General features: G+C 37.6%; 4 protein-coding genes and 1 non-coding gene across 6 annotated transcripts in view; 1 reads left to right on the forward strand and 4 right to left on the reverse strand.

The window, feature by feature from the left end:
• Positions 1-17,537: 17,537 nt before the first annotated feature.
• On the reverse strand, positions 17,538-17,644 carry LOC125589381. Its single transcript, XR_007325573.1, has one exon. It is a non-coding gene; the product is annotated as a small nucleolar RNA R71 (small nucleolar RNA).
• Positions 17,645-30,976: 13,332 nt separating this feature from the next.
• On the reverse strand, positions 30,977-34,770 carry LOC106430599 (ABC transporter G family member 12). Its single transcript, XM_013871388.3, has 8 exons — positions 34,216-34,770; positions 33,846-33,925; positions 33,291-33,755; positions 33,088-33,210; positions 32,608-32,739; positions 31,941-32,501; positions 31,741-31,848; positions 30,977-31,471 (listed from the first exon to the last, which is right to left on the reverse strand). The coding sequence occupies exons 1-8, from the start codon at positions 34,457-34,459 to the stop codon at positions 31,106-31,108; spliced, it is 2,079 nt and encodes a 692-aa protein (XP_013726842.1). The 5' UTR covers positions 34,460-34,770; the 3' UTR covers positions 30,977-31,105.
• A 2,169-nt stretch (positions 34,771-36,939) lies between these two features.
• Positions 36,940-38,620, reverse strand: LOC106430605 (RNA-binding protein Y14). Its single transcript, XM_013871393.3, has 4 exons — positions 38,207-38,620; positions 37,782-37,918; positions 37,467-37,618; positions 36,940-37,232 (listed from the first exon to the last, which is right to left on the reverse strand). The coding sequence occupies exons 1-4, from the start codon at positions 38,475-38,477 to the stop codon at positions 37,187-37,189; spliced, it is 606 nt and encodes a 201-aa protein (XP_013726847.1). The 5' UTR covers positions 38,478-38,620; the 3' UTR covers positions 36,940-37,186.
• Positions 38,621-53,409: 14,789 nt separating this feature from the next.
• On the reverse strand, positions 53,410-55,607 carry BNAC06G08870D. 2 transcript variants are annotated; one of them, XM_048761781.1, is made up of 9 exons: positions 55,223-55,607; positions 54,949-55,143; positions 54,739-54,841; positions 54,574-54,653; positions 54,332-54,409; positions 54,152-54,243; positions 53,961-54,072; positions 53,747-53,872; positions 53,410-53,663 (listed from the first exon to the last, which is right to left on the reverse strand). In XM_048761781.1, the coding sequence occupies exons 1-9, from the start codon at positions 55,502-55,504 to the stop codon at positions 53,553-53,555; spliced, it is 1,179 nt and encodes a 392-aa protein (XP_048617738.1). In that variant the 5' UTR covers positions 55,505-55,607; the 3' UTR covers positions 53,410-53,552. The 2 variants fall into 2 exon arrangements, with proteins under 2 accessions (XP_048617738.1, XP_013726848.1); XM_013871394.3 differs by having other exon boundaries at positions 54,949-55,149.
• A 9,426-nt stretch (positions 55,608-65,033) lies between these two features.
• The window catches only part of LOC106430584 (metal tolerance protein C4), an 11,977-nt gene continuing 5,090 nt past the window's right edge, over positions 65,034-71,920 (forward strand). The window contains exons 1-9 of the mRNA XM_048761782.1: positions 65,034-66,003; positions 66,090-66,182; positions 66,522-67,786; positions 67,889-67,943; positions 68,279-68,411; positions 68,500-68,555; positions 68,636-68,750; positions 68,844-68,901; positions 68,975-69,041. Coding sequence (XP_048617739.1) covers positions 67,525-67,786; positions 67,889-67,943; positions 68,279-68,411; positions 68,500-68,555; positions 68,636-68,750; positions 68,844-68,901; positions 68,975-69,041 — 746 coding nt within the window. The 5' untranslated portion in view covers positions 65,034-66,003; positions 66,090-66,182; positions 66,522-67,524. The remainder of the gene's footprint in view (positions 66,004-66,089; positions 66,183-66,521; positions 67,787-67,888; positions 67,944-68,278; positions 68,412-68,499; positions 68,556-68,635; positions 68,751-68,843; positions 68,902-68,974; positions 69,042-71,920) is intronic.

Here is a 71,920-nt window from a genome sequence, read left to right on the forward strand (position 1 = left end):
CGTAACTCAGCATCTAGCAAAGTTTTTCTTATGTAAAAAATGGGTTTCTGTTCACCGCGCTCTTCTCTGATCAGGAAGCCGCTTACGGCTGTTGCTGATACTGCGATATATAAGAACAAGGGTTCTCCTTCGACAGGTTTTGCGAGAACCGGAGGAGTGGCCAAGTAGTGTTTCAGCTGCTGAAAAGCGTGATCTTCCGCATGGAGGGATTTTACGAGCATGTCGTCGATATAGACCTCCATAGTTTTACCGAGTTTTTCGGAGAACATCCGGTTCACGAGTCGTTGATAGGTTGCGCCGGCGTTTTTGAGGCCGAGGGGCATCACCTTGTAGCAATAAGTTCTGCGATCTGTAATAAATGCATTTTTTCACGATCATCGGGGTTCATCATAATTTGATTGTAACCCGAAAAGGCATCCATGAAGGATAAGAGTTCGTTTCCCGCTGTTGCTTCTATCAATCGATCGATGTGTGGTAAGGGGAAGCTATCCTTTGTACAGGCTTTGTTAAGGTCAGTAAAATCAACACAGACTCGCCACTTCCCATTTTTCTTCTTGACCACTACAGGGTTGGCGAGCCAGTCTAGGTACCTTATTTCTGTTATCGATCCAACTTTAAGCAGTTTTTCGACTTCGTCGTTGACCGCAGTAGCGCGCTCGGTTCCCAACTTTTGTCTTTTCTGTTTGACTGGTTTGAAGGTTGGATCGATATTCAGCTCGTGGCAGGTTATGTTGATGTCAATCTCTGGCATGTCTTTCGTCTTTTAGACAAGTTATGAGCTTAGTCCTTAAAGGTTCATGGAGGTTGGCTCCGATCTCGATGAATCGTTTGGGGAATGCTTTGTCAAGACATACTGATACGACGGGTTCGAAGGTCGGCTCGTGCTTTTCTTCTAGGATTTCAGCTTTCCGCAATTGCCAGAAGAGTTCTGCCGAATCTTGTTCTTGGGCTTCTTTGTCGGAGGCCAACTTTTTCTAGGAGTGGTCTCGGAATCCGATTTTTTTTGTTTTAGTTCTGCGGCAAAGCAGACTTGTGCTACCCTCGGGTTTCCCCAGATTGTTTCGATTCCGCGAGGGGTTGAGAATTTGAGGCAAAGATGGTACGTTGATGGAATTGCCTGCATAAGATTCAACCATGGTGTGCCCATGATTACGTTGTATGATGCAGGTCGGTCGACAACTAGGAACTCTGAGATTTTTTCTATGGTTCCAGATTTGACTGTGAGGTTAATTGACCCGAGAGTCATAGTGGTCTCCCGTGAGAGTCCTACTAGCGGGCTAGGGTTTTCCGCGATTTTTCGGACGGGTCAATCTTCATTCTTTCGAGGGAGATTTTGAAAATAATATTAGCCGAGCTTCCACTACCGATTAGGACTCTCGCGACGTCGATGTTCTGAATAGTCAACTCGATGACAAGGAGATCGTTGCGAGGTTTGGTCTGGTTGACTGTTGCTCTCCCCTTAAAAGAGATGACGTCCGTATCAGTCGATTCCCGTATGTTCTTTCCACCGTCAATCGTCATATCTGATTGGGCGTTTTGCGGCTGAGAGTTAGATTGATTCGTGCTCCCCCTCCTTCTAGCGCCAAACTGTGGGAACCGAAATTTGCACTGTCGATTTCCGTTTAAATAAGAAAAGTTAGGAAAACCCTAATTTCCCAGAGGTCCCAGATATCTACTAAATCACAGGCCAAGTAATCAGAACACGAAATAAAGACGAGAAAAATAAGAAATCGAAAAGAGAGCAAAATAGATCTTATTCCGAATTCGCGTTTGAGCGTTACATCAAGGTAAGAGCCTGGGCTACGAGAGCTGTCGGCAAGATTCCTAGTTCTAAAACCCTAAGACTGCAAGACCTAACTGTTGGGGTCAAAAACGGTTACGACAAATTTAACATTCAAAACGTCCGAGGAAGAAAATAAGAATTTCTCCGAAGAGTACTTTTCGAAATAGATTCTTCCTTACGAAAAAGCTTTAAGGAAGAAAGAATCGAGATGTCCGACGAAAGCTCGAAATAGGTCGTTACGCAGCGACCGAACGTCCGTCCCGCTCGGTCGCTACGTAGCAACCGAGCGATCGTCCCGCTCAGTCGCTACGTAGCGACCGAGCGATCGTCCTGCTCGGTTGCTACGTAGCGACCGAGCTCGAGCCAAAGCTCGGTCGCTACGTAGCGACCGAGCGATCGTCCCGCTCGGTCGCTACGTTGCGACCGAGCTCAAGCCAAGGCTCGGTCGCTACGTAGCGACCGAGCGATCGTCCCGCTCGGTCGCTACGTAGCAACCAAGCTCAAGCCAAGGCTCGGTCTCTACGTAGCGACCGAACGCTCATCCCGCTCGATCGCTACGTAGCGACCGAGCTCGGCCAAGCTCGGTTGCTACGTAGCGACCGAGCGCTCGTCCCGCTCGGTCGCTACGCAGCGACCGAGATCGAGCCAAAGCTCGGTCGCTACGTAGCGACTGAGCGATCGTCCCGCTCGGTCGCTACGTAGCGACCGAGCGGGCTACGTAGCGACCGAGCGGGCTACGTAGCGACCGAGCGATCGTCCCGCTCGGTCGCTACGTAGTGACCGAGCTCAAGCCAAGGCTCGGTCGCTACGTAGCAACCGAGCGCTCGTCCCGCTCGGTCGCTACGTAGCAACCGGGCTCGAGCCGAAGTTCAGTCGTTGTGTAGCGATCGAACCCTTCCGAACATCGATACGACATCAATCCATGCATTCTCGTCAATCCTTCGAATGCTATCTCCCGAAGACCGTAGCAAGCTCAGTCCATGTTTTCCGCTATTCAAATCCATCAATCAAACTTCGCGGATTAGAAACCGCGGAAAGTTTGTTCTTTATCGAAAAGAATTTGTAGTAAACGTGTCGAGTCGGAAGACGGCCCAAAGGGATCTAAAACACGACTCGAGGCCCATCCTAGGATTTCTTAACCAAAAGCCCGTAAACCGCAGAACGGTTTACGCTTGGTCCACAAGGAAGGATAAATGTCAAGTTTCCGCGGATAAATACGGAAGTTTTGAAGATAATTGGAAGATCGGGAAAAATTGAATATCTCCATTTTTATGCTATGACGGCTTAAGGGTAGAAGAGTAAAAGCGTAAACCGACCTTGGAGCTAGTATATAAGGAGTCCTAGGCGAGGAGCATGGGGAGAGGATTTTTTCAGAGAAAACTTAGCACTTAGAGCAATTTAGGTTTAGCCGTCTTAGGGTTGCTAGAACTAGAAATCTCGCCGACAGCTCTCGAGCCCAGGCTTATACCTTGTTGTAAACGCTCATACGCAGATTCGGAATAAGATCTACTTTGCTCTCTTTTTCGATTTCTTATTCTTATCGTTGTTATTCTCGTGTTCTGATTGCTTGACGTGTGGTAATTAGCAGATATCCGGGTCCTCTGGGAAACTAGGGTTTTCCTAGTTTCCTTATTTAAACGGAAATCGACAGTGTGAATTTCGGTTCCCACACTAATTGAGTCGCAGCTCGAATAACAAAAACAGAAAGTTCCCTAAACTTGCTCTAAGTGCTAAGTTTGCTCTGAAAATATTTTTTTGTGCCTCTCGCCTATGACTCCTTATATACTCCCTCCAAGGTCGGTTTGAGCTTTCCTCTTCTACCCTTAAGCTGTCATAATTCGAAAATGGAGATATTCCATTTTTCTCGATCTTCATGATTATCTGTGGAAACCTCACATTTGTCTGCCGAAATTTGACATTTATCCTTTCTTGCGGACTAAGTATAAACCGCCATAGTATCTATGGGCTTTTCGTTAAAAAATCGTAAGTGGGTTTCTAATCACGTTTTAGACCTATTTGGGCCGTCTTTCGACTCGAAACGTTTATTACGATTTTTATCGATAAAATAAACTTTCCGCGATTTTTATCGTTAAGTTTAAGTAATAACTCCAATCGATGGGAGTGAGAAATGATATGGCTGCGGTACATGGGAGCTAGCATTGAGGAACATACGAGAATGCACTGATTTGGGTCGTACCCGTTGATTGATATCCGAGACAGTTCGGTCGCTACGTAGCGACCCAGTCCGCGCTGGATCGGTCGCTACGTAGCGACCAAATGAAAGGCTTGGTCGGTCGCTACGTAGCGACTGACCGAGTGGATTGGTCGGTCGCTTCGTAGCGACCGACTTGTTCGCGGGTCGGTCGCTACGTAGCGACCGGCTCATTCGTGGACCGGTCACTACGTGGCGACCTTGTTTGGATCATTTTGTGACGTTTTATGAATGTGTTCTTGGACCATGGGTGTTTAGTTTCGATGAATCAACCGAGACTAGTGCAAGATTTCACCGCAAAGTTCTTCGTAAAGATTTATTTACGGAGATTACTTTTCGTAAAAGTGTTCATGCCGGTTTTTACGGGTATTTGGATTTTAACTTCGTCGTGTCCGTTTTTGACCCCAACAAGCAACGTTGCAGATCCAAAACTGTGCGAGTAGAGCTTCATCATGGGACAAATCAATGGGTTCTTTGAATACCTTGTTGTTTCTTGGTGAAGAAGCAAAGCTTGAACAGCCTAGTACAGCCAAGTCTTCATCACCATAGGTGTCAAAGATCGGAACCACATCATGGTAGACATCATAGTTTTGCCCTTCGTCATAGACATCAAAAATTGGAGCTCCATTGATCTCGTCATTGAGCTCCATTGATTCTACCGGAACCTGCAGATCAGTTACAACCTCCATGATCTTAGCCGGTTGAGATGCAGTATCACCATTGGCTCTTCCATCACGAGTGTTCATCTTTGTCTTCCACGTCTCCATCTTCTGACGCCAAGTTGATGCGTGATCCTCCCAACATTGCGCCATCTTATTCAGCTCTTCACGTATCTCTTCATGCATTTTTCTGAGGAGATTGATCTTGAATTCTTCAATGCACTCTCGTGTGCTTCCCATTTCTTATATAACAAGATTTTTTTTTTTTTTGGATAAAGAAGTTTTGATACCACAAATTGTGGTCTAAATCAAAACAAGAATAGGAGTTTCTGATACCACAAAGTGGTCCGGATCAAAAACGAAAATGTGCTTTGATGCCAATGAAGGCCCCTCTTCAAAGCTAAGAGAATTTGCTCTGATACCAAATGATGGAACCCAAAGACTTAAGAGACAATTTACTTCAATTTTCTTTTCCTATCATTCCGTAAGACAACTCGTTGCTTAAATACACAAATAAACGATCAACTAAATAACTTCCAACTAAACAACTAGAGAACATGTTGAACAAGTGGGAGACTTCCCACTAATACATGAGACTTCCCAAATGATGTAATTAATTACCTGAACTTAATCATGATGAGCTAATAACTTATTCGCAACGAGAGTTGTTTTAGAGATTTAGTAGAACAATCAAACCTGAACATTACATGCTTGTCCAAATTTTTTGAATGCGCAACGAGAGTTGGCTTTCTAGGATCTAGACATAGATAGTCTCTGCAGGGAGAGCTGGTTGACTTTACCGTTGAGTGATTTTTGTTCTACAATTGTTCATAACAAATACCTTGTATCTACTACTGATTGCAATTCTGAATTACATGTTTGAATTCTCTTACTCTAGCGCTTTTCCCGTTGTTTACAAATCTTCTATTTACTTTTTTGGTTATTTCTTTACAATCATTACTACCTTGCTTAATCTAAACTGATAGTCATATTGCGTGAAAGATTAAATCTTTGTTGATTTGATCCTTAAGTGCTAAAGTGAACATCTTATCTGAGAAAGTAGCTTAAAGGTTTAATTGAGCATATCAACCATCTCAAACGTCCTTCATTAGGAAGGCGGGTTTTACGTCATCGCCTCTGAACTCCCAAAGGTCATTCCTGTCTGAGACTATGCTTGCTAAGTGTATCTTCGACTCGGCAATAAATGCGGCCTTCACCTTCTCGTTCATGCCTATGGAATAGTTACATTTTTGCTAAGAACAATATTAAAAATAATATTAGAATTAGTTTAAAAACTATAAAATTATTTTAAAAGGGAACTTACTGCAAAAACATTTGAACCATGTGGTCCTAATGTGCCCAGGTGTCAGGCTCAAATTCGGGTGCGCCTCGACGAAATAGCCCTTCATCGTGTCAAAAACGCTATGTGCCACACGACCGTTAACTCAAAACATGGATAATGCAAGTAACCAGTTAGAAAAAAAAACAAGTTACATAAATTATAAAAAAAAATTAATATGTATCAAGGTCAAACTAATCCGAGAAGATCCTCGACAGTATATCAATCTTGAGCAGCGCCATCAAATCCGGATGAACTCTGTCTGCGGGGAAGGAGGCGCATCTGGAGCTGCTGGGGGAGCAACCTGAGGTACAGCTGGAGCTCTCTGGGACGGCTGAGAGTTAGGGACAACTTCCAGGGCCGAAGAGGGACCGATGAACCAGAAGTACTAACATGTCCCGGGCCAAAGGTCTCACTATAATGTGGACATCTTAATCTTATATTCCTAGGAGCCATCTACAAACAAAGAAAAAGAAATTCAAATTCAAAAATTCAAAAAACCAACAAATCATCTTACAATACTAAAAGTTCTTAATATTCAAAAGAGAGAGTGTTAACGTCATTAAGAAAATCGTCCAATAAATAAGCTCTATTTTCTCATCTCAGCTTATTAGAAAATGAAAAAGAAATTTGGTTCTTTGTGAGGAGTCATCCTCCTATTTCGCTTTGGCCCAAATCGACCCACTTCCAAAACCCTAATATCCTACGGAAGCGTTGATCAGTTCTGACTCACACTCTTCATCTTCTCCTTTCGTGTTCATGATCTCCACTATCGATCAATATGTTCTTCACTACCTTCTTTATGGATTCTTTTCACCTCCTTTTGCTTCTTACTCTATATAAATTGATTCCTCTATAGTTTAATCCAACATCGAAACCTGAACTTAAGAAGCTGAAACTTTGACAATGAAATCCAACGGAAATCCTCCCATACCCACCGGAGAGTCTCCCGTCATCCTGTATTAAAGCCATCTCAGCCAAATCAGAACTACTGTCCCAGTTAATCCATTTCGTTGGAGCTATTTCATAGATGTGTGGTTGCAGAGTTGCAAAATTGGACAAAGCGTATTCCAAGTATCTTGACGCTTTTTCTGTTACGTAATCGTCATTTCCCTTTCTCGCAATAATTGATAAGGTAAGAGCTTAATAATGTATACAATGTGATTATTATCTTATATAAGTTGCAGATGTAGATTCTGCATAATTTGAATATAAAGTAGGGGTGGGCATATCAGTTTAGTTTTGGGTTCGGTCTGGTTTGGTTAATTTGGGTTTTATAAAATTCAACCCAATCAAAACCGAAGTAGTTTTGGTTTGGGTTGGGTTTGGGTTTGGTTTGGTTTAGATTCGGTTTGATTCACTTTATTATGTTTAAGTTCGGTTTGATAGTTTGGTAAAATATGTTGGTATTAGGTTGATTAAAAAAATAAACTTATAAAACAATGTATCTTAAAAAATGTATCTAAAAACTAAAAATATGAATATTAAGTTTATCTCTTTTATAAATATGGTTCGACTGAAAACGGATCTTCACTAAAGTCTAAAAGACTGTTTGCATATACCTTTGGTCTTTATTGATTTCATATGAACTAATTAGGATTAAAATTAGAGAATATATATAATAGTACAATTTGCATCATATGTGGGAACTTTAAAAATATAGAAGTTAAGAAAAAAGGAAAAAGAAACTTTAACTAAACAATTTTACAATATGTTAATATACATATATATCTAGTATTTATTAATAGATAAAATTATTTGGGGTTATCGGTTTGGTTCGGTTTAAAACCAAACCAACCAACCATTCGGGTTGAATAAAACATGAACCAATTGTGTTATGTAAAGAATACTGTTTGGTTTGGTTCGGTTTAACTTCGGTTGGATTGGGTCGGTTCGGTTCGATTTGGGTTTTACGCCCACCCCTATCTCAGATAGAACCTGACTTCCTAACCAGGTCATTTGAAGGTGAAGAAGATAAGGATGCTAAACCAGATCCTAAAGAGCAAGACCAGGAGCTGCGTACAAAGAATCTGATCAGTATGTGTCTATCTGATTTTATTCTACGGAAGGTCATGCATGAGCCAACGGCATTGGCTATGTGGAAGGCTCTAGAAGCGGAGTATCAGACAAAGACGTTATCTAATCGAATTTATATGATGCAGAGATATGCAGGTTTCAGGATGGAAGAACACAAGACCATTGAAGAAAATTTGGATGTGTTTCTGAAACTTGTGGCTGATCTAGCAAGTCTTGATATTAACATCAGTGAAGAAGATCAAGCTAATCAGATCTTAATCAACTTACCTAAGCAATACGAGTCTCCCGTTGATGCTTTAAAATATGGCAGCGGAAAGGAGACTCTAACGGACCGTGATGTTACAAGCTCAGCTTATTCTAAGGAAGTAGAATTAAGAGAGAATGGACTTCTTAACAAGTCCAAAGGTAACTCGGAAGGGCTGTTTGCTGGCGACAACAGAGGCAGAGGTGAGAAGAAGAACGACAAGAATTGGAGAGCTAGATCTAAAAGCAAAAACAGATCAAAGTCAAGACCTAATTTCTCTAAAGAATGTTGGACGTGTGGCAAGGAAGAACCCTTTAAAAAGCAGTGCCCAGAAAGGAAAAATCAGAAGCCATCAAATTCAGTCAACATAGCAGAAGAGAAAGAGGAACCATTGGTATTAGTGGCTAGCCAGAAAGCTACTTAGCACGAGTGGGTACTTGATTCTGGTTGCACATTCCATATTACTCCAAATAAAGATGTCTTATTTGATCTTGAGTCATAAAAGGAGGGAAGGTTTTATGGGAAATAACACTATCAACGAGATCAAAGGGATAGGGAAGATCAGGATCAAAAATGATGATGGATCAAGCGTGATTCTCACTGATGTACGTTATATGCCAACAATGGGCAGAAACCTAGTATCCTACGGTTTATTGGAGAAGATGGGGTGCAGGTACGGAGGCAAAGACTTCATGGTGCAGTTTTACAAAGGAGATAAGAAGGTTATTTCTGGAAAATATTGTGATGGCTTGTACTACTTACAAGGGACAGTATTGAATGGTGAAGCTGCGGTCGCAAGACCTGATATCGATATGACTAAGAGGTGGCACTCTAGACTTGGACATATGAGTCTAAAGGGCATGAATATCCTAGTCAAATATGGATACTTAAGCGAAAAAGACGTGAAGACGTTGGAGTTTTGCGAGAATTGCGTTTTGGGTAAAGCACATCAATTAAGCTTTCCAAAGGGAAAGCATACGTCTAAGGAAGCCTTAGAATACATCCATTCAGACTTATGAGGTTCACCTACGGTGGTTGAAAGTCTCGGAGGCTGCTACTACTTTGTTACATTCATTGATGACTTTTCTAGGAAAGTATGGATCTATTTCCTAAAGACAAAAGGTGAAGTGTTTCAGAACTTCAAGGAGTGAAAAACAAGCGTGGAGACAGAGACAGGAAAGAAGGTGAAGTGTCTTAGGACGGATAACGGACTGGAGTTCTATAATACACAGATGGACACTTTGTGTAAAGAAGCAGGGATAAAACAACACAGAACATGCGTCTATACTCCAAAACAAAACGGAGTATCAGAACGGATGAACCGTATGATCGTGGAAAAGGTTCGGTGTATGTTGACAGAGGCATGCTTAGAGAAAAAGTTCTGGGCGGAAGCGGCTTTGATGGCTGTCTACTTGATCAACCGATCTCCAAATTCATCAATTAACTTCAAGCTACCGGAAGAGATGTGGTCTGGAACTAAAACGGACCTAAACCATCTAAGGAAGTTTGGATGCACAACTTATGTTCACGTAACTCAAACCAAAACCAGTCCAAGAGCAATGAAATGAGTTTTCATGGGATATCCAATGGGGACTAAAGGCTATCGAGTTTGGCTACCAGAAGAGTTGAGATGTGCAGTTAGCAGGATTGTAATTTTCAACGAAGAAGAGATGTTTAAAGACGTCAAAGAAATCAGCGAGAAGAAGAAGAGAACAAATAAAGTGACGTTCAATCCGGTGCTGATTCAAGGACCTTCAAACGCAGCTGCTGACGCAGATACAGAGGATACAGTTCAAGGTGGAGTTTCTACAGAATCAGAAAACTCAGAAACAGAATCCTCAAGCTCAGAAAGTGAAGAAGAAGTTGTGGAAGCTGAACGAAAAAATCTAGATAACATTCTTGCGAGAGACAGAATCAGAAGAGAAGTGAAGAAGCCTTCTAGGTTTGATGATTCAGACTGCGTGGCTTATGCTCTAGCTACAGCAGAAGAGATAAATATGGATGAACCTAAATCATATTTATAAGCAAGGAGTAAAAGCTGGAAGTTATGGAACGAAGGAATGCAAGAAGAGATGGACTCTTTGGAGAAAAATCAGACGTGGAAGCTGGTTGAAAAACCAGAGAATAAGAAAATTATTGGCAGCAGGTGGGTTTTCAAGCTGAAAGAAGGCATTCCAGGAGTTGAGAAACCGAGATACAAAGCTAGATTGGTAGCTAAGGGGTTTTCACAACTTGAAGGGATCGATTACACAGAGGTGTTTGCACCAGTGGTGAAACACATGTCGATCAGAATTATGCTGTCACTTGTTGCAAATTATGATCCTGATTTGGAACAACTAGACGTGAAAACATCATTATTATAAGGAACGTTGGACGAGGAGATTTATATGGCACGACCAGAAGGTTTCGTTTAGAAAGGGAAAGAAGATGAAGTTTGTCTCCTGTTGAAATCCCTTTACGGATTAAAACAGTCACCAAGACAATGGAATAGAAGATTCGACAATTTCATGAAACAACAAGGCTTCGACAGAAGTGCATACGACCCTTGTGTCTACATGAAAGGTTCGGAATTATCTCATCTGGTCTATCTTCTGATCTATGTCGATGACATGTTGATAGCAACAAAGGATTCTAAGGAAATTAAATGAATCAAAGATAGCTTGAAGAAAGAGTTTGAGATGAAGGACCTTGGAGCAGCTTCAAGAATACTTGGGATGGATATTAGTAGAGACAGGAAGAAAGGAACTCTAAAGCTATCGCAAGGAAAGTATTTACAGAAGGTGCTGGAAACTTTTAACATGACAGAGAGCAGAGCAATGGTTACTCTTATCGGGCCACAGTTTAAGCTTAAAAGTTTGACACAAGAAGAAGAAGATGTGGAAGCGAGATTCATGAGTGAGGTACCATACGCGTCAGCTGTTGGAAGCTTAATGTACGCAATGGTGGGATCTAGACCGGACTTATGTTTCGCAGTAGGCTTGATCAGCCGTTACATGAGCAAGCCAGGAAGACAACACTAGGAAGCTATTAAGTGGGTGATGAGATAACCTATTAGAAGCTCTACATTCAGACCTATTGTTTACTAAAGGAGAAGATTTCAAGGTACGAGGATTCTGTGACACAGACTATGCTACTGATTTGGATAGGAGAAGATCTGTGACAGGATATGTGTTTCAAGTCGGAGGCAACACAATAAGCTGGAGACCAGGTCTCCAATATATTGTCGGACTATCAACGACAGAATCAGAATATAAGGCCTTAGCCGAAGCTTTTAAAAAAGCGTTATGGCTTAAAGGATTTGTTAGCGAATTGGGGTTTAAGCAAGACGATGTGAGAGTGTTTTCAGATTCACAGAGTGCTATACACTTAGCTAGGAATGGAGGATTCCATGAAAGGACTAAGCATATAGACACTAGACTACAGTTTATGAGAGACGTAATTGAGGCTGGTGACGTTACGGTTCATAAGATTCACACATCTATCAATCATGCGGATTTCCTATTTCCTAACTAAGTGTGTACCTGGACAGAAGTTTGAGACATGCTTGGAGATCCTCAAGGTTCTGCCTTAGTAGGTCTCGTGTGGCTGCAGGTGACAAGTTTGTCGAGTTGTTCACCTCGTGAAAAGGCCACAAAATAAGGTATCAGTTTCAGGAAAAGCAAACTGATGGTTCGACAAGAATTTATAAAGCTTGGTAAAAGATGAGTTCAGAAGATTACCTCGAAGACATGTGGCTGCAGTGAGGAAACGACTACAACAAAGCTGTAAACCTAAAGCTATTAGTTTACATGGTTAAGTTCTTGAAGGAATTGAAGAAACAATTATGGTTTTTACCTAAAGGAAGCAACGGTGGTGAAGAGACGTCGACACCATGAGCTGGAAATTAAACAAGGAGATATGTTTAATCATTTAGCTAAAGGAGTTTCATTACAGGTTACAAAATGGGGCTTAAGACACGTATCAAAGTGGAAGAAGTCAAGGCAAAAGGAGATACCTTTGGGCTTTGACAAGCCTGATTCGGTTATGTCGTGAGGTTGGTGTGCAAGAGGAACTTTCTCACCGGAGAATCACGGAAGTCAAGATGAATTCATCAAGGGACGAGATGAAAATTGAAATCAAAGGTTAGGGTTTTGTTCAAATGTCTAAGGAAACAGACAAGAGAGAGCAAACAGAACCTGCGATATCAATGGCGGAGGTGGTGGAAGCTAACGCCGGTGAAGACAAGCGGCGGTGACGTCGGGATCTTGTCAGGTTCACAGAGAATCAAAGAGAGGAAGTGTTCGAAAAGAGAAGAGAAGCAAGGATCGGATAAGGTATGCTTCTCCGGTGGAAGACGGAGTCGAGGAAATGACGGAAGACGAGGCGGCGAGCTCGTCGGTGTTTCGGGTTTCTTTTCGCAAAGAGAGAGAGAGAGATGGAGAAGCGGAGAAGCTGAGGAGTGACCAAAGAGCCAAGGTGGAGAATGTGAGGCTTTGATGTCTCTTGAGCCATCCTGGGCCGGCTACTGGGCTTCTTACAAGACCTGAAGAGATAAGAAGATTGAATTAGTTTCATCCTTATCTAAGAAGTTTATAAAACCTTATAAACTTAGGATAAACATGTTATTCCTTTTACAACAAGGAATCACATTAGATAATCTTGTATAAATAGAGGTCTAGGCTCTCATTGTTAGATACAGCAACAAAACATATAATCTCTCATAGAACACACAACTAGTGCGAGGCTTGTAATCTTTTCGATTCATAGTGATATAGAGTTTGTCTCCGGTTTGGAGAGAACTCGCCAAATATATTGGTTCGTCGATTCGTTTGTTACAAGAATAGCGAAGATCGATTTTCTACACGTGTGATTCCTTCTTTTTGCAGAGATCAATGAAAGGTCAAAATAAGAAGTATAATTCTAATGGTTCACGATGCTTGTTTACCTTTTCAAAGTCACTATGTATATTCATTTCTTATGATCAGATAATTTAGCTTATGAGGTCTGTCATACACTGATACCATATTACAAATATCGTCTGGTTTATGAAAAGTAAGCTCACCAGTTTTAGGAAGCATTTGCATGAGAGCTACAAAGAGAGAGACAAATTATCTCCTGGCATTGCTTCGTCGAGCAAAATCTTTTTTTTTCCATGGAAGTTATATTTTCTTTTAACATGTTTCTCCCAAGAAACATAGAATCGGAGCTCCTTCGTTTACATCATCACGATCTCCTATCCTCTCTCCCACATGTAGTTATGTTACAATTGAATTAAGTAATAAAAAAAAATTGAAACCATCGAAAATATTATTTATACATCCGTCACGTTTTAAATACACACATTTCTCTGAAATACTTTTTTGGCATGAAATACTATATTTTCGAGAACAAAAATCGAGAAATACATTGTTCTTCTCTCACATAATGATAATATTTTATAAAAAAACATAAGCTAATTCTTATATTTAATGTTTTGTGATCAAATATAACATAATGAAAATAGTCTTAATAGATTATTAAATTTGAACTAATATATCTCAATACTATATTTCGTTAGTAACATGTTATATAAATATTAATTCAATAGTCTTATGTTTTAATATAATAGACATAACTGATAATTACCTAAAATCAAAAAGCATACTAGAATCAACAAGGATTTATGTAGTAGGAGACGAATATTTTAAAAAATAAAAACCTATTAATAATTATATCACAATTATAAGCAAACTACAAAGTCACAAAGAAAAGGGATAAAATAAATAAATAAAAACAAAACAAAACAGAATGTATAGCTAAACGTATAAAAAGACTAGAGAAAACACATAAACGAAAAATGAAAATAAAAATAAATATGATTAAATATTTAGGAAAAATCAATTGAAAACAATGAACCTTCAAAACTGAGGAAAAAAAAGATGTTGTAGCCCTAAGACACAGTAAACAAATATGTAACAAATATAAATTTTAATGAAATTTTTTTTATCGTAGTTTCACATTTGTGTGGCTAATTATATAAGATGAAAAAACAAATACTTTCACAAAAATATTGAATATTGAAGAGCAAAAATTAAAATGATGTTGATAACGATCATTAATCCCAAATTATGAAAGATTAGAAATTCATATTACTTGATATCTCTAAAAATAATCATAGTGTAGTATAATTAGTAATAATTCCAGAAACATAAATTGAAGTTTCAAATGAAAATTAAGAAAAATACAGGAAATATTACATCATTCATGTAACACCAAACTAAAGTGTGTTAATCATGCAAATAATTTGTTGGTTTAAAGAATTGTAAGTATATTTTAGGATAGCAAAAATATGTGGTATAGACTACATTTTTTTAGCAAATCATATTATAAATTTACAAGAACCAAAGGAAAAAAAACTGAAAATTGTAAAACCAATAAATATTTATAAAGAATACAAATCAAACAAAACAATCCACATAATACTAAAATTGATAAATTAACAAATTTAAAATATGTAAACCGCGCGTAGCAGAGTAAAATCCCTAGTATATATAACAGTTTCTAATTCCACAACATCTTATATATTAAAAGAGAAGTCACAACCTTGACTCATGTGTGATTTTTATAAAAATAGACCTAATGGACCTATTACTAGAAAGTCATGTTACATTTAATCTATAATCTTATCATTATTATAGATCTAAATAATTCACTTTCTAGATTATAAAAACTAAATGATATGTCAACTACATTATAGAAACTAAATAACTATCAATCTTTTCCAAGAAAAAAACGTGATCTGGAAACAACCAATTCAATAAAAAAAAATACGATAAAATTATTATGTTTTAAAAAGTGATAGACACACCTCATATATATTATACTATACCAATGTAGAATTGAAAACAAAATGTTTATATAAAAATAAATGAAAATAAACATCCGCGCGGTTGCGCGGATCGAGATCTAGTAATCTATAAATTCCATAAGTTAATCTAATTATGCGTTCCAAATTAGATATATGTTACCTAAACTAACAACCTAAACTGCATTATATCTAAAAATATTTTCTCAAAACCAAAAGCCAAAGGAGGCTTAGGCATAAGAGATATCCAATGCTTCAACACTGCCTTGCTAGCAAAGCAAGCTTGGAGGATAGTCACTCGCCCAGAATCACTCTTGTCTCGGGTCTTTAGGGGTAGATACTGCCACAGAACCCCCTTCCTTTGCATCACCCCAGCAGCAGGCTCGTTGATGTCATGATATTTTACATGTTTTACCTATCATTTTCATACTCACTTAGATCATTTAGGATGCATTTAGAGTTTGATTAGGTGCATAGCATATGCATATGTGGTATTTCAGGTTTGGAGAGGCTCAGGTTGAAGTTTGGAGATTTGGACAAGCAAACATGACAAAAGCCATGGAGATGGGTCGGCCGCGGACTGAAACCGCGGATAAGGTCAGTCCGCCGTAATGGAAGGTCAGGCCCCGGACGACAGCCGTCCGCGGATTCGAGGCAGTGAGGTCGAGGTTGGTGCAGATGGACTGCGGACACAAACTGCGGACTGGTGCAGTCCGCGGATTTCAACCCGAGAGGTCATTGTTGGAGTGGATTGGCCGCGGACCACGGCCGCGGACCACGGCCGCGGACCGAGCCTGTCCGCGGTCGATATCAAGACCAAGTTACCCATTTGTTCTTGGGTCAAACCCGGGTTTGTCGGGTTGACCCGATTCGAATTTTAAGCAACTGTAAATAGTTTTAGACCAAAAACATGGATCATATCTTGTTTTCTCTCAAAAATATATTGATACTTTGGAGAAAGTTTGAATCTTTAGTAATATAATCTTTCTTTCTTGAGTAATTTGAGTCTATCTCATCTTTTTAACATGATTTCTCTTGAATCTGTTATGGGTTTAAGATTAATCATGAAGATTAGTGAGTAAACTCTTTTTGGATTCATGGGTTAGGATGATTAGGATGATTAAGTAATGATCTAGAATGTTTAGAGTAGATTAATGTGTCTCTTTGCTTGATTGAGTGATCTTAATGCTAATCTAGAGTTTGCCATTTTAGATTGGAAATCTAGACATTTCATCACCCGGAAGGTGTTCGATGAAATGTCTGAGCCAACTCAACAAGCTCTTAGCTTACCCTACCAAAGGCATTTGATGTTAGGGGAGTTTAGAAAGTTGAATGATCTGTTCTTACTGATTGCTTGATTGACACAAACCAAAGGAATTTGATGTTTGATCAATGAGAGCAAATGAGCTTTTGTCTTGACAAAGAACTAGCTTAGAATTGTTATCTAGACCTAGGGGAATGTGTTGATTGAATCTTTGTCATTTTAGATTAAACCTTAGTCATCTGAAATCAAATTCCTACACCCATGGCTCCTCCTTTATCCAATTGCTTGAAAGTTGCTAGTTAGTTGTGTTAAAACCTTGTTAGGTTGATTGAATCACCCTATCACTTTGATTGCATTTAGCTTAAGTTTGAACCTGAATTCTCTATGCATTAAAACTCTTAGAAATGGATTGACATCTTAAATACTACATGATTTGAATTAGGACCCATGAAAAGTCCATTTCAAATTTGGCGCCGTTGCCAATTCTAAGTTGATTTTGACATTGAGATTTGGTCATTACTTGAGACTAAGTCTTATTTTTCTTATATCTAGTTACTGATTCTCTTTCCTAGCCCTTTTGTATCTCAGGTGCATGAACTTGCGGAGCAGATGCCCAACAGACATAGTTCCAAGAGTTGAAGACATTAGAGCACTTGAAAGGGAGATTGCAAGGAAGAGAAGAGAAGAAGAGCAACAGGCTCACTTAGACAGATTGGGGTTTGTGATAGATCAGCATCAGAATCAGCCTCAAGATGGAGAAGGTATTGGCCAAGGAGCTGCAAACTTTAGGCCACAACACCCACAGCGCCAAGCTAGAGCTAGTGGCACCCATTATGAGCCCAATATCCATGGGCATGGAGCTGGCATCAGAGCACCAGCTGTGGAAACAACAACTTTGAGATCAAGTCTAGCTTGATAAACATGATCCAGAGCAACAAGTACCATGGTCTTGCCTTGGAGGATCCACTAGACCACTTGAATAACTTTGATAAGCTGTGTGGAACAACAAAGATCAATGGTGTCTCTGAAGATGCATTCAAGCTAAGGCTGTTTCCATTCTCTTTGGGAGACAAAGCTCGCACATGGGAGAAGAGCCTTTCAAGAGATTCAATCACCACATGGGATGAGTGCAAGAAAGCTTTCCTCACCAAGTTCTTCTCTATTTCAAGAACTGCTAAGCTAAGGAATGAAATCTCTGGATTTCATCAAAGGAATCTTGAAGGCTTTGGAGAAGCATGACAAAAGTTCAACAGCTACATCTCTCAATGTCCTCATCATGGCTTCAATATGGAGAGTTTGCTTAGTACTTTCTACAGAGGTGCTTTGCCTAAATTTAGAAGCCAACTTGATACTGCTAGCAATGGTTTCTTCTTGGGGAGTACTGAAGAGATGCTTTGGAGCTTGTAGAGAATATGGCTAAGAGTGATTCAGTCTACAGTGATGAGCATGATCGAAGCAACAGAGGCAGTGAAGGTGATGATACAAACACAAAGAGAGAGTTGAAGGCTCTACAAGATAAGATGGATTTGCTTCTTTCGGATAGAGCCAAACAAGAGAAAGTAAACTTTGTTGGTGAGCAGAAACAAGAGGAGACAGTTGTGATTCATGAAATTGATGGTCTAGAAGGTCAAGAAGAGCTATGTTTTGTGAATGTTAATGGGACATGGTACAAGAAGGAGCCTAAATTTCAGTACAACAACTACCAACAAAAGCCCTTCTACAACAACTAACAAGGTGGTTACCAAGCTAGGCAAAACTACTCTCAAGGCTTCTCCTCCAAAAGAAATCAGTCTACACAAGGCCAAGCCGGATCTTCTACTTCTACTCCACAAGAGAGTAGCACTGATGCAATGTTGAAACATATATTGGAGTCCCAAACTAGAAGTGAGAAGCACATTGGATATAAGCTGAAGAACCTTCACACCAAAGTTGATGGAAGCTACAATGACCTCAACAACAAGTTCCTACAATTATCCTCTCACTTCAAGGCTTTGGAGAATCAGTTTGTCTCTATGCCTTCAACCTCTAAGCGCCCAATGAGATCTCTACCAGGAAAATCAGAGCAGAATCCCAAAGAGTATTGCAATGTTATCCTCTCTACTACTTCTTCTGAGATTGAGTCGAGTGATCATGAGAAAGAGGTGGATCAGATTGACAACTTCTAGTATGGAACAGAATTTGTTTCCCAGGCTGCAGCACAGATTGTGGATAAGACTAAACACAAGGCTACGGAGAGGGTAAAGGCACAAGCCGAACTGAAGGTTGCAGTAGAGAATCTGAAGAGAGATGAGCATAAGGCTGAGAATCAAGTTGAAAGAGAGGCTGTGCAGAGGCTAAAGGAAGTAAAGTTGAAAGGAACCACTGAGGTTGAGCAGTCACCTTATGATAAGCTCCCATTTCCACAAAGGGTCCTCACCAAAGCTCAAAAGAAGGTGATCTCCAAGTTCAGAAAGGACATGAGTGTTGTAGGAGTCAAGCTTCCAGAGATCTCACATATGCGTGATGCTCATGTTCAAATGATGCTCATCAGGGACATTCTAGCTCACAAAGAAGAAGTAGCAGAGCTTTTAGACATCTCTACTACGTAGCTTGATCCACCAGTCACACCAAAGTCCCTTCCCAAACTAGAAACCCAAGGGAAGTTCACCTTGTCTTGCTCCCTTGGTAAGTTCACACTTGATGATACTCTTGTTGATTCTGGTGCAAGTGTGAATGTGATCCCAACGGAGATGGTGAAGAGTCTTGGGATTGAAAACATGGAACCAAACACATCCTTACTAATGTTTGGGGACTCCTCTTTTACAACTCCAATTGGTCTCATCAAGGACTTTCTTTTGAAGATTGGAACTTGCACCGTTCCTATTGACCTCATTGTTTTGAAGATGAAAACTGGGAAGAGAGTCCCATTAATCCTTGAAACATCATTTCTCACAACAGTAGGAGCTTGCATTGACTTTGCCAACAAGAAGGTCACACTCCTCAATGTGAACAAAGTTGTCTCCTACCCAATCAAGTCTCCAATGATGAATGTTGAGTACTGTGGAACCATCACTTGTGGAGAGCCTTCCATTGAAAAGATTAAGGATGAAATGGTTGTTAGTGGAAAATAAGGTCTTGATGGAGTGTCCTCTAAAGACATGTGTGATGAGCACTTGGAAAGTGCTACAAAGGAGGAGGTGAGTAGAGCCACAAAGGCTGCTCATGACAAGAAGAAGATGATGAAAGAACCTCACCCTCCACCTCTTGATATGATGCCACACACTCTCACTCTTCACCCAATGAAGTTAAAGGATGGAGCTATTGAGTATAAGATCAAATGCAAGGGAAAGTCTACACCATTCTCAAGTGCAAAGGCCATCATCACTCCACAGCTCCAAGATGATCCAATCAAGCTTCAAGAGCTTCTCTCTCAAGTCCTCACCATCACTCTTGGAAGTGGAAAGGATCCTCCTTCTCCACTCTCCGCTTGAGGTACCACTCCAACATTTTCATTGTATATACCAGTTTTTCTTTGCATTTATTCTTTCTTTTGGGTATCTCTTTCAACTTACTAACACAGAGACTGTGTGAACTAAGTTTGGGGGAGGTACCAAGTAGTTGATCATGTTTGCTTTGATGATATTGCATTGAGTCTTGCATTGTACATACATATTTGCATAGAAAAACCAAAAAAAATTGAAAAATTTGAAAAACACAAAAAGAAGCATGTAGTTGCATCACTTGCATTCTTAGGATTGAGTCTAGAGCATATAGGTTGCATTCATCAATAGGGAGAAACCTTGTAAAGAACACATGTCTAGAACTCAATTTGACATCCTAGCTAAACATATCAAATAGCTTAAACATCTCTTGAAAAAGCTTGTAAGCTTCGAGCCTTGAAAACTCTTCTTGAAACATGTTGCTTGCTTGATGATTGACATTGTTCTTGAAACCAACTCTAAATGAACTAAGGCTTAATGAACTTAATTTCTCTTGCATATGGACATTTGCATACTTGATCATGGATATTATACACATTTGGGTTATCTTTCTCTCTTTGTACCAATCTTTGTTAACCTAAATGGCACTCCATACCCATTAACCCTCACCATTCTTTGAAGCCAACATTAATTTGCTTGAGTGAGGCCTTTTATTGACAGCATGTCATGTGAAAAATCTTGAGAGTATTAGGAGCGACAATGGGGTTGTTCTCATCTTTGACTAGCATTAGGACTTCATTTGAGCTTGCCTCTAGAATGGTTGTTGGGTTTGTGAGCTTAAATTATTTTGATCTTGGGAATGAGAGAGATTGAGTGAAAGAAATGAACCAAAAAGAGTGTTTAAAGTAAGAAACCCTAGGGACAAAGAAAGTTAGAAAGGAAAAGCTCTAGAGTATCAGTAGAACCCTCTCCCAAAAAACCAAAATCAAAGAAACAATAAGTGAGTGGGGGGGAAAGAAAAGAAGAGAGCTGAGTCAAAAAGTTTAAATTCAAAAGAATAAGTCCCTAGTTGGTTAAATCAAAGGAAAGAAAAGAGAGTTCATTGGGTGAGAGATGAAAGTGAGAGTATTTTGGGTTTGATAATGAAGGAAAAGAAGGGTAGAACTTAAAGCTACTTAGGAAAGGAGTAGAATGATGACAACAATCATTGTATGCATGAATTGCATCTTTTCTTAGATAAATTTTGCATAATGATCTTGCTCCTATTCTTGAGTGTTAGTCACTATAAATAATGCAATTGAAACCCATTTTTCTTCACATTAGATCATCTTCTCTCACCAAGCCAAATGATTGAGATCAAATATCCATTTGCAAGAATTCACCTTGTGTGTGTGTGTGTGAATAAATGTGAGGCTTGGCTAAGGAACTTGTTGGTTGAATGGCATCACAACTTGTGTAGAGATAAAAGAGTCTTGATAGGCCTTGAGAAACTAGAGTACACTAAGAGAGTTGCTCATGCTATTTGCTATGTTTCCCTTAGGATGTTAAGTTGAAGCTAGAAAGTTTTCTTTTGGTTATGAGTTTCCATCTTCAAACCTCTTCTTCACATTGTTTTTAAAAGTTTATTTGTGGACAAGTAAAAGACAAGTTTGGGGGAGTTGATGTCATGATATTTTACATGTTTTACCTATCATTTTCATACTCATTTAGATCATTTAGGATGCAAGTAGAGTTTGATTAGGTGCATAGCATATGCATATGTGGTATTTCAGGTTTGGAGAGGCTCAGGTTGAAGTTTGGAGATTTGGACAAGCAAACATGACAAAAGCCATGGAGATGGGTCGGCCGCGGACTGCAACCGCGGACAAGGTCAGTCCGCAGTAATGGAAGGTCAGGCCGCGGACGATGGGCGCGGGCAATAGCGGTCCGCGGATTCGAGGCAGTGAGGTCGAGGTTGGTGCAGACGGACTGCGGACACAAACTGCGGACTGGTGCAGTCCGCGGATTTAAACCCGAGAGGTCATTGTTGGAGTGGATTGGCCGCGGACCATGGCTGCGGACCGAGCCTGTCCGCGGTCGATATCAAGACCAAGTTACCCATTTCTTCTTGGGTCAAACCCGGGTTTGTCGGGTTGACCCGATTCGAGTTTTAAGCTACTATAAATAGTTTTAGACCAAAAACATGGATCATATCTTGTTTTCTCTCAAAAATACATTGATACTTTGGAGAAAGTTTGAATCTTTAGTAATATAATCTTTCTTTCTTGAGTAATTTGAGTCTATCTCATCTTTTTAACGTGATTTCTCTTGAATCTATTATGGGTTTAAGGTTAATCATGAAGATTAGTGAGTATACTCTTTTTGGATTCATGGGTTAGGATGATTATGATGATTAAGTGATGATCTAGAATGTTTAGAGTAGAATAATGTGTCTCCTTGCTTGATTGAGTGATCTTAATGCTAATCTAGAGTTGGCCATTTTAGATTGGAAATCTAGACATTTCATCGCCCGGAAGGTGTTCGATGAAATTTCTGAGCCAACTCAACAAGCTCTTAGCTTACTCTACCAAAGGCATTTGATGTTAGGGGAGCTTAGAAAGTTGAATGATCTGTTTTAATGATTGCTTGATTGACACAAACCAAAAAAATTTGATGTTTGATCAATGAGAGCAAATGAGCTTTTGTCTTGGCAAAGAACTAGCTTAGAATTGTTATCTAGACTTAGGGGAATGTGTTGATTGAATCTTTGCTATTTTCGATTAAACCTTAGTCATCTGAAATCAAATTCCTACACCCATGGCTCCTCCTTTATCCAATTGCTTGAAAGTTGCTAGTTAGTTGTGTTAGAACCTTGTTAGCTTGATCGAATCACCCTATCACTTTGATTGCATTTAGCTTAAGTTTGAACCTGAATTCTCTCTGCATTAAAACTCTTAGAAATAGATTGACATCTTAAATACTACATGATTTGAATTAGGACCCTTGAAAAGTCCATTTCACTCGTCTCATGGATGGAAAGGTATCTTGGTAGGCAGAGATCTATTACTCACGAATCTTGGCTCGGTAATTGGAAACGGCGAGGAAACAAGGGTCTGGCGAGACGCTTGGATAAGTACGACCTCACCTATCACCCCATATGGCCCGGTCAATGAATGTGATCAGGACTTGATGGTGGCGGACCTACTTTGTATAGAGTCAAAGGAGTGGAATCGAAGGAAGATTGAAGGCGTTCTACCTAACCTTCTCCCGGACATTCTCCTACTCAAACCAAGCATCACCGGGGAGCGAGACTCTTATGCCTGGTTGGCTTCGAAGTCTGGAGACTATAGTACTAAATCAGGTTACTTGGTGGCGACCTCTCGTCTTTACGCGTCTGCGGGGATCGACTCCCAACTCTCCCTGCCTGGCCCGACTACGCTGGAGTGGCAAAAGCATGTGTGGTCAGGAGCTTGTGCGCCAAAACTGAAAGTATTTATGTGGAAAATTTTGCAAGGAGCCCTCCCAATAGGCGAGAATCTCAGGAAGCGTGGTATGTTACTCAATAATGTGTGCTGTAGATGTGGGAAAATAGAAACTGCGGATCATCTCTTCTTACATTGCCAATTTGAGAAAGATGTATGGGCCTCCTCACTACTACAACAGAACCCCAATGTTCATGAGTTCCTTTCTTTCAAGGAGGCTCTGATCTCTCTCCATGGTGTTGTCTCTCTCCCCCCCCCCATTAGGAGTCTCGATTGATTTATTTCCGTGGATTTGTTGGGGAATTTGGTTGGCTAGGAATAAAGTCGTTTTTGAAAACAGAGCATCATCCCCCTTCGAGGTCTTTAGTCAATCAATCAGGTATGCTAGGGAATGGCAAAACGCTCAACCACACCAAGACCATCATCATCCGTCTACCAATCTTCGCGACCACCCAAGAGTGGGCCACAATACTATCCTATGTTACTCTGATGCAGCATGGAAACATGGTTCGCCGACGGCAGGTTGCGGGTGGTCCTTTCAATCTCCACAAGGACACATCCTCCTAAATGGATCTTGCACTCACCTTCATGTCAAATCTCCTCTACAAGCGGAAGCTCTGGCCGTTCGGGAAGCCATTCTCAATGCCAAGTCTCTCGGTTACTCAAAAATCTGCCTTAAGTCAGACTGCCAAGGACTGCTCGCAGCTATCAACTCGAAGTTCCCTCCGGCTGAGCTCTTTGGAATCATCCGGGACATCGAGTCTCTATCTATTTCGTTTACCGCATGTTCTTTCGTTTTTGTATCTCGTTTTGCTAACTCTCTGGCTGACTCGTTAGCCAAGAGTGCTCTCTGTAATGGATTCGTCCGGAACTAGCTTTCTTATTAATTAAAGTTTGTGTTCAAAAAAAAAGGGCAGGAAATGCTGTGTAGAGAGAGTAGAGAGCAAGAAACGAGGAGGGGGAAATGGCTCGGTTTAGAGGGAATTAGTTGTCCTCGTTAATTCATCATAATATTAGGATAAATTAACGAGGTCTCATGATTTACTTTTATGATGAAACTATTAGGTGCGGCTTTGTTGTGATACCACGATGTTACAACGAACAAGATTTACGTTGAAAATATTAGGTCATGTTACAATGACACTGATAATGTAGCGCCCCGACCATTTACGGGTAATGGGCCACCCACACCTGTTCACTCGGTCTGTGGGTCCCATCCCGTGCGATAGGCGGTGCGTTAGTTTTTCCAAGGTTCAAAATCATTGTTTACTGCCCTACAATCACCATATGACTTTTCTTCATTTTTCACTCGCACGATATCGGGAAGCACTTTCCGATAGGTCACCAATCCTTACACTACTTCATCTCAAGCACGCTTAACCCTGGAATTCTAAACAGATGTGTGATAATAATAAGTAAGTGCATTTTGGTGATATATGTAGCAAAATCAATTATTTTAAGCCTTTACATATACCACAAACCGGGATGTTACAATTCACACCTCTAAAAGAATGCAACGCCCTCGTTGCGTCCCAAGATCGTTACCCATGTTAGTGTGAGCCCTCAATGACTCCACACTCGTCTGGGTATGGCTCTGATACTACAAGTGTAACGCCCCAACCGTCCACGGTTAATGGACCACCCACGACCGCTTACTCAGTCTGTGGGCCCCATCCCGTCCGACGGATGGTGCGTTAATTTTTCCAAGGCTCAAAATCATTTTTCACTGATCCGGCAATCATCACACGACCTTTTTTCGTGCTCTAGCCTCACTCGCACGATATCGAGAATCACTTCTTGATAAGTCACCAATCCTTTCACTACTCCATCTCAAGTACACTTAACCATAGAGTTCTAAACTGATGTGTGAGCGAAAAAATAAGTGTACTTTAATGACATAGGTAGCTAAATCATTTTCTTTAAGCCTTTTCCACATTGGTAAGGTGAGGGCTTCCGTTTTCCGGAATGGCTAGTGCGGGTGGCCCATTAACTTGAATTGAATCTTCTTCTTTTTCTTTTGTCATAAGACAGATTTTGTTTTCTAATTCAGCCAATTTAAATGGAGAAGTCAAATCCTCCACAGAAACCCACTGCTCTAATCTCCTTTGCATTCATTCTGAATTTCTAACCTCCATCAATTATGTTTCCAGCCCCAGACCTATGTCGATCTCCTCATCTTCTTTGTATCATATGTGGCACAATTTCTCATATTTTAGTCTTCTTTATATCGTTTGTGGCACCCAGTGGAAAACTCTTAGGTTATCTAGTAGGTATTAGGTTATCTAGTAGGTATATAAAAGGTAATAGATTCAATTCTCGTTGAGAGGGGTCTACTATTCTAAGAGCTCATTTAAGTGATAGAGATGAAATGTCCTTACCAACGAGGAATTGGCCCATGGCTAAAACTTATAGGTCATCTAGTAGGTATCTAAAGGGTCATGGGTACAATTCCTGTTAAGAGGGTCTGCTCTCTTAAAGAGAACTAACTAGATTTTGACCCACGCGGTTGCGCGGGTGTTTGTTTTCATTTTTCTATACATAAATTATTATTTTGGAACAAAAATGGTATATATTTTTAACGTTAATCATATTTTTTGTCATCAACTTATACAGACTCATATTGACTCTGTGAACCATGTTGGGAGATCTGCATCCATGTGAACGACGAAGGACGGTTGCTTCCTTGCACTGCGTGCTAGGCTGTCCGCCTTGGTATTGTGCGTTCTTGAAACATAGAGGATCTCTGATCGGAGGAAACTTGCTTTCAGGAGTTTTGAATCTTCCAAATAACTTGCAAAAGCTGGCCATTCTTCTGGTTCCGAAACCATCTTCACCAATTGAGAACAATCTGTTGCAAACGTAACCTGAAATTGCCGTAAATTCCTCATACATTCCATTGCCCAGATTATCGATTCCATCTCTGCATGAAGAGGAGATAGACAAGCTCTAACATTTCTCGCCCCCATCAGTCCATCAAATCCTTCTAAAGTACTAAACCATCCTGGTCCGGAGAAAGTATCATTCTCTTTCCAGGAACCATCTGTGAAACACCATCTTCCTGGAATTGCCGGTAATGTCGTAACCTCCACATTTTGTGCAATCCTCTGGTCGTTCAATATATGTGCCTCCGCCCAAAGTGTTGATTCTGTTTCTGCCCACTTAAGAGTTTCCCTAGGATCACTATCTAGGTTGATGAAGACTTTATTATTCCTTCCTTTCCAAATATACTATAATATCCATGCAAACTGATGATCGTCCATTTGTGGAAAGACTCTCCAAAAAAGATGATCCATGTTTGATCCATGTTTGTGAAAAGAGAAGATGTTGGAAAAATATCTGGATTTGATGGTATCTTTGAAAGAGCCCAAACCTGAAGTGCTGGAGGACATTCGAAAAACACATGATTTACCGACTCCTCAGAGGCTCCACATCTTGCACAACTAATATCCCCTTGTAATCCTCTTGCAGATAGATTTTTCTTGACTGTTATACATCCCGTCACCAATTGTCATAGAAAATGTTTTAGCTTTGGTGGACACCTTATTTTCCAACAGGACGCCTTTAATACATCGACCGTGGGTCCAAAGAGTAATGGCGGTCTTTCCTTGTCTGGATAAACTCATTCTGCCTGATATCCAGATTTAACTGTATATTTTCCATTTTTTGTAAAATGTCATCCATCCTTGTCTATCATCTGAGCCCTACTCAGTGGTATACTCTCTATACTTTTTGCATCTTGTGGGTCCACCAAATCCCTAATCACCTGCAAGTTCCAAGTTCGCGAAGTGGAATTAATGAGTGAATCCACTGTGAGTTCCAGGTAGAAATTGTGTTGGTTTTTACTGGCTGGTCTCGGGCGAGTGGTTGGGAGCCATGGATCATTCCATACTGAAATAGATGATCCTGATCCCACCCGTTTGATTAGTCCTTTGCTTACCAGAGATCTAGCAGATACTATACTCCGTCAACCATATGACGGAGAATTTGAACGGATCGGTTCCAGGGGTGAGGCATTCCTGAAATACCGACCTTTGAAACCTCGAGAAAATAAGGTGTTTGGCTTCTCTATCAGTCGCCACAACTGCTTAGCTAGCATTGCTATGTTGAAATCAGTAATATCTTTGAACCCCAAACCTCCATCATCCTTATCGACACATACTTTGTCCCAATATTTCCAGTGCATACCTCTTGTGCTTCCCCATGGGCTCCACCAGAATTGTGCTACCGCACTCGTCAGTTTTTTAACGGTTGCTTTAGGTAGACGATAACAAGACATCACATGATTTGGTAATGCCGTAACCACTGATTTGATAATCACTTCCTTGCCACCTTTTGTGAAAAACCTAAAAGTCCAACCATTGACTATGTTATTTAGTCGGTCCAGTACAAAACTAAAGACTTGTATTTTGGAGCCTCCAAGATTTTCCGGTAAACCTAAGTAAGATCCCATACCACCTATATTCTGCTATATTCTGAATACCCAGAATATCCCTTAACTCCTGTCTAGCCGATTCTTCAACTTTTTGACCAAATTGGATGGACGACTTATCAAAATTTATAAGTTGTCCTGATACTTCCTTGTATTCCTTTAAAATCCTGAGGATAGTTTGACACTCCTCTTTCTGCGCTTTACAAAAGAAGAGACTGTCTTCCGCAAATAGTAAATGAGATATCGATGGACATGCTCTAGCTACCTTCATTCCCGTTAGTTGTTACCTTTGCTCTGCTTTTTTTATGTTTGCAATTAAAGCCTCAGTACACAAAATGAATAAATAAGGAGATAAAGGGTCCCCTTGATGTAAGCCTCGATGTGGGACAATGAGACCACGTGGTTGACCATTCAGTAGAACCCGATATTGAACCGATGATATACACTCCATCATTAGTTTAATCCAGTGAAGATCAAACCCCAACTTCTGTAGTAAGGCCTTTATAAAATCCCATTCCACTCGATCATATGCTTTACTCATATCCGTTTTAATGGCCATAAACTTTCCCTGACATGCCTTATTGGTTCTCAAACCATGGAACATCTCCTGAGCGATAAAAATATTATCAGAAATCAACCGTCCTGCCACAAAAGCTGATTGAGTTTCCAATATGAGAGAAGGGAGGCATGTTTTCAACCGCTGACACAAAACCTTCGAAATAATCTTATACCCCACATTACATAGACTAATTGGCCTCAGCTCCGTCATCCTGGTGGGCCTCTCCGTTTCTGGAATCATACAAATGTTAGTAATATTTAACCTTGGATCCAAATCTCCAGAAACCAGAAAATTACTTACCATATCAACCAAATCATCCTTAATAACATGCCAAGAGTGTTGGAAAAAAAGAGCAGTCATGCCACCTGGTCCTGGCGCCTTCTCTGGATGCATCATAAATAAAGCCTCTTTGACCTCGGATTCGGTTGCTATTCTTAGCAATCGTTGATTCATCTGAGGTGTAATACCAGGTGCTACCTCTGTGAGAAAATTATCAAAACTCTGATGGTGCCGTGGTAGTAAATAAATCTTCAAAGTAGTCTACTGCCACATTTTTCACCTCATTATCCTCTGTAATCCACTTTCCCACAGCATCATATAGCCCCACAATCCTATTACGTACCCGTCTTTTCTTAGTTAAAGCATCATAGAATTTCGTATTGAGATCTCCAGATGAGTGCCACATATTTCTACTTTTCTGATGCCAATATTCTTCTTCATCCTTATATGCATCTTGTAACTTCCTAGATACTTCCAAAATATCCTTATGTGACCTATTATTATCTGTTTGTACCTCTTCGAGAGCTTTTTGAAAGTCATTTATTTTTTCCTTTCCATAAGGAGGATTATTTTTCCGCCATTTAGCAATTTCATGACGACAATTACCAATTTTTTCCACTATACCTTCAGATTGTCCTGCTCTATAATTTTACCAACCCATTGTAATTGAATCCATAAGTCCTTCTTGTCCAATCCATCTCTTATCAAATCGGAACTGACCTTTCCTTCTCAAAACTTTATCTTCTAAGTAGGTCACCACTGGTCAATGATCAGATGCCACCATCCCTAAATATTCTGTATAAGAACATGGAAATAGAGTGTGCCATTCCTCGTTAGCTAAAGCCCGATCTAGTCGACATCTGACCGTCACTGCTCCTTTTCCTTTTCATCTTCTTCCTTGCCATGACATTTGTTTCCCCGAGCATGGGTTTAACGTTAATCATATACTTAAATGTTTATATAACTATTTCAAATACAATAATTTTATAATTTATATGTTATAATTAATCAATTTTTCAAAACCGTATATATTTATCAGTTCTTATTATATATTTATCTTATTGTATTTGCATTTAGTTATTACAAAAATTAATATATTCATGAGAAAACATATTTGAAAATTATTTTGTATTTAATTTATGCTAAATTCTAACCCGTTTTTCAAAGCTGGATTTCTTTTTACTAATATTTTTTATGCTTATTCATTTTAGATAATATATTATTGTATATACAAAAGTATAACATATGTTAAGTTTTAGACATGTATTATATAGTTTGCTAACATATATTAATTTTTAGACATGTATCATCATATTATATTTTAAAAATAAATAGTTTATATTTATGAAAATAAAATTTATAAATTTATCAGTTGAATATACTTTTATCATATTTATTTAAGTATAATAATTGTATTTTAACATGATCATGACTATAAAATAGATAAAATAGGATATAATTTATTTATTTTTCATTTTATAAATCATAACTTAAAATACATTAAGTTATGGTTAAAATATTTTTACACAGATTTATAAGAATTTTTAAAATATAATATATAAATATACATTATATTTAAAATGAAAATGAAAATATTTGATTAAAGTAGTTACAAAGATTTTATATTATTAGCTTTAAAGAAATACATGTTAATTTTTATACACTTATTAAATAGTTTGCTAATGTTAACCCATATTACCAATGTATTAGATTTTATTTTTGAACATAAATATTTTATACTTACAAAAATAAAATTCATAAATTTAATAGAATTTTATTATATTTAGCTGAATATAATAATTTCTTTTAATATGATTGATTATGATTATATAATAGATAAAATATTATAGAATTTTTTTATTTTTTATTTTATAAACGATAACTGAATATGTTAATGTATAATAATATTTCAAACAAATTTCAAAATTAGTAAAAATATTTAAATATAATTTTGAAAATAAAGATCTTGAAAAAATCTTTTAAAACAGATTTGTTAGAATTTTAAAATAAATATATTTATATTTAAAATGAAAAGATATCAAAAGATGTTATGATTAAAGTATTTTAAAAATTTTATGTATTATTAGTCTTAATAAAATACATTTAGTAAAATTTCTAAGTGATAGTCCAACTTAAAAAATCACACATGAAAGAAGTCATGAAATAAGTCATGACTTCTGTTTTAATATATAAGATTTATAAAATGGTTCAGACTTTGGTCTAGAGAATATACGGGCTTTTAAGCTCATAACCTCCAGACATTCAAAGACAAGAATGAAATGTTTTTTTCCTAGATAAAAAATAGGAGTAAAGAGAGTGTAAGAGGAAAGGTAGAGGTAATAGAGATTCAAAAAAAAAAAAAAATGTAGACTAATCTACTCATAGTTTTTTAATATTGCATCAATTTGTGTATATTGAGCTAAATGTCTCATGTCTATTTTTATAAGAGGAAATTAAAATTATTATGATGATACTGAAAAATAACAATGCTGAATCATAAATCATCAGGTGCTGATACATATTGATAATGTTGAAACTATTGTATGTGCAAAACAAATCGAAACCACAAAGTGTATACACATATATAGATATAGTCTTTAATGGATTGGAGAGGTAAGACCTTCTTGAGAAGAAAGTGAATGTAGAGCTTGGTGTCTCCTTGAAGATAATGAAGATAGAGACGGGATTTTCCTGAAAGAAGGTCTCTTGTTAAGACTCCTCATCGTTCTCTTTGCTTGTAACGCCTTCAAAGCCGGCTCTGCTCTTTCTTTAAGTTTCAATACTATGAAGAAGAGAATGCGGTAACACACAAGGATTAAAACAATCGCTGCTAAGTCCCACCACTTGGAATGTGTGACTTTAACTCCAAATATTTTCTGTATAACTTCCTCTCCTGTCATCTTGGGTTCTCCCGCAAACATAGGCTCAAACTCTAGTCCAAGAAAATCGTTCTTGTATGCACCCTACAGTAAACGAGAAGAAGAAAGACATGTATAATGTTTTAACTGTGAATCTAGAGTGGTCTATGTACTTATTAACTTTAATATGCATCGATTCAAATCCTTTTTATTCATATATTCATGAGTTTTCGTATCAAAACTAGTTGTCAATAAAATGAAATGTTCATAGCTCATGTACCATACTCTTTTCAATATTAGATTCATTATATTCACAGGCTGAAGGCTTCAATATTTGTATTGAATGTTTCTTGAGAATAAAGCAAAGAGAGTACCTGAATAGCCCAAGAACCATAACTCATGAAAGAAATTGGGTATCGCCAGAAAATTTTTGGAAGATCTGGAAGTAGACGGAAGAATCCAGAAGTCATCATGATGATTCCCTACCAAAAATAGAATCAAGAACACACCTATTATGAGCTTGTAAAGAAGAAAGAAACAAACAAACAGAAACAGAGGTAAGGTGTTTGCTTACAATGATGCCAGCTCCTGTAATGAGACCCATCAAAAAGTTTGGCACGAGAGAAGCGACAACCATCATGAGACTCTCAATTACCGAGACAGAGAAGAATATGTTGAGACAGAAGAAAGCCCAGTGAGAGAACCCTGGACGGAACTTCACCATGTTGTAAGTAATACTCCCCGTGATGCCTGAAATCGCGACCAAGAACGGGAAAGATGAGACGTAATTCGATATAATATAAACCGAAACGCCGTAATAACCACTCAGTCTCTCTTTGTAGAACACTTTCATCTCTTCAATGAAAGAAGGAAACCCTCCAATGGACATGAAAGTCATGAAACCAGTAATGAATCCACCACAAGAAACCCGTGCCAAGATCGATGTGTAGCTGTGTCCTACATCGTAAAAGATGGTCCCAACACAGATGGATACAACAATGTAGATCACAATTCTTGACCAGTAGTATCCAATATCGCGGCACATGTTCACAAACGATCTCTTTGTCAAAGTCCTTAGCTGTTTAAACCAGCTCGCTTCGCTTCCCTTTCTGACTTCCATCTCATGATGTCCTTCCTGTTACAAAAAAAAAAAAAAACAGAACACGGAACACAGAAATGTATAAAGAAAACACTTGTCTACATTCTTGAATCAAATGGGACTGACAACAGTTTTTGCTTACAATGCTAGCTAATTCACGAATCCGAGATTTAGCAGATTTAGCATAGACTGAGCGACGGTAGTTCTCAACAAGTCTAGCTTTGATCTCAGATGTTGCTAGATTCATCAAAGGATCTGATGTAGCTGGTGTCTCCTGCATTAATGATAAAGTCTTGAGAAAATCCGCAAACTAATAAACTCGAATAAATAAATCAAAAAAGAAAAAAAAAAGAAACTTAGAGAACAAAACTCGATTAATTATGTTTTTACTGTTTATTATTGATTGTGTGAATGAATAAACCTCAATCCTTAAGATTCCTATTTATACTACTCAAAACCTTATAATTCTTTTCCCTTTAGAAAGTTTATCTTTCTTATTAAAGGTGGTTTTCCGAATCCTAAAAAATACCATACTAGAGCATTGAGTTTGAAGTCAGTCACTTACAGAATCAACAAAACAAAAAGGACTTGGACACAAAGTTTCAAGATTTAGATTTCTCACCCGTATCCTCTGAGATCCTTTGAGTGTAGCTGTAACGGTATCAAAATCTGAGTTTATACATCTCAAAAAATGATCAGAAGGGTTCCGTTTCTTCGGGCAAGGAAACCCTGCTTCAGCAAAGAACTGGCAGACACAATAAAACGTTAGTGTTAGCGATCAGACAAACGCGATTCTTGAAACTCAAGAAAAATCTTGTTCTTTACCTCAACAGCAAACTTGGATTCACCAAAGTAAACAGTCTCGCCACTAGAGAGCAAGAAAAGATCATCAAAGAGAGCGAAAACTTCGCTACTAGGCTGATGAATCGATGAAACAACCGTTCTGCCGCCATCTCTAGCGATGTTCCTAAGCGCTTGAATCACAAAGAAAGCAGAAGCACTGTCCAAACCGCTTGTGGGTTCGTCAAGGAACAGAATCTGCGGTCGCGTTAAGATCTCTAACGCAATGCTGACGCGTTTTCTCTCGCCACCACTCACTCCTCGAGACTGCCAGCTACCTATGACTCTGTCTGCACAATCTTGAAGACCAAGTTCAATGATTGTTCCTTCAACAATGCCGTTGACTTCTTCTTTGGTCAAACCACTTGAAAGCCTTAGATGAGCTGAGTATGTTATTGTCTCCCTCACCGTTAGTGTTCCCATCAATACATCCTCTTGTGTTACATAAGCCTATTCATTATTTTAGTAAGAAAAATTAAAAAAACCTTTTAAATTAAATTTGGATAGTAATTTTAATAATCAAATAATAATAATACTTACGACGAGGCCGTAGTCTAGTCTTGCCTTCTTTCCGTTCAATAGAAGATTACCGGTCATAATCACGTTTCTTGCGAGTCTACCTATATATATGCGATAATTCATAAGTTAAATTAAAATTCGAATTAAGATCTTATATTATATGTATCTTTTACACGAAGATCTACACGTTTCTTGCGATGTTTTAAAGAACACATCTCATGTTACAGCAAAAATAATAAACAGAAGTGATATATATCTAACTCACAAAAGAAAACACACTCATGGTAATAGAATATTAGTTTTGAGGTAAGTTGGTAACCATGTTTATTAATATCTCTGATCAAATATATCCCACTAATTAGTAATTACCAAAAAAAAATGGAAAACGAACCTGCGAGAGAGTCAAGAAGCGTGGACTTGCCGGATCCGGAAGGGCCCATAATGGCCATGATCCGACCCGGTTCAGCGTACCCGTTTAGTCCATCGAGCAACCTTCGAGTCGGACCACCACTAAAGTTAGGTATAACCACCGTCAAATCTTCCCAGGCCAAGTACGCTCCACGACCAATCGACGGTGCTGGCGGTGGAGGAGGAGGACGAGAAGGCCGGCCATTGCTCGCACTGTCCAACTCCATTTGTGTGTGAAATGGAAGAAGAGAGAGAGAGAGAGAGATATAAGTTTTTTTGTTATAATGGTTGGAAAAATGAGTTATAAAGATAAGAGATTAATCTTGTAGGTCTAAGATTTTTTTAGGTGATTGCAACAATCAACAAACAACTAATCACATTTAATGGGTGGCTTTAATATGATAACCATATGTGTATACACGTAAATAAGAGTATAGTTTTATTTACTCATTAAATGTGAGATAGTGAGAGAGTTGTGACTTGTGAGGGTCTCTTATACTAGTATATACAAATCGTCTATGTGTATGTAATAACCACCCACCTATTGACATATACTAATACGTATGAATATAAAGCTTGCAAATACTTTGTAGTATGTCGGCTCTTGATAATTAATGTCGTTGCCTAACAAGATACTCCGACACCAAGAGCAAATGCCTTTTTGTGAAATGAAATCTAACGATCCGAATCTATATTATTTTTACCTATGAGATGTTTTAGTTTGATTTGAAACATATAACCACAGTTATTATAAAAATCATATTTGGATGGTTATTACTTTATACTTCTCTCTCTGTTTCCAAAAGTAAGATTTTCTAAAGTATTCACGCTTTTTAAAAATTTAATAAATGTTTATAATTTAATTTATTTTTAATTTTATTATACACTTTCCAATAACTTTATTCTTAACAATGTAAAAAATCTTTCTTTGTGGAACAAAAAAATAATTTAAAAAATCTTATTTTCGGAAACGGAATGAACAGTATCCAATACAAAAAAAAAGTTCCTGAAACCTATAAAATTCTGATAACTTTTCTCTCTAATTCCATTAGATGAAAATTGTCAGTCCACTTCTTTTTACTAAAATTGTTGTTTGTTCAAACATACCATCATATAAGACTTTTAGGTTACGATATCTTAACATTTTGCAAACCTATAAAGAAATAATATTCTGATCACTAATGAACATTTGCTAGATAAGTCAAATCAAGAGATAGCTATTGATAATTTTGATGAGATATAAAGGAAGAGAAGGTCACAAGTTCACAACGAAGCCTTCACAAGGTGTTAAATGAAAAGTGAAAGGAAGTAAATGCGTGGTAGTTGGCACATATATAGTTATTTGCCCTATTTGTACTATGCCTCATTATTTTCATTTTGGTCTGTCCATTTATTATCCATCTTCCTGATTTATGGGTTTCTTTAGCTTGATGTGTAGCTGCTACCTCTCTAACTATATTTTTAGTATCTAAGAGCATCAACATCCCAAGATCCTTAAAGAATTTTTTGACAAAATATAGACTCCACTGACGCGTGGATTCCACAAAAATTTAAAAAATCACTTCCAGAAATCATCAAATAAAGATCGGTAATTGGGGGGGTTTTGGGTTTGCATGCCCCACCGACACGTGGCGGTCCGCGATTGGTTTATTTTTTTTATTTTTATTTTTTTTAATAAAACAAAAAAAAAAAAAACCTAAGGATCGCTTATGCGATAATCATGGTCTAATACAAACATAAAACTATAGATCTATTTACTCACTAACTAGATCTATTAGTGTATCGTTTTATTGATTTTTCAGACGAAAAAATTGTACTAGACAAAGCAGCTACACATTGTCATGGATCTTAAAGAATTTTTTTTAGCATTAAAAATGTTATTTTCTAGATTCTTTTAATTTTTAGTAATATTTTGTAGTTTTAATGAAAAATATGTATAATACTTTTGGACCTCTTTGAACATAACATTATTTAAAAATAATAATATAAAATATATAAAATGGAATACTTAATTATTAAGATTTGGAGTTAGGCATAGGGGGACATAAGACATCTTTTGCCCATTCTCCTCAACCGGCATTAGCTACTTTCACAAAAAAATTGGTAGATGTATTAGTACGATTTAGACTCTTTTGGTATAGAGAAAAGGGAGATTAAGATTTGCAGAAAAGAGATAGAAACCCAGATTCTAAAATTCAACTGAATCGAAGGTATGGTCATATCAAACAAACGCCCATACACGCCTTTGGCGCAATCCTATTTTACATGAGACAGAAATATAGTACGACTTTTTTGTTTGAATAATGTTAAAGGAGAATAAGCACTAATGATCCAACGGTTTGCATTTAAAATTGAAAGCTAAGTACAAAAGAAAATTCATCTACACATTAGTTTTCTTGGTAAACTCAACTATGTTGTCATTAAGGTTTTATTTTGAAATAAAGCATTCTGTGTTTGTTATATGGTTTTTTTTTTTTGTGCAATGTTTGTTATATGGTTTAACAATTGAAAATAGATAACTGTGGTACTTGCTTTTTTTTTTTTTGGACAACACTCTGGAGCTTTGCATGCACAACATATACCGTTGAATTCTTACAAGAAAGCATGCATACTGTTAAGAGTTTTCAAGCAAGTACACAAACTCTACTCATCAAACCTTTTGATGACTTTATGTTACATACGGCTAAGGAAAACGATGTAATGATAATGAAATGAAAGCGTCTTCTTACTCAACTAACTTCTCCCAAACCAGAAGCATTAAAACATATCTCATGGTGTTTACAAACGCCAACAACCCTATGCCAATGCATAAGATTACACAAGGTACAAAACAGCCAAACTTATGCAACCCAGCAAAAAAATAAGGAGCTGAAACACTCGCAACTTAAAGATAAGAGATAGAATCCGAGATACTGAGAGAGATGTGGAGACAACTCTCCAACCAAATCATACAATCAGAAACGTCTTCTCGGGCTTCTTGAACGTTGTGACCTCCCAGACCTGCCCAATGATTAAAGGATTATACAATATAAGGTCAAATGACTTGAGAAAAGTCGCATACTTTGTCAACAACTGAAAGATTTGATAACTCCAAGTTAAAAAAGACTACTCTCTCTCACTCGCATGTGTATTCAATTAGTAACCTTTGATACTTGTAAACACGCGACTTCATCTCACCAGAACAGGAAACAGCTAGTACTACTTGGTTATGAGAAAAGAGAACAGGATACAAACCTCAAGTTCTTTCTCCTGTAAGATCCAGCATTGGGTCCACTGCTGAAGGCCCAGTCAACGCTGACATTCTGTGTAAGAAGCTCAGCACCATTCATTGCTTTGATAGCATTCTGTGCTTCTTCACTCTTCTCATATTCTACCAAAGCATAGCCCTAAAGAAGAACACAAAATGAAGTATTACAAAGATATCCATATTAAAAATTTAAGACAGCAAAACACTGCACTCTACAGAATATAACAATACAGAAAAGCAAAAAAGGCTATTAAACTAGCATCACGAGGCACTACTAGGAACAAAAGGAGCAAACAACATACCTTGACAAAACCAGTACGGCGATCGAGATTGAGATGCAAACTCTTAATCTCCCCAAAATCACCAAAAGAATTCGATAGATCATCCTCTTGTGCCTCCTCATGAACTCCGGTGACCAAAATAATCCACCCCTCAATAGCTACACACAGACAAGAAACCATCAACAACAGTTCCAAACCATTGTAAAGCAACATACTTTACACTTGTTCATGCTTGCACAAGCTACGTTTAAGTCCAAACCAATCTAATAAACAAATTGTCTAGGTCACCAATCACTGAGCAGTCTAATAAACAAAGTTTCTAGGTCAAATCGAAACCCTATAACAAATCACTGACACAAATCAATCAATCAATCAAGCAAGCAAACTCGCATTATAGACAAAAGTAAACTAGAAAAGAGTAAAAGATTGAGAGAGAGAGAAGTTACATCGCTGCGGGCCAGGACCGCCATCGGAACCTAGCGACTCGAAATCGCGCGAGGAAAGGCGGCGCTGGCGATCGGAGTCTCTCTCCTCGCGAAAGCCGCGGCCTTTGGTCTTCCTATCCGTCGAGTCGCCGTTTGCTCCGGCGATAGCTGACCTAAGCCTCGGATGCCCAGCGGCGCGTGGGGAAACGTCAGCTGCTCCAGCCTCTTCTTCGTCCATGAGGTCATCCTCCTCTGGCTCGAAATCGATTGCTTCGGATTCTATGTTCGCCATTACTTCCGCCGCAACTGTCAGATGTCGAATCGAATCTCTCGCCGTTTTTTTTCTACTACAGAAACAATTCGTGTGTTTGGGACGGAAGCTTCTTCTTCTTCTACCTATTAGATATTTACGCCAGTGGTAAATCGAGCCCTATGGGCCTGGGCCTGCCTGTTTAGGCTTTCGCCTTTAAATAACTGAACTGAAAAAAAACATTGACTACCGAAGAACATATCGTAAAAAAAAATTGAACAAAAACAAAAATTGTAAACATAGGAAAACTAACATATGAATAGATGTTTTCATAATTTAATAAATATAAATTACCATCAATATACATGTACATTGAAACCACGAGAACTTGTCCTGATTCTGTAAAATAGAGTAAGCAAAATTAAAATCAAAAAGAGATATAAACTTATAAACTTATTTTATAACTCAATGAAATACCTCTCAAACTCTATTTCTGTTTTTTATACGATTTTTTCTATCTGACTTTGTACACAGCAAGAATAGTTAACTATTATATATAGTCAGTGGGATAATCATGAGATTGAAAAGACAAGTTTGAACTTTATTGTTTCTTTTTATTTTTTGTATATTATAAGGTTAACCTGAGGATGGATGTTGATGAATGAATATTTTGTTAGTTTCTTGCGCCAACTTTTGAATCATATAAAATTTTATTTTATCACTTTAAAAAAATTTAAATAGTTTTTTCCACTTGTTCCTTATCGAATTTAGAAGAGGAAATATTTTTTCATGAGTTCCTCCACAAATGAGGAAAATAGATGAATATAGTGGGATCCATTTGTTAAAAGTCGGATAAAATTTTCAATTGAAGCCTATTATATTTCATTTTATCACACCAAATCATACTATTATTACTAGAGTAACTTATAATTTTTTTTTAATTACTAAACTGTTTTGTATAACCATAATGTCCTTATTTCTTTTGTTAACAAAAAATATATTTACAGAAAATGCCATTAATATTTTTTTACCGCATCATAAAAAAAAATTATTTTCGAAACAGTTAAATAAATTTGCAGTAAAAAATCTGTGACACTTGATGGCAGATTTATTAATGTCTAACAGATTTACTTCTTCACGCAGACTTATTGCAGCATACTTTATATCATAACAGACTTTCGGTAAAAAGTCTATTGCACATAATGGTAGATTTAATTACGTTCGCAGATTTGTTTTATGTTGGAAGATTTATAATGGCAGACTTTTGCCTTATGATAGCAGGTTTATAAAAATTAAGAGATTTTTATACTTGCATGTAAATTTTTCTCGTAGACTTTTATAATTTGGCAGATTTTCTTGTTGCTAAAGTAGCAGACTTACATTTTTCATTTATAAACATCAAACTTTTCGAATAAGTATGCTTCGTTGCAGAGTTTAAAACTTATAACAAAACTAACTGCTATCTGGCAGCAGGTTTTAATGTATGTGATGACATACCTCTAAGGAGTGACAGACTTTTTTCATCCTGAATCAATTAACAAATTAGAATTTTGATTACCTCTAATTGAACCAAAAATCCGACCACTAACTGCAACCAGTTACTAGAACCTGGTTTCAACCGTAAGACTTTTTTTTCTCCAAGTCACGGTTTCCTCTTTTTTACAAATGACTTTCACGTTAATCTCAAAAAAAAAAAAATCGATGGAGGAGGTTTTAACAGTTTGTGGCAGAAGGAAAAGGCAAATTCAAAATATATAAATCCAACTAGATCCAATATCAAATAATGATCAAAATTATCTTCTCTTCAACCCATATGATGATGAATTTTGTCAAGCAAATCATTGTTGCAAATCCTTGAACAACCCGAAACCAATGACCCACAGCCTGGTTTGAACCAAACACGTTTGTGCTATAACCCAGTCTCAAGCTAGAGACCAATACTTGCTGTAGCATCAAGTTTTTCTGATGATCAAAATCATTAGCCAACGTCATATTGTTCCAAGTGAAATATGTCCCTGAATATACGGTTAATCCGTATGACGTGAAATATAAACAGATGAGAATCAGATCTTTCTTCTTACTATAACCCCTTAAAGATACAATCAATTGTGGTCTTCCAAGTCATGCCCTTAACATCAAAAGCGCCTCAGAAACTGCATTCACAACTTGTTCTTGTCCCACAACTGACAGCCCTCTTCTGCAACATATCAGCAAAGACCAATCAACCTTTCCTTCTCAGTCTGGAAAAGGCTTGTCACTGGAATCACAGTCCAATGGCTCAGAACTTCTACAATGTTTTTGGTTCCAACGTTTTCAGCTAGCATCATATTATCATCTCTCTTCTAGTTGAGCAATCGCAGACTCTGCATTTTGAACTACTTCATATATTAGGAAGCAACTTTATCCCAGATGCTACTTGATAATGTACTGAGGATCCAAGTGTAACTTGGAATCGTCTTCTTCCTCTCTCTGTAGAGAAGATAGAAGACTAACTCATCTTCCTCCAAAGGTATCAACAGCCTAGTCGTCGGTGTCATATCCAGATACCAAAGACATCAAACAATCCCTCAAATTCACTTCCCCTCCAAATCTACTACATAAACAATTCGTGTGTTTGGAACGGAAGCTTCTTCTTCTTCTACCTATTAGATATTTATGCCAGTGGTAAATTGAGCCCTATGGGCTTGCCTGTTTAGGCTTTAGCCTTTAAATAACTGAACTGAAAAAAAAATATTGACTACAGAAGAACAAATCGTAAGAAAGAATTGAACAATTAGTAAACATAGGTAAACTAACATATGAATAGATGTTTTCATAATTTAATAAATATAAATTACCATCAATATACACGTACATTGAAACCACGAGAACTTGTCATGATTCTGTAAAATAGAGTAAGCAAATTTAAAATCAAAAAGAGATATAAACTTATAAACTTATCTTATAACTCAATGAAATACCTCTCAAACTCTATTTCTGTTTTTTATACCATTTTTTCTATCTGACTTTGTACACAGCAAGAATAGTTAACTATTTATATATAGTCAGTGGGATAATCATGAGATTGAAAAGACAAGTTTGAACTTTATTGTTTCTTTTTAATTTTTGTATATTATAAGATTAACCTGAGGCTGGATGTTGATGAATGAATATTTTGTTAGTTTCTTGCGCCAACTTTTGAATCATATAAAATTTTATTTTACCATTTTAAAAAAAAATTAACGGTTTTTCCCACTTGTTCCTTATCGAATTTAGAAGAGGAAATATTTTCTCATGAGTTCCTCCACAAATGAGAAAAAATAGATGAATATAGTGAGATCCATTTGTTAAAAGTCAGATAAAATTTCCAATTGAAGCCTATTATTTTGTAGGAACTTTATTCCACTGCCGTAGGACAATTGATATTTGTTTAAAAATAATAACAACATAAATTAAAATTACAATACCAAAATATAAGAATAAAGAAGAATTGTAGAGTCGAGATGGTTAATTTCTTTCCTTAAATCTTTAAACCCCCCGTAGTGTGACGGTTTCATAGCGCTCAGATTCCCAGGATACAACTGCAGCATTGTTTCTGTTTACCGTCACCAAAAAAATAGAATCTTTCGAACATAATTTTGTGATGTACTGAGACTCAATAAAAATAAAATAAAACATCACTATTCTAAGTGGGAGAAAAAGTTTCTCTTTGTAGATTGTTAGTAAATGTATTTTTCTGAGCGAGAGCACACATGATTTTGAAACGCACTTGTGGGCGTTATGGAGTATTCAGTAACAAATCAATTGTCATTATGATTCACATAACTAATAATGAGATAACGTTACTCTACGAAACTGATTTTGTTCAGTTGACCATCTATTGACCGGTCAAAAGCAACAAAATAATTTCCAATGGGTAAATAAATTTTATATTTAAGAATATAAAAATTATTATATGAATGTGATTTGTATAAATAAATACTAGATATAAATCCAACTAGCAAATTCAAATCCAAATTCAAACTCAAATATCCAAAATGTACCATTTGCTAATTTGTATATTTAGCCAAATTTAAAAGCTATAAAAGCTTTAGTAAATACTCACTTTGGACCTCCATTTCTCATTCAAAAACCAACTCCGATTTTGACATATAGTACGCTACTTCATAGTGTCCAACATCCTGTTATTCCGACGAACGTCTTCGCTCGGAAATTTACCAAAAATGATCTAAAACCATTTCATCAAAAACGAGTTCCAACAATCCCCACATAAATAGAAATGATTCTAGACACTAAACGACTCGACAGACTTGAGTTCCTAGACAAGACTCGACCTAAGGACTTTTGAGAGTACAAACGAAAAATCCACTGCATGATGAGTTGGTAGCAATTTTTCAGCCTTGAACCAGTCATTTTTTTTTGAATGAATGTTAAATTTTATTCATCAAAAAAGACCTTTATACATCAAAAGTGCATCCTTTAATCTAATTTATGTACTGAAATTATTCCTTTAAACTATCACCCTCTTGTACCAAACCATACTTGTAATGTATCTTCCATTCCCTTCACTCTCTTTGATCTCAACTGACTCAGCTTGCTTCTCACTCCCTTATCCAGCATTTTCTTCAAGATTGTCAACGGCAACATTTTTTCTCCATACCTGATTTTATTTCTTTCACGCCACAGTGCATGAATTGCAATCTGAAAGGTGTACCGGAGACAAAAGAGTAGCTTCTTTTCCATAGATCTTCCAACGATTAGTTGCAATATATCAGACCGAGAGTTTGTAAAGGAGGTCCCCATGATTCCTCTGCTGAGACTTTCCCAAACTTGAGATGAATAGGCACACTCAAAGAACAGATGATCCCTATCTTCCGGTGATTCTTACAAAGCACACAAGTAGTGTCCACTCCTTGACTCCACCGAGCAATCCTATCCATAGTAGACAATCTGTTCAGGTTAGCCAACCAAGTCATAAATGCATACTTCGGGGTAGCCTGCGAGAACCAGTCATTGTTAATAGCTATCGAATTTACTCGGCCAGGAGGTGGCCATGATGTCTTGAACCTCCCGGGTTTGGTGTAAACCTAGACAATAGCTATAACACAACTTCATTCTCTCACAGAACTAGGTTCTCTGTTGTGTTCATTTTGGCCGTGAACAGTCCTGGTTAATCATGGGTGAACTTGGAGAATATAACATTTCCCTCATTCTCCTAGAAACGGCCCCATTTCACACTCACAAGGTGATTTGCCATTAATTTTGTTTAGAGGAGTATCATGTACTACTTCATTCATATCTCAAAACAATGAACACAAATCATTCAAAGCAAATGCTTATCCTCTAATTCCTTACATGTAGCATTGTTTAATCATCATAGGAACTGGGTATAGAACGAAGTCTTACAGTGCTTTGGGCAGATTTAGTTCTCCTTGAACCTATTTCTTGGGATCTCCAGTCAGTTAGGTAGAGTTACCGCCAAACCTCATCTTAATTCACAGGCTACCCATTCCTTTAGATGATATAACAACTTTATCTCATGACACACCTTTAATAAAAGGATTCTAGGTTGTCATCACAGTGAACATAATCTCTTGAGATTTGTCTAGATCAATTGTCTAATGATTTTTATCATCTTTTTTCCAGATACAATTAATCATTATACACAAAACTCAATGTATGACACTGATTTTTTTTCTTAAAAAAAAATCATATTGTAATAACTATCACTAAGTTCATTTGGCCTCTTGCCAATAACTTTATATGGTAAGCAAAGCTTCCCCCACATTTCTTGAAATAACTCAAAAATATGCATATTTACATTCAACATCTCTTAAGAGTTTAGAAAGATTGATCTATAACTCCTTTAGATTTAAATAAATATAAAGCAATTTCAAAAAATATATTTCATTCTTAGAAATGGGGTGGATTTTCGGCCCCATCAACACCCTCTTCCTTAGTTATATTAAGCTGGAATTGTCAAGGACTTGGAAACGTCTTTACAATCCGGTGTATCAAGGAGATCCATAAGAAAATGGCTCCTAATGTAATGTTCCTAATGGAAACAAAGAATGATGATGAATTTATAAAGCTTAAACTCCAAAGTGTTCACTTTGTCCATTATTTTTCGATACCGCACGTAGGGCTTAGTGGTGGTCTCTCTTTATTCTGGAATGATGACACTGATATCACCATACTAGAATCATCTCCCAATCTGGTGGACACAAGAATATTGCACAAGGGAGTCACCACCTTCGTTTCTTTTGTGTATGGAGCCCCTGCAACTGAAGATAGACCCGCCTACTGGCAGAAACTAAATACAGTGGGGCAAGGAAGAGACTCTTCGTGGTTGCTTACGGGTGACTTCAACGATATCTTAAACAATGCGGAAAAAGTGGGAGGTCCGGTGCGTTTTGAAGGCTCCTTCACGGCCTTTAGATCCTTTGTGGCACAAAATGGATTGTGGGATCTAAAACACACGGGAGAGCAACTATCTTGGCACGGGAACAGACATACACATTTCATCAAATCTAGGTTGGATCGCTCTATGGGAAACTGCGCATGGTCTGAATCTTTCCCATTGGGGCGATGCCGATACTTGAGGTTTGAGGGATCAGACCATAGACCACTACTAACCTACTTCAACTCAGATAGAAAACGAAAGCGAGGCATTTTCCGCTTCAACAGATCCCTTACTGAGCAGCCTGAAGTTACACAACTCATAGACAAAGCTTGGCACCACTCTCCTCTAGACTCAGTAATTCAGAAGCTAAATGATGTTAGGAGAGGGATTATCAAGTGGTCAAAGGAGCAACAGGAGCAGAGCAATCTCTCCATCAAACGTAACGAAGAATCACTTGAGGTGGCTCTCTCGTGCGATACTCCAGACCAGAACATAATCGACGAGATTAATGCTTCACTTCGCAATGCTTACCTAGCTGAGGAGCAGTTTTGGCCACAAAGAAGTAGAATCCAATGGCTCAAACAAGGAGATAGGAATACTGGTTTCTTTCATGCTGCCACCAGAACGAGAAGAGTAATAAATTCCATTCCAGTGCTTGAGGATGCACAAGGTGGAGCAGTATATGAGGAGCAGGACATTACTAGAGTGATCTCTGATTATTTCACTCAGATATTCAAGACCAACGGCAATGACTCATTTGTGCAGATTCAAGGCCTTCTCCGTAAAAAGGTATCTCCGGATATGAACAGAATGCTAACTGCATACCGAGTGATTCGGAAAATAGGGAAGCTGTTATGTCCATAAACGGTAACAAAGCTCCAGGGTCCGATGGCTTCTCAGCTACTTTCTACCAGTCTTATTGGAATATAGTGGGTGCGGATGTGATAAGGGATGTTCGGAATTTCTTCACTTCAAGCTCTCTTCACCCGCAACAGAACGAAACTCACATTAGGCTCATTCCCAAGATCACTGGCCCTCGCTCAGTTGCTGACTATAGACCCATTGCCTTATGTAACACTCACTATAAGATCATAGCCAAGCTACTTACTCGAAGACTTAAGCCGCTTTTACCGGTTCTTATCTCCGATACCCAGTCAGCTTTTGTGTTGGGACGATCGATTTCTGACAACGTTCTCATTACACATGAGACTCTCCATTACCTACGGACGTCAGAGGCTACGAAGAGATGCACAATGGCTGTGAAAACAGACATGAGCAAAGCCTACGATAGGATTGAATGGAGCTTTGTTAAAGAGGTGTTAAAGCTACTCGGATTTGATCCAATCTGGATAACGTGGATCATGCTGTGCATAGAATCAGTTTCATATTCTTTCCTGATCAATGGCTCTCCGCAGGGGCTCGTGAAGCCGACTCGAGGCCTATGTCAAGGCGACCCACTATCTCCTCATATCTTCATACTTCGTACTGAAATTCTATCAGCCCTGTGCGCTAAAGGACAAGCAGACGGGTCACTGCCGGGAGGAAGTGTCTCGCATAACAGTCCACAAATCAATCACCTACTGTTTGCCGACGGCACCATGTTCTTTTGCAAATCAAAACCAGCTTGTGTCGAAGCCCTCAAGAAGATCTTATCTCTCTATGAATCAGTCTCGGGCCAACGGATCAACCCACAGAAATCAGCTATCACCTTCTCGGCAAAATCACCTGATTCCACTCGAGACAGGGCCAAGCAAACATTGGAGATATACTCAGAAGGAGGTGTGGGTAAATATCTCGGTCTCCCCGAGAAGTTTGGCCGAAGGAAGCGAGACATTTTTGCTTCGATCTTGGATAGGATTCGTCAAAAGTTGCATAGCTGGACTGCTAAGTTCCTCTCCGGAGCAGGGAAGCAGGTTATGCTCAAATCTGTACTAGCCGCCATGCCGTGCCACGCAATGTCCTGCTTCAAACTCCCACTTTCTCTGTGTAAACAAATGCAGTCACTGCTTACTCGTTTCTGGTGGGATTCAAATCCGGAGAAAAGGAAGATGTGTTGGGTTTCTTGGGACGCTATGGCTCTACCTGAAGTACGCAGGGGGGGCTTGGTTTCCGAGACATAGAAACGTTCAATGACGCGCTGCTTGAAAAAATTGGCTGGAGGCTTCTAAAGGAACCCTACTCCCTTCTTGGACGTGTGCTATTAGAAAAATATGCGCATAACTCCTCGTTTATGGAGTGTCCTATCCCGGTCTCAGCCTCCCATGGCTGGAGGAGTGTTTTAGCAGGAAAGAGTATTCTCAGACATGGTCTCAGTTGGGCAGTGGGAAACGGCGAAAAAATCAGTGTTTGGAACTCACCTTGGCTTTCTTTCAAAACCCCTTCTCAACCGATGGGTCCAGTCACCTTAGAAAACCAATCTCTAATGGTTAGCGACCTGCTCTGCCCGCTAACTAACAAATGGGAACTGGACAAGATCAGAGTTCTTTTACCTCAGTATGAGGACACTATTTTGCAAATAAAAACTAGCTCAACACCAGTGGAAGATACTTTGTTATGGCTACCGGAAAAATCAGGCACCTACCCCACAAAGATAGGCTATATGTGGGAATGCAGAGAGAATAACGCCTATCTTTAGGGAATGAGCCAGTCAATTGGTTATCACACATTTGGAATGTGAAAACGGTTCTAAAACTCAAGGAATTCCTATGGCGGGTGGTGAGGAAAGCCATCCCAGTAAGCGCCAATCTTGAGAAGAGAGGAGTTCTAAGCTTCAACTGTAAAACATGTGGATCACATGAAGACGACCTTCACGTTTTCTTACGTGCCCAATAGCAGAGGAAGTGTGGCGACTCATTCCGACACAGCATACACCTTCAAGCCTACTTCCTTCAGTCTCAGAGTTGATAAAACAGGGAAGTAACTTTATCCCATTGCCTCCGACAGGATTAACTTCTCCTTTGTGGCCTTGGGTTTTGTGGAATTTGTGGAAAGCTAGAAATAAACTTGTTTTTGAGAACAGGGTCTTCACAGCTCAAGAGATTGCACTTAAGAGCATTAAAGACGCCAAGGAGTGGAGTGAAGCGCAAGCTAATACCAGAATGTCATCACACTACAAAAAAAGTCTACATTGATAGCATATTATTATAGCACGTTTTACCGAACTGCTATCGTTAATGATTTAAAATTTTCCGTATTATATAATAGCGCTAGATAAACGCTATGATAGAGTGAAACCTAAAATAACACTTAATTAATGTTATTTTGAAAATTAAGTGAGCGGGAAAATAAAAGCACTGATTCCGCCAATATATATCAGGAAGAGCAACAAAGACATTATTTAATCGGCTTCAAAAATGTTATCAAAGACATATAATAGCATTTTTCTAACGCTAAGAAAAACTAATTAAACCCCTAAATCCTAAACATTGTTTCAAACCCTAAACTCTAAAGATAACCCTTAAAACTCTAATCTTTTCATACTATAACTTTAAATCTTAAAATTAAACTAAAATTAAATCTTCTTAATCTTAAACTATATTTCCTAAACACAAATCTTTAATCTTTAATCAAACTCTTTATCATAAATCTTAACTTCAAACATAAACTATACATTCAATACTCTACAAATATTTATAACTAAGTCTCACCACTAAAATAATAATTAATAATTAATATATTTAATAATTCATTATAACATTTATAACCACTAGATTAAAATTTAAATTCCAAACCCTATGTCTAAACCCCAAACCCTATTCCTCAAACCCCAATATATTTTGAACCCTATGTACTAGACCATAAATTATAAATTTACCCTGTAAAACTAATATTTTCTAACTTAAACACCAAATCTTAACACATAAATTACAAATCTAATTTTTTAAATTTTATTCTCAAATTCCACTCTAAACTATACATAAACAGTAAATATTTTTTTAAACTGATATAATCAAAATATACTTATTAAATATAACTCTCATATATGCTATACACCTTATATAATAAACACTAAAATTTAAACTAAACTCTGAATACTATAAATTAATCTTAAACTTTCAAATTAAATTTCAATACTATACCCAAATATCAATCACAAAGTTTAAAATTTTAAATTTAAATCTAAACAATTTAATTTGTGAATTCTAAATCTTAGATTTTTTTTCTCAAAATAATTTATATTAACGAAATTTATCATAAATATTTTATATATAAAAAAACAAAATAGAATAAGAAATCAATGGTGTTAAAAGAGAATAGGAAAACAAATACATAACATCTCGTTGGTCAACAGAAAGTAGCATATCACATAGAAGGGTGAGGATCATGCTTTGTGTAACCACATCCATTGATAAAAATGAATCCAACGGACCAAAATGCACTAAGATAAAAAAATACACTTTTTCTTCATATCTCTTTCTTTCTTTCTCTCCTCTGATCTCTTCGTATCCTCTAATCTATCTCTCAATATGTCTCCTTCGTGAATCTAAACTTTCTCAACAACCACCACCATCACCTCCGACAGAATTATCTCAATTTCCACCCCCTCGTTCTCCACTACTCTACCTGATTACTCTTTTTATTTCTTATATCCTCAAAGTTTTTCCTTTCTTCAGATGCAGATTTAAAACATGAAGAAGATAGGAAACAGATCGGGAGGGAGGAGTCAGAAGAAGCTTGACAGCAGAGGAGGTAGAAGAATCGTGATGGTGGAGGCATAAGAAGCCTCACGGCGGAGAAGGCGTGGCAAGCATATGAGTTTGTCGCTCAGCCGTAACACCGGTGGCTCTACCACCAGACTGAGTCTTCGCTTCAGCCATGGCAATCGGAGCTGGTGGAGGTGGAGGTGTCGGTGTAAAAAGCTGATGGAGTTGACGAAGTCTCATGGAGGAGAGGAAACGGCTGGATTCTTCTTTTCTTTTTTTAGGTTTAGCTTTTTTTTATTTGGTTTAGTTTAAACCGAGTTGGAATTGTGGTAGTTTGACTTTGGCTTTTAATTTCTGGTTTAATTTTGTAAACCAGAATTTATTTGTAAACCAATCTTAATTTATAAATAAAATTTATTTTATTTTTAATTATAAAACAACTTTCCGTTTAATTGTCAATTATTTTATTTTAATTATAATTATTTTTAGTTTATTATAAAAAGATATATCATAGCACGAATGTATAAATCATAATCAATTTGTAACGAAAAAATAGTGCTATATTTAAATTAATAGCAACATTCAAGTATTGCTATCGTATCTGGTTATTTCATAGCGTTTAAAAAATGCTATCGTAGAAGGGGTGCCTATGATGGCTGCCGATGACATAGCATATGAGAAAACGCTATGAAAGCCCTATTATAGCGTTTTTCGTGAGCTAAGAATGTACATAATTCTTGTAGTGTCATCTCCTCATCCATCCTCCATTCGCCCAAACCAACGTTCCCCCTGTCCCCCACCGCCTGTGCAAACCGAAGTCTTAGTATGCAAAGTGGATGTGGCTTGGGACAGTAGCTCAAGGAAGTGCGGTATTGGAAGAATTTTCAGCGGTAATGCTGCGGTTAGTCTCCCCAGCTTATCTGATTCTCATAGTCACGTATCATCAGCTCTCATGGCCGAAGCCATTGCTGTCCACCGAGCGGTTGCTCTTGCGTTTTATTCAAACGTCCGATCCCTGGCGGTTTTATCTGATTCCTTATCTCTGATCAAACTATTGAAGACGAGAGGGTGCCAACCTGAACTGTTCGGTATCATGTTTGAAATCTATCACTGTATGTCCTCTTTTGATGTCATTTCTTTTGCTTTCATTTCTCGCAACTTTAATTCGGAGGCTGATTCTGTGGCAAAATCAGCTCTCGCTCAGTTTGTAAGAAACCTCCTTCATGGTGGGTAGAACCCTTCTAGTTAATGCATTGCTTGTTTGATCAAAAAAAAAGGTATACTACTTCATAGTGTCCAACATCCGGTTATTCCGACGAACGTCTTCGCTCGGAAACTTACCAAAAATGATCTAAAACCATTTTGTCAAAAACGAGTTCCAACATATTTTTTATTTTATCATCATTATTTTTCTAAAATGTGGTCGCCAATTGAAGCCTATTATTTTTCATTCCAAATAAAGAAATTTGTTAGATTCAGAACCGGTATTAATAACAAACAAAATAGACATATTATATCAAAATGCTAGTAAACACGATAATCAAAGGTTTTGGTTCCGAGGAACCACCAAAATGATCAAAGATAAAACATCAACCAATAAATAACCAAATAGACCACATAAGCTTCAGGATGAGCTTCAGACGAGAGTAAACGGCAAATCCAAACCTGGTCTTCAGACTGGTAACGGTGTCCATAACGTCATTGAGGATGGTACTACATGCAATGCATGGTTTTGTAGTATTATTGGATACAAAGAAGTAAAAAAATTCATACACACGGTAGGGGTAGGTAATGCATCAACAACCAACCAAAATATTGTAAACATTATAATAAGTTTCCAATAAAATCTTAAAGAGATAAAAAAAAAAGTCTTAAAGAGATATCAATCTTAAAAACTATTGTACCGATAAGTTAGAATAGTAAGAAAGTTGACAACACCATAATCATTTTTGAGGTGTATTATCACTAGTCTTCCATGCGAAGAGAAGATATTACTGATTACAAACTATGACAAAACCAAACTTCCAAATGGATCAATGAAATCAATGACGAAGGAGAACGAAGAGAAACAATGTAAAGAGAGAAATCATAACATTGTCCGGATTTGGCACAACTCGTTGATCTTTTGGTCCAACACAAAAAAGAATCATGTGGATAACATCAAACTATTTACCCTTAAAAATGAACGTTTGGAATGGTTTATTTTATCACTTTAGTAATTTATAGTTATTTTAAAAAATTCAAAATATAACATATAAGAAAAAAATCTAATTTTTTATTATATGTTTAATGTGATTGTTTAATTTATTTTAATAATATAAAATTAAAAAAAAGATCCAAAAATTGTTATAAAGTATGTATTATTATTCATAATCATTAATTTATATATGTATGTTAATCATATTACGTAATTCTGTAGCTTTTATTTAAGGAAAGAATTGAAAATATTCTTTTGTACATTACTAATCAATTTGATAGTTAGTTTAATAAAACGTTTTATATATATTTATATGGACCAACTTATTTTTCTAAAAATTATAAGAATCATCGTAATGATGAAACGTGACTACGAAAACACGTTGTAATGCTCCAGAATTAATATATACTTATATAGGGGATTATAAAAAATTTAGAGACTAGTGCCTTCATAATCTCTAACTAATTTATTTCAAGATAAGCTAATTCATCTTAGGCGTTATGGGCAAATCCAAACAAGGAAAACAACATATGAATCCATATTCTTTTACAATATGACATAAACAATATATGATAATATGTTGTAGCATAATCTACCGATCCAGAGTAGATAATAATTAAAACTATATTTTGACCCGCGCTTTTTTGGATTATAAAAACGTTTTATATGAATTAATGTTTTGAGATTGTTATACATTATTATTTCAGATTTTTCTGTACATTTTCATCTAATTGTTTCGTACGATTCCACAGTTTGTCGGACCTGAAAAACTAAATCCGAAACCAACCCGAAAATACAGGCGCAGTTCGGGTCAGAGTCATGGGCCAAGTACCTATTCAATATCTTTTTGGACCGCGAATCTTTGTTCCAGTTTGGGTCATATCCGAGACTCGATCGGGTACCCAAAGTACATGGAATGATTTGTGTATATTAGGTATGTTTGGGTATTTCATATATGTTTTCGGCATTACAGATATTTTTAAGTTTCTGGTTCGGGTTTTTGGTTAAAGTTTGGGGTTATGGGTAAAATTTCTATTTTAGAGAAATATATTTTGGGTTGCTAAAATTTTGGGTGTTTTCGGTTCTCTGGATTATGTTTACGGGTAAAATTTTGGGTATTTTGAGTATATGACTATTTTTCAGGTATTTGTTTGTATTTTAGGTATTTTTGTGTTTCAAGTCTTTTTTGTGTTTTGGATATTTCGTGTTTTTTTTAATTCTAATACTCAAACCAATCTGAACCTGTTATGTATTCAAAAATTAAATTTATTTTACAGATATTTGAATTATGAGTCCGAACCAATTTGGAACCAAAAAGAACCGACCCTAATTTAAACTACAGATTTTAAAATATTTAGCTATGTCAAACGTTTAGGATCCGAAGAACCCAGACCCGCAGATCCAAACATGAACCCTATGTTTTGAAACATTTTATCTCTTTTGATATAATGTAGAAATATTAAAGGATATTGGTATAACTAAACTAACATATGAAACATTTGATATATTTTAAATCAAATTTTCAGGAGTCAAGAATTTAAATTAAATGTTTTAAAAGTCAAGATATCTTGTACATTCGTGTGATTGAAATAATGTGGGTTGCTAAAATGTAAAAGGATAACAATTGTCGTTATAATAATTGTTGGAAATCGTGGGTTATTTATTAAAATATAATAAGTTTTAAGTTGTTGCTCTAATAAATGCATGTTATGATATTTGGTTTTATATCATAGGTTGGACTAAAAAATGAAAGGATCCAAACAACTTTCATACGTAGATTTTTTAAGACTCCTTTCTCTTTTAATAGTATTGATAACTACCGATCCAGAAGATAATTAATCCATGTTTTATTGTCCACATTAACTACTACAAGATCAGCAAATCTGAGGTTATATCTACAAATTGTGCACCTTTCCCTTCTCTATCACTTTCCTTAGTGCAGATTTGGCGTCTTCTAAGGTCTCTACACCAAGACTTTCCTCAAAGGCTAGCCTTTGTATGTTAAACTACACAAGTGTAACAAATTGATGCACACATGAACTCCCTCTGTTGTAGAATTATTATAAAAAGGTTATATATAAGAGATTACCTTAGCACCTTGACGAACTCTTATGTCGATCCCTTTGCTGTCTACAGAAATGATAGCAGCATCGTCTACCTCAGATTCAGTAGATAATAACTCTCTAAGTGGCTTTGAGAAGATGGCATTTAGTTCCTAAACCATGTAGAGATATACCAAAACTCTACTTTGAGTCACTAAGTAAGATCAATCATTAAAGGGCTTAAGCTAAGTAAAAACTCACCTTAAGGTTTTGCTCGCCCCCATCGGCGGCTATCTTATCTGGCTGAAGTGCCTCGTACTCATTGACATTGATCCACGCGACAGTGCCAAAACCTCCAATGAAATATATATCACTGAGAAAACAAATTCATCAAGATTGTTTTGATATTTACACTATGGTGTGTGGCTAAATATGAATAAGAATACAGAAACCTTATGTTCTGCATTCTAAAATAGTGAAAGTTTCCCCATTGTTGGGAAGGCCCTTGGTGATGCTTAGCCATATACTGCTTATGAGCCCATTCCTGGAAATCGAGAACAAGAGAAATTTATGAAACAAGTAGAAACATTTCATATATTACTCAACCAATGTGATTAAACCGAGACACTGACTTGCTCATTTTCTGGCAATCGATAGACATCGCCGAATAATGTAGCTCTTGCATTTGATAAGCAATTCCATCCGGGTATCTGAAAAAACAAATCCACCTTCAAAGAAGATAGAAAATGGAAGAGTGCCAACATGTTTGTCTAATATTAAAGATGACTTAGAGAGCAAGCCGTGAAGACTAAATGGAAAGACTTAAAGAGCAAGCAAAAGTAGCTAGGTAAAAAGCATGATGGATCATGTTTACCTGAACAACGAGGGTGCATCTAGGTTCAGCTAAGATATTCCGAGTGTGAATAGCCAAGGGTGAAAATGAAAAGATAGGGTCTAGAAACAAAAGTAGAATATGCATTCAAAACACTAAACATACAAAGAGAGAGAGATATATATAGTCAAGGAGAAAAAGAATTACGTCCCACAGGATCAGGTGCAAAATCTACCAAAGATCCGAAGGGGTAGCCTTCTCTGCGATGGTGCATTTTAGACATCACTGTGCACAGATGAGCAAACCTGGCCTTCAAAATCATAAACACCAAAATAGATACAAGAAACTTATCATCTTTTCTAATCAACCATAAGAAGAAAGCAAAGAAGAGTTGAAATGATGTAATAAACCTTTTACCTGCTCCATCAAGTTCCTAACAGCTAGAGCAGGTGGAGGTAAACCATGAGCAGAGGTTGCGTTCTGAACACCACCAGAAATCGGGGTCCGAAACAGCGCTGCTCGAGTTCCTCCACCATGAGGAGGAAATGCAAGAGATGTCTCCACATCGATTATCTTATGACTCTCCTTTTCACCACTTAGACTACTTCCAACCTTTTCCTTCATAAAGGATCAATACTTCACAAAGCTTCCTGCATAACGTGACAAAACTAGAGGAGAGGAGTAAACATACCTGAGACAAAGAGAACATATCCGCTGGTAAAAGACCAAACCCATTGTTTCCTGCTAAGTTATCATCGCTTTGACTTGGAGCCTCCTCGTTGTGAAACAGAGCATGAAGACGAAGAACTCCATGATTCGATTCATTAAGTCTCAGTTTCGTGATTCGCTTGGATTGTGAATTACAGAGCCAACAAGAAGACGAAGATAGATCAGGTGGAGTCAGGTTGAAGATAGCCTTTGGTTTTGGTAAATTGGAAACGTATAGTGAAGTGAAGACAGTAGTAGCTTCCATGGTCGGCAAGGAGAAGGTTTCTCTGTGTTCTCTTGAGGTACTTTCTTCAACATGTTTAGTCAGCGTCTATTTGGATATGAACAAAATTGAAATTTCCTTTAGATGGGCAAATCACGTTCCAGCTAGCTTATGAGTTTGTATCCCAACCGTTCCTTTTACTCTTTTTTTTTCTTTTAATTTGTAAATTTGTTTATGAAAAACATACACGTGAAGCGCCAAAAAAAAAGACTTGTGGTGGTGTGAAAGTGTATATATGCTAAGGATAAGGTTTGGTGACAGTTTTGTTTTGTTTTGAGAGCAGAGAGATTCATCTGAGACAAAAAGTAGTTTTGAAAGGCTTCATTTGAATGTACTTTCTAAACCAAAACTAACAGGTATCAGTTGCAAACGTGATTGTGCATGATTCTAAAGCAGGGACTAGTGATGCCTTCAAGGACATCAGACCAAGCTCACTTTGCTCAAAGTATTTTTTTTTCATTCTTTCTGGTCAAAGTTGATTGCTCTTGTTTGCAAGCGTTCAAAATCTTAGAAAACAGTAAGTGACTTCTGTACTAATTGCTGTGGCAAAAAAAGTTGTCCATCTATTGTTCTTTATCGGTTATCCAAACTAACACCACATGTGCCTCAAACTTTGTTGTACTACTAAACCCTTATCCACCACCAAACCTCCTCTGGAGTAATGTTATAGTTGGCTTACTCTGATCATTCCGTGCCACTCGTCTAATGAAATAACCAATGAATGCGAAAAGAGAAGATATAGATACTTAAGAATCTCAGCTAAGAAGAAGCTTTGCATCTTGTTTTAGCACCTGTTTTGACCTGAAAATGAAGAAGGAAACATTAATAATGATGAACTTGGGTTTCTGATTTTTATTTTTATTTTTTTTATAAAGAGATAGAAACTTGCATCCTGCAAGACAACGTATCCAGATTCTATACGAGAATTTTCTCAAATGCTTGAAATATATTCCATCCCCACACTTGATATGTCTTGTTCCCAGTTAACCGCCAGAGGTAAAATAGTGACTCAACAGTTTCTTCTCTTAAGATGTTCCAACACTCATGTCCTCAGACAGTCATGTGTTTGTAGGTATGACCAAACCAACCAACTTACAAACAGATGCGCAAAGTAAACCCTCTATTCACTAACCTGTCCTGCACGGAAGATTATGGAAAGCTAATATTTGTAAATTATTCTGGAAGCTAATCCTCGATTTGTAGCACATTTGATTCATTAGTTTGGTATGTCTACCTGACAACATTTATAACTTTAGGGTGCTCCTAGAGACTTATAACCAAAGGGGCTCCTCAAACAGCTCAAGAGAAAGATCTCAAAAGAGAGTGATCATCCCCCAAGTGCTATATAGCTTAATCATTTCCTTTGATAGATTTGATCAGTGGCAATATGGTGACAATGCTACCTTGATGTAATGTTGCAGTCTCTGTTATAACACTACAAGAAAACAGCAAGGATACTGAAGGAAAAAATCGTCGGAATAACGTTATTCCGACGACATACCGACGAAACAAGTCCTCGGAAATAATTCCTCGGAATTTCTTCTTTCCTCGGAAATCCCTCGGAATTTTCCGACGGAATTCCGAGGAAACAAATTTCCGAGGAAATTCCGAGGATCACTAGTTTGTCGGAAATCTCCTCGGAATATACCAAGGGAGAACTTCGTCGGGATATTTCCTCGGAACTTCATCGATCGATGCGTTTTTGGACATATATACATCGATCGATCCGTTTATAAAAAAACGGTCGGAATATACCGAGGGACACCTTTCCTCGGAATATTCCGAGGAACATGTCCCTCGGTATATTCTGAGGAACATGTCCCTCGGTATATTCCGAGGAAAGGTGTCCCTCGGTATATTCCGAGGAAAATGTCCCTCGGTATATTCCGAACGTTTTTTTATTAACAGATCGATCGATGGATATATGTCCAAAAACGCATCGATCGATCGAGTAAAAAATATAATTAATTTCCTCGGAATGTAAAAAATATTTATTTTTTTTTTAAATAAAATTTTTGAAATTTAAATTCGAAAATATAAAATTAAAATTAAAATTGAAATCATATTAATTAATATTCAAAGTTTCACAAATAAAAATAAAACATTCCGAGTTTTTGGAAAAAAAAAACTACGGGTCTGGCACGTCCGGGAACACCTCGTTCGGGTACATCCTCTGCATCATCTCCATCATTTGCTGGTTCAGCCTCCTCTGCGCCTCATAGCCCGCCTGTTGAGCCGTCATCTGGGTCTCCAACAAAGATATGCGATCATCCTTGTCATTCAACTGAGCCGTAAGTACTTCTGGATCAACAAAGGGCGGTGGTGCAGAAGAAGGAGGAACCGACCGGGTGCGACGACCCAAACCGACCAAACGTCCTTTCTTCTTTGGAACCGACTGAATAGAAAATAGCCAAATTTACAAATTTAAACCAAGAAATAAATGAATTGAACTTTAAAAAAAAAGAACTTACGGATTCAACGATTTCGTTGATTCAAAACCGGGACAAGTTGGTCGAAGCCGTCGAAGCGTCATCCTCGGTTTGAAGCTGAGACACTTCGTCTACCACCTGAGTTTGGACCAGGTCGACCACGTCCCTCACAAGACCGTCATCAATCTGGCCGGTCTTCTTGTTGGTATACGCCCTCCTCATTAGGGCGAGATCATCAACCGGCTCGCCATCATTTTCTTCTGCCTTGAAAAAAAACATAAATTAAAGAAACATTAGAAATTAGAAGAAATGCACAATAAATTAAAATTCTGAAACTCAAATAATTGAAGAAAAAGCGGTTGAACTTACCATGCGATCTCCCAGAGTGGCAATAGATTGAGCACCCAAGTTATGCTTGTAGATGCCCTTCCCTTTACGGTCGCTCCTGCGGTTGGTGGAATTGGTGGAAGAAGTTTCTTTCGTCTCTTCCTTATCCCAATGCGCACACAACTCCTTCCAGACCGTGTCGTTCATCGACTTTGGGACCTTTTAATAAAAAAAAGAAAATAGTTTAATAAATTAAAAAATTGTTTAATAAATTAAAAAATTATTTAATAAATTAAATCGAACCTTACTGATTTCCCACTTCTTCTTCCACTCGTGGATCTGCTTCCCATAGTGTCCATAACTTTATGGACGAAGTGGTGATAGATAAAGAGGGTCTCATCGGAATTCCAGTTGAACTCTTGCTGAAAAAAAACACAATTAGTAGAAAATTTATATTAAAGATTAAAAATGTAAGTAAAAAATTAGAATACTTACCGCAAACTGACGAAACCACAGAACCTGCTTGACGGTAGGGAAGTGAGTGAAAGTCGGATGTCCCCTGTCGAGGGCCGAGTACATCATACGGTTGATCCATGCGCTGATCCCGTTCCCGGATCGGTTGAACCTAATAAAAAGAACAAACGGTTAATAATGAATCCAAATTTAAAGAAAAAAAAATGTTTAATTACCATGTTTGACCCCGTCCATGTGGATACGGAGTGAGATACGGAAGATGGTCACGACCGGGCTGTTGAACCAACTCCGCAACACTCATCACTCCCGGAGGACCCGGAGGAGCAGGAGCGGATGAAGCAGCGGAAGCGAGAGGAGCAGGAGCGGGTGCAGCAGAGGGAGATGTATGGTTGGAGCTGTGGGGCGAAGGGGAATCCTGAAAATGGCTGGAATCCCGAGACTGGCTCCCCGTACCACCACGACCACGACGCTGTCAAGGCCGGGTCTGATCATCATGAGACCTGTAAATTAAAAAAATATATTTAATAAATACAGAAATATATAAATTAATTTTTTTTTATAAAAAATCTCAAATAATAGTTTTTAATCACAAAAAAAGATTTATAGATATTAAAAATATTTAATAAATATATAAAAATAGTTCTAATAAACAAAAAATAGTTTTAATAAATAAAAAAATAGTTTAATAATTACAAAAAAATAGTTTTAATAATATATATATATATATATATTTTTTTTTTTTAAATCCCAAATAATAGTTTTTAATCAGAAAAAAAGTTTTATAGATATTAAAAATGTTTTGTAAAATCCAAAAAATCGAATTTATATACAAAAAAGATTTTGTAACATCCAAAAAATCGAATTTATATACAAAAATCATTTTGTAAAATACAAAAATCGATTTTATATACAAAAATCGATTTTATAAATACAAAAAAATTAAAAAAAATTATAAAAAAATTCTAAATCAATTCAACAAAACAAATTATTCAACCAAACCACAATTCTAAACCTATTATACAACCAAATCACAATCCTAACCAATCACCCTAACAAAAATCTATCAAAACTACACAAAAACCTAACAAATAGAACCAAAGAGAGTGAGATAGGGTCCTTACATGATTTGTGTAAGAGAAGAGGGAGATCGCCGGAGATATCGTCGGATTTGAGGGGGAATCGCCGGAGAGAAGAGAGGAGTCGCGCAGAGGAAGAAGAGAGAAATGGGGAAGAAGAAGTGGCTTGTGGTTATAAAACCTAGGGTCCGACGGATATTATCCGTCGGAATTCAAATTTCAATTTTCGCGAAATATTTTCCCGGTAAAATGAAAATAATCCGAGGAAATACCGAGGAACTAGTGTTTGGGGTTTCAAAACATCAATTTTTTTTGCCGTATTTCATTTCTTATACAATTGTAATGCATACCATTGAGGATTATTTTTATAGATGAGCATAAACCATGAAATAACAAATTTCAAAACTAATTGAAAGTATTCCCTTTACCGTTCATTAAAAGGTATAAGTGTTTTTCTTATGTTGTGGGATTTCGTTCATACAATCGGAAAAATGTTAATTATACGGTAAGGAACAAATTTTGACTTCATAATGAACGTAAGACACTTAATAAGGGTTATATAGGTGTTATTCAAACCGCAAAACGTTGTTTTCGGTTTAAAAACCCTATTTCCTCGGAAAAGCCTCGGAATATTCAGAGGAAATTCCGAGGAAACCCTTTTCTTCCTCGGAATTCCGTCGGAATATTCCGAGGAAATTCCGGGGAACTAGTGTTTGGGGTTTCAATACGTCTATTTTTTTTAAAAACGGATCGATCGATGGATATATGTACAAAAACGCATCGATCGATAGAGTATATCAGGTGTTCCTCGGAATTTCCTCGGAATATTCCGAGGCTTTTCCTAGGAAACAGGGTTTGGGGTAACAATGTGATCGATCGAGAACAAAATCTCGTACGTTTTTTTATAAACGGATCGATCGATGTATATATATCCAAAAACGCATCGATCGATCACTAAGATGGACCAAAGCGTAACAATGTGATCGATCGATTAGATTATCCCACCGATCGATCGAGAATATCAAGTGTTCCTCGGAATTTCCTCGGAAAATCTCGTAAGTTTTTTTATAAACTGATCGATCGATGGATATATGTCCGGAAACGCATCGATCGATCACTAAGATGGACCAAAGCGTAACACTGTGATCGATCGATTAGATTATCCAATCGATCGATCGAGAATATCAAGTGTTCCTCGGAATTTCCTCGGAAAATTCCGAGGCTTTTCCGAGGAAAGAGGAAGTGTTCCTCGGAATTTCCTCGGTATTTCTTTAAAAAAAAAAAAAATCAATGGTAGTCTGTTTCCGAGTCATCATCACCAGATGAATCTGAATCTGGATCTTGGTAAAACTCTCTAATCACTGGTTCATCCTCTACGTGAACGACGGCTTCCTCTCCGAAGTCGGTTAAATCGACTACAAGGCCAACTCCAGCTAAATCTTCTGCTGCACTTAAGTCGCCGGATGTGCTTGGTTGTAGTGGGTCTTCCAGCTTAGAACTTCCCTGAACTCGGCCTCTCGGGTTGAGTCTTGTAACAGTAACCCATGGATCATCTCTGTTCCTTACCCGGGGGTACTTGATATAACAAACCTGTAACATTTAGAAAATTATTAGTAAAATTATAAATTAATACACATGATGATGAATCATTCTGAATAATTAACATTTAATTACCTGATCGGCCTGAGAAGCAAGAATGAAAGGATCATAATATTGCAGCTTTCGCCTCGAATTTACTGATGTAACACCAAATGCATCTGTTCTCACACCTCGATCTGGAGTGTTGTCGTGCCAATCACAATAGAAAACAGTACAACGCAATCCAACCATGCCCAAATACTTGATTTCCAAAATCTCATGTATGTTTCCGTAGTATACATCATCTCCTGATGCAGAACAAACGCCAGCATCATAAGTCGTACTCGAACGTCTCCTCTTCTGAGTTGTGAATGCATATCCTCGAGTACAAAATCTCGGATATGACTTCACAACAAAGTTTGGTCCAACGACCATCTCAGGTATCCAATCGTCAAATGTTTCACCTCTGGCCAAACCAGCAGACACCTATTAATAGCACATATATATATGTTATATCAATAAATGTGAATTAGTATAAATATGTGATAAAATATATTTTAATTTGTTTAAAGCACTCACATAAGTAAACATCCATCCAGTAAATTCTCTCTGCTTCATTTCTTCTAGTTCGTCCTCTGTGGCGTATCTATACTCGAACCGCTTTTCTGCCATGAAAATCCTGTATATGATGACAATAATGTAATTAATTAAGATTTAAATTTCAACTTGTTAAAATAAAAATTTGTAAGCTAATTTATTTACCTCTCATAATGAAGAACGTCTTCGCAGTTGGTGAGCAAATATGTTTGCAAATGACTGCGCTCCTGCTCAGTAAGTCGACGGTCCTTTGGTTTTCCGCTAAGTCGTCCAACGTCTGTGAAAATGTCTGGAACCGTAACATGATATGTTGCCCGTTCGCCTCTATCATCATGCCGAGCAGGTCTTCTGTTTTTGGTCTGAACTTCTGCTGGAAAGTAGTACTCGGCAAAGTTTGAAGTTTCTTCATTGATCATCTGTGCGACTATAGAACCTTCCACCCTACTTAAATTTTTCACCATCTTCTTCAAATGGAACATATACCGCTCATACAGATACATCCATCTATACTGCACAGGACCACCAAGTTCCAATTCTCTTGCCAGGTGAATAACAAGATGCTCCATAACATCAAAAAATGAGGGAGGAAATATCTTCTCAAGGTTGCACTGAATCACGGCTATGTTAGTCTTCAAATTTTCAATACCTTCAAGAGTCACTGATCTCGTGCATAAATCGCGGAATAAACCACTTAGCCCTGCAATTGCTTCATGAACATTTTGTGCTAATAGTTCCTTGAAGGCGAACGGAAGGAGGCGCTGCATCATTACATGGCAATCGTGGCTTTTCAAGCCAGTAAACTTTCCTTCCTTTCTGTCGATACAGTTACGCAAATTTGATGCGTAACCGTCTGGAAATTCCACATCGTTTCAAATCCAATCAAAGAGCGCATCTTTTCCCTCTGCATCAAGTCGGTATATGGGAAAAGGAGCCCTACCATTCTCATCAACATGAAGTTCTGAACGAGCACATATATCGACTAAATCAAGTCTTGACTTCAAATTATCCTTTGTTTTACCTTGAAAATTAAGGATCGTGTTCATGAGATTGTCAAAAAAGTTCTTCTCAATATGCATGACATCTAAATTATGCCTTAGCAGATGATCCTCCCAGTATGGCAGATCCAAGAAAATACTTTTTTTGTGCCAGTTATGTAGTTCTCCAACAGCATCTACCGGAAAACGCTCATGTCCACCGACGTCTGGCGTCTTTTCTGCACTAAAATCTCTTAGTTGTATCTTCAAATCTTTCCCACAAATTTCCGGAGGTGGACTGTCAAACACCCTCTTGTTCTTCGTAAACAAATTCCTACTCCTACGATATGGATGATCAGGTGGTAGGAATCTCCTGTGACAGTCAAACCAACACGTTTTCCTTCCGTGTTTTAGTTGGAAAGCATCAGTGTTATCTTGACAATATGGACATGATAGCCTTCCATGTGTTGTCCATCCAGACAACATACCATATGCTGGAAAATCACTTATTGTCCACATTAGTACTCTCCGCATTTGAAAGTTTTATTTACACGAAACATCGTATGTTTCAGCACCTTGAGCCCATAGTTGTTGCAACTCATATATTAGTGGCTGAAGAAACACATCAAGTGATCTCTTAGGATGCTCTGGTCCGGGAACGAGAATCGAGAGAAATAAAAACTCTCGTCGCAAGCACAAGTTTGGGGGTAGGTTGTATGGTGTAAGAATGACGGGCCATAGAGAATATTGTCTTCCACTCTTGCCAAACGGACTGAAACCATCAGTACATAATTCAAGGTAGACATTTCTTCTCTCATACGCAAAGTCGGAATACTTTGATTGGAAATGCTTCCACGCTTTTGCATCTGAAGGATGTCTGATCTCACCATCTGTTGAGTGCTCCGCATGCCATCTCATTGGTTGCGCTGTGCGTTCAGACAGATACAACCTCTGCAACCTTTCCGTCAAAGGTAAATACCACATCCTTTTATATGGCACTGGAACTCTTCCACTCGTATCTTTATAACGAGGCTTTCCACAAAATTTGCATGTAACACGCTGTTCATCTGCCCTCCAATAAATCATGCAGTTGTCGCTGCATACATCTATTACCTGATACGATAAACCAAGACCAGCTACGAGTTTCTGAACCTCTTAGTATGAACCAGGAGCTACATTATCCTCGGATAGAATACCTTTTACAAAATCAGCAATCGCATCCACACAGTCTTCATCCAAATTATAATCTGTTTTAATGTCCATCAATCTTGTAGCAGATGATAAAGCTGAATGACCATCTCTGCAACCTTCGTACAATGGTTGCTTTCCAGCATCCAACATATCATAAAATCTCCTAGCTTGTGCATTGGGTAAATCTTCCCCTCTAAAATGATCATTTACCATCTGCTCAGTACCTACACCATAATCTACATCCGTTTTAATTGGTTCTTCTAATCTAACCGCTGGCTGAGGTTCGCTAGTACTACCATGTTCATAATCAGTTTCCCCATGATGATACCAAATTTTGTAACTTCGTGTAAACCCACTCAAATATAGATGAGTCCAAACATCCCACTCTTTAATAACCTTTCTATTTTTACAATTAGAGCAAGGACATCTTAACATACCTGTTTTTGCTTCCGGTTGTCGGTGAACTAACCCCATGAATTCGGTTGTACCTCGTTGGTATTCTTCCGTAAGCAATCTCGTGTTCGGATCCAAATGAGGTCGATCGATCCAAGAACGAAAATAATTTGAAGAAGACATATTTTTTATGAATCAAATTCGTGTGTAAATAGAGTAAGAGGGAGGATGAAGATATGGAGTGAATGAAGAGGAAGAGGAGTGCTTGTATTTATAGTTTAAATCCTGCCGACAGACCGAGGAAATTCCGACGGAATTCCGACGCCAACGGCTAGTTCGTTGGAATTTCCTCGGAATTTTGTAAAATCCCCCAACGGCTCTCCAACGGCTATAATATTTCCTCGGAATTCATCGGTTTTTTCCGAGGAACACATATTTCCTCGGAATTTCTTCGGAATATTTCGACGGATTGATATTTCCTCGGAATTCCGTCGGTATATTCCGAGGAAACCAAATTTTGTGTTTCTCGGAATTTCCTCGGAAATTCTTCGGGATATTCCGAGGATTTCATTTTCCGTCGGAATGTCCGTCAAAATATCGTTGTTTTCTTATAGTGTAAGACAACTAACTTTTATTTAAGATCTCACCAAAAGAGTGTGATTCTCCTTAGACCATCATTATCGGGGCCTCTTATAAGGTCTCTTAGTTTAATTATGAATTAAAAAAAAAAAAGAAATAGCAATAAATACAAGGGACGACTCTTAATTAGGCTACACAAGAGACGCCTATTGTAACCCACATGTCATCTCCTCCGATCCATCTCCCTCTCTTCTACGTTCCTCCATTTTCTACGAAATCAATCATCGATCAAAACTGGTTCGATCGATGAACAAAACTATGAAATTGGATGTGAATCGATGGATTAATAAAAGAGAAAGAAAAAAAGAGAGTCTTTTCTCTTTCTTTTGCGAGAGAGAGAGAGAGAGAGAGAGAGAGAGAGAGAGGAACAGAGCTCTGATAATGGTGAACTTGGGCTTAACAGAGCTCTAACAGTCGACTCCTCTCCTCCAATCGAGGAGGAAGAACCCAAAACGCAGAGATTCGACCCAGGCGCCCTTCCTCCGTTACGTCGTGAGAGATGTGCGATCGTGTTTGCGTTGGCTGCTGGAGCTGCTTACCTCAACAATTGGCTTGTTTGGCCTCTCTATTGGTTTGCTCAAGGAACCATGTTCTGGGCTCTCTTCGTTCTTGGCCTCTATTCTTGTCCCTTACCATGGCTGGTTCGTTTTGCTTTCAAACCTATCTCTGGGAAGCAACTTGCTGATTATTTTTGTCTTCTACATGTTTAAGTATATGGCCTTTGATTGATCTGCAAGAGAATTAGCCACAGAACTCACCACCAGAACCATGGACATGTTGAGAACGACTAATCTTGGCATCCTGTAAGTTGCTTTCTTGTTGTCTTGTTTCAGTGTTGTTGTGTTTCTCAGATGAAGTTTTTATTTATATAATATTTTTGTAACTGCAGATGTCTGAGAAAATCTACAAGAGTTTAGACAAACCCACTCGGTTCTTTAGATTTACACTGCCTCTTGTGATGCTTGCTTATCCTTTCTACTTGGTAATTGAAGTGGGTTTCAATCAAAGTAGTTAGCTTTTCAGCAAAGTTCAAAACTTTTTAAGAATTTTGTCGGAAAGAGTTTCAAAAGACTAGTTTTATGGGCAATGGCTTTAGTACTAAACTTCAATGTTATAATGTTTCTTTTAAAGATCTTTCATTAGTAGTGAAATCACGGGTGTTTAAGTGTTTTTTTTTAAGGTTTGACGAGTTGTTTCTTGTCTGTTTCATGCTAGTTCTGTTGATGTGTTTGTTGTTTGTTGTTGTGATCTTATGTTTCATATTCTTGTTCTTATGTTTCATGTTATTGCATCTGGTTATTGATTCATCTTCGTCTTTCAGGTCAAGACAGAGTCAAAGAATGGAGCATTGGGAGTTTTCTTGTGTCACGGAGTGGAGGAAGTCTTGTAGTTTTCTGTCTTGTTGTCTTGTAGCATTGGGAATAAGCTTGTAGTTTTCTGTCATGGAGGAAGTCTTGTAGTTTTCAGTCACTTTTGATCACACACATACTCTCTCAGATCATCTTGTGTAGACATGTTTTTCATAAAATATTTTTTTTTGAAGAACTCTTAACTAAGAGACTTGCATTGGAGATAGTAAATATTAAAATCTCTTTAGCTATGTCTTTTAAGTCACTTTACTACTTAAAAACTATTAAAAAATAATTAAGACAAGAGGTCAGGGGCGGAGCTAGAGAAAAAATTTGTGGGGAGGCAAAATAAAATTATGCATAGAACTAAGGATAGGTTTGTTAAAAGATAGGGGGGCAAATTGAAAACTAGTCAATGTTTTACACTGAATCTTTAAAATGAGTCGGGGGCAGCTGCCCCCCTGTTATTATGTTGTTATTATGTGGCTCCGCCACTGCAAGAGTTTTGGGATAACGATGCTCTTATAGCCAGGGTTTTAGATTCCATACTTTTTTTTTCAAATAAAAGGAAAATGCACTGCTAAACTTGAGGAGTTATCTCATCTTATCCGAAAAATCCACTCATAGTTTAATTTTCTAAAATAATATCTGACTTGTTCAAATTTCTATAAAATTCCAATTTTTAAACATACATTTCATCTTATTTGCTCGCTTTATCTTTGAGAATAGGTCAAACAAATTGAGAAAGAATATTCTTATACTTCTTGTTTCAGTTGTATGCTTTTAGATTAAAAAACATACTAATAATTATAGAAAATCAAAAAGAATTATTAAAATAAAATTTAAGATAACTTAACCAATAAGAGATTACCGATTCCAACATCTCCGGGAACAAAGCAAAGCTTTCTCTTCTTTCTTTCTTTTTTATTTTCTTGGGAAAACAAAACCAGACTTGCATGCTGTGAAGACTCTGAAATGCAACCATCGCATCGCCTCTTCTCTCGTCTCTTTCATTCTCCGGTGAAGGGTTACAGCAGAGCGACAAATGTAGGCGGCTCACTTCACGTATTGTTGCAATTCGACGACACAAACAACGGAGCTGTAGAGACCCATCGGAGTTTTAGCTCTCTTATCCGTTCCACTTGGCAGTTATCTAGTCGAGGTCTTGGCGGCGTGCGATGCTCTGTTTCGCTCGATAGAGATGTTCCCCTTATTGAGCTGTATACTTCTCACCGGAGTATGTCTTCTTCTTCTTCTTCTTCTTCTTCTTCTTCTTCTTCTTCGTTGTCGTAAATTTTTATGGGTTTACTGAGTACTAATGATAGTGTTGGTATAACAGATTTGTTCACTCGGGCTAAACAAGCCAAGAGAATTGAGATCAATGATCAACATAGGTAATATGCCTTTTACTGTTTTCTTGTAATGTACATCTATTGCATTTCCTGTTACGTAGATACATTTAGTATTCATGGTTTTTTAAGTTTCAAAAGTTGAAAACTTTGCTCTGTTTCTGTATCCTCTTGGAAGATTCTGTCTGGTGTCTTTGTTTTTTTTTTATTCCGGTAGAATATGACGTTTGCTAGCTTCTTTCTAAGTTTAGTTTCATAGTTTATGTTTTGGTCTTATGTACTTGGCGTAGAGAATCATGAGGGAAAGCTCTCTAGCTAAATATTTATGTGGTCCTATTCCTGAGTTCTGATTTTTTTTTTTTTGGTGAAACATCTTGCAGTCAAAGAGCTGTCACTACTGCACTATGGTGCAACTTCCTTGTGTTTTCTCTCAAATTTGGTGTTTGGTGGACAAGTTCTAGCCATGTCATAATGGCTGAAGTTGTTCACTCCGTCGCTGATTTTGCTAACCAGGTCTGTTGTTCTGTTTTATAGCTTTACTGTCCAGGTTAATGTATTGGGTAATAGGTGCAGAGGAACTGATACATTTTGATGTTGGTAGGCGCTTCTTGCTTATGGTCTCAGTAGCTCAAGGCGTGCACCAGATGCTATTCATCCGTGAGTCTTCATTAATCTTATATATTGTATGGAAGTGGAACAGAACAATTTCTTATACCAAATTTTGTCTCTGTGCTCAGCTATGGCTACTCAAAGGAAAGATTTGTATGGTCTTTGATATCTGCTGTTGGCATCTTTTGCCTTGGGTCTGGTGCTACCATTGTTAATGGAGTACAGAACTTGTGGACTTCTCAGGTACTTTGGCTTGGAACTTTATCTGCTATTTGATCTTCTGGTTTATTAGATATTTTTTGTACATTATCATCAATTTTGATAAATTATTCTCAGCCACCTCCAAATATGGAATATGCTGCTGTGGTAATTGGTGGCTCTTTTTTAATTGAAGGTAATAAATAATTTATTCTTAATCTTTCTGCATCAAGCCAACACTAATTAATAATCTTTAAATTTCTTAAAAGGTGCATCACTTCTAGTTGCAATACAATCTGTGAAAAAAGGAGCTGCACAAGAAGGCATGACCATAATGTAAGATCATTTTGGTTGGGTCACATATGTTAAGGAATAAATGTGATATGACCATTAATAAGTTTGGGCATAAAATGTTATGAAATATTATATGTGGATGCCTTATGTGATTTCTAGTTTAGTGAAGGGTTGAACAAGAAATTACTTCTACATCATGGGTTATGGTCCCCAATGCAACCTAACTTGACAATAAGTAAAAAAACTCCATATCCCATCAATGGAGAGCTAAGGTCAACAAGGGGTTTGTATTGGAAGATCCATTCTCTTGCCATAGATCATTGAGTCATGGATTCACAAGGTATGTTTTCCCCTTTGTCTATTCAAATAGAGAATTATATGGTTATGAGATTCAAATTGATGAATCATAAAGAAATTAAAATTAAACAATTGGTATCAAGAGCCACCATATTGATTTTCTATTTGGATCTAAAATAATTTCGAATTTAATCTAAAGTTTGTATTTTAAATTCGAATTTAATTATTATGTGAAAATATTGGATTGTTCAATCTGTTTTTTTCTAAAGTTTATGTTGAATTTTGGGACCATGCATGTTAGATATAGATCTTTGGTTGTTATCTATGTTTAAGATTTATATCTAAATAAGGTTTAAGGTTTTATTGATGGAAAATATTGTTCATAAGGTTTATACTTTCTGAAATTTTGTTGAAAATTTTCATTTTTTTTGTGGAACAATTTTTTCCAGATTTGGTTAGATCTGTTTTTTAGGTATCTGTTTTTCCAATTTATTCTGGGCCTGCGAATTTAATTATTTTGGCCCATTTTCTTATGTTTTAAACAAGTTGGGCCAGTTTGGTACAAACATTAAGTTAGGCCCATCCAGCTTTAATTAAGTTAAAAAACAAGAGTGTGGGATTCGAACCCAGGTCGCGTGACTAAAGCTGGCACCTCCCTTGCTGCCTCCAACCACTCTCCCGCTTAAGTATTCTTGCATAAAGAACCTACATACGTTTACTTATATGTATGTGCAAGAATAAAATTCAGCTTTAAATCAATTAATAAATTTGATTATACATATTTAATAATTTGATTGGTTAATTTAATCAAGATGTCGGCCCAAAGGAAGACCTCTCTTGAGAAGATTTTTCATGAGAATTATTAAAGGAAGTATGTATGTAAGTTCATGGCGAATATTTAATCGGCCCAAAGGAAGGTTGTGTTTGGCCGAAATTTATATATATACGTGTGTGCAATATTCATGCGGATGTTGAGTCGGCCCAAAGGAAGACTTAATTTTTGGCCGAATTGTACATACAATTATGATGATGAATACATGACAATTATATGGTTTCAACATGTAAATAATAAATCGGCCCAAAGGAAGGTTTATTGTTTATCGTGGATTATTGTCAATATTTGATTGTTATTACAAGAGTACTGCTAGTAGTCAATATTACTGTCCAAAGACTTGATATTGATGTTACATTTGGTATCTTGGATGGGAAGTATAATCAGTTAAAATTTATCATTGATTTCTTCGGATATTGAGTTAACTCGGTTTTGTTCTCTCTTTTCAGCTACTTTATCTGCCAACTTAGGATCCATTCCAATTCTTACGGGTTCCAATTTTTCGGAATGGAAAAGTAAAGTGAAGATTGTTCTTGGGTGTATGGATCTTGACCTTGCGCTCAGGATGGACAAACCTTCTTCTCCTACGGATGACAGCACTTCGGAATATAAGGCTGTTCATGAGAAGTGGGAGCGTTCTAACCGCATTGGTTTGATGATCATTAAGGACACCATTCCAGAAGCCTTCAGAGGTGGTGAGGAGATCAATGATCTCAAACAGTTCCTTGCCGAGATGGATTCCCGTTTCGCAAGAAGCGATAAGGCGGAAATTAGCATGCTTTTGCATCGCTTTAGTACGATGAGGTACCATGGCAATGGAAAAATAAGGGAGTACATTTTGGAAATGTCCAACATTGTTTCGAAACTCAAGACACTTAAGACTGAGCTTCCGGCTGAATTGCTCATATACTTTGTCTTGAACTCTCTTCCTCCTCAGTTCAGTCAGCTGAAATCAAGTTATAACACACAGAAGGAGCAATGGTCTCTTAACGAGCTCATTGCATATTGTGTGCAAGAGGAAGAGAGGATGAAACAAGAGAGGACCGAAAGTTCTCATATGGTTTACACCTCTAAGGGACAGGGCAAAAGAAAGAAATTTGAGCCCACTAAGGATAATGCTGCTAAGGGTCCTACCCAAAAGAAACATGCTAAGGTTGAAGATACATGTTTCTTTTGCAGGAAGGGTGGACACATAAAGAAGGATTGCCCTAAATATCACGCTTGGCGTGCTAAGAAAGGTATGTTCCTTGCTTTGGTTTGCTCAGAAATGAACTTAATTGAAGTACCTAGAAACACTTGGTGGTTAGATTCTGGTGCTACTACTAACATTAGTGTTTCACTTCAGGGTTGCCTGAGCTATCGAACCCCAAATGATGCTGAAAGACGCATTCATGTGGCTAATGGGAGTCCGATGCATGTGGAGGCAATTGCGCATTTTAGATTGTTTTTTGTTTCTGGTCATTTTCTGGATTTGAAAGACACTTTTGTTGTACCGTCTTTTAGACGTAATTTGGTTTCAGGTCCTTGGTTAGACAGATCAGGTTATTCTTGTCTAACTGAGAACGGAACCGCTACTTTGTCTTTAAATTCAAAACTTGTTGGAACCGGTAAACTTTTGGAAAATCACAGTCTTTATATGCTTGACACTATAAACTCTAAAGATGAAAGTTTAAGTGTTGAATCAAGAGGTACTAAACGAAAGTTTGAAGATGCAAATTCAGGAACTCTTTGGCACCAACGCCTAGGTCACATCTCTAGAAATAGAGTTGAGCGTCTTGTGTCAGATGGTATA

This window comes from Brassica napus, chromosome C6 (assembly GCF_020379485.1).
Source record: "Brassica napus cultivar Da-Ae chromosome C6, Da-Ae, whole genome shotgun sequence".
NCBI lineage: Eukaryota > Viridiplantae > Streptophyta > Magnoliopsida > Brassicales > Brassicaceae > Brassica > Brassica napus.

Bases quoted from the DNA above. Each gene is read 5' to 3' on its own strand.
- BNAC06G08870D (XM_013871394.3), bottom strand. From the start codon at position 55,504: ATGGAAGCTACTACTGTCTTCACTTCACTATACGTTTCCAATTTACCA. The intron at 54,244-54,331 runs GTCAGTGTCTCG...CTCGATTTCCAG, and splicing joins GATTGCCAGAAAATGAGCAA to GAATGGGCTCATAAGCAGTA. The intron at 53,664-53,746 runs GTAATCTCTTAT...ACACTTGTGTAG, and splicing joins GAGTTCGTCAAGGTGCTAAG to TTTAACATACAAAGGCTAGC.
- LOC106430605 (XM_013871393.3), bottom strand. From the start codon at position 38,477: ATGGCGAACATAGAATCCGAAGCAATCGATTTCGAGCCAGAGGAGGAT. The intron at 37,919-38,206 runs GTAACTTCTCTC...GTCTGTGTGTAG, and splicing joins CGGTCCTGGCCCGCAGCGAT to CTATTGAGGGGTGGATTATT. The intron at 37,233-37,466 runs GTTTGTATCCTG...ATCATTGGGCAG, and splicing joins TACAGGAGAAAGAACTTGAG to GTCTGGGAGGTCACAACGTT.
- LOC106430599 (XM_013871388.3), bottom strand. From the start codon at position 34,459: ATGGAGTTGGACAGTGCGAGCAATGGCCGGCCTTCTCGTCCTCCTCCT. The intron at 33,211-33,290 runs GTAAAGAACAAG...TGTGTCTGCCAG, and splicing joins AATCCAAGTTTGCTGTTGAG to TTCTTTGCTGAAGCAGGGTT. The intron at 32,502-32,607 runs GTAAGCAAAAAC...TTTTTGTAACAG, and splicing joins TTCGTGAATTAGCTAGCATT to GAAGGACATCATGAGATGGA.